Source organism: Coregonus lavaretus, assembly GCF_964263955.1.
Source record: "Coregonus lavaretus genome assembly, contig: SUPER_35_unloc_3, whole genome shotgun sequence".
NCBI lineage: Eukaryota > Metazoa > Chordata > Actinopteri > Salmoniformes > Salmonidae > Coregonus > Coregonus lavaretus.
This window is the reverse complement of record NW_028167179.1, coordinates 2,039,212-2,111,056: the sequence shown is the minus strand read 5'-3', so window position 1 is coordinate 2,111,056 and position 71,845 is coordinate 2,039,212. Positions and strand designations below refer to the sequence as shown.

At 44.6% G+C, this 71,845-nt stretch overlaps 3 protein-coding genes across 4 annotated transcripts in view; all 3 read right to left on the bottom strand.

Moving 5' to 3' along the window:
* LOC311110348 (uncharacterized protein) overlaps positions 1-12,954 on the bottom strand; it is a 17,058-nt gene extending 4,104 nt beyond the window's left edge. The window contains exons 1-6 of the mRNA XM_084188892.1: positions 12,471-12,954; positions 8,366-8,478; positions 8,020-8,131; positions 7,686-7,843; positions 4,817-4,907; positions 4,407-4,531 (exon numbers count right to left, since the gene is read on the bottom strand). Coding sequence (XP_084045018.1) covers positions 4,407-4,531; positions 4,817-4,907; positions 7,686-7,843; positions 8,020-8,131; positions 8,366-8,478; positions 12,471-12,768 — 897 coding nt within the window. The 5' untranslated portion in view covers positions 12,769-12,954. The remainder of the gene's footprint in view (positions 1-4,406; positions 4,532-4,816; positions 4,908-7,685; positions 7,844-8,019; positions 8,132-8,365; positions 8,479-12,470) is intronic.
* Positions 12,955-28,898: 15,944 nt separating this feature from the next.
* Positions 28,899-43,222, bottom strand: LOC311110277 (uncharacterized protein). Of its 2 annotated transcripts, XM_084188815.1 has the most exons (7): positions 42,737-43,222; positions 42,168-42,298; positions 36,872-37,054; positions 32,586-32,729; positions 32,156-32,267; positions 31,800-31,927; positions 28,899-30,283 (listed from the first exon to the last, which is right to left on the bottom strand). In XM_084188815.1, exons 1-7 carry the CDS (start codon positions 43,017-43,019, stop codon positions 29,345-29,347), a joined length of 1,920 nt encoding a protein of 639 aa, XP_084044941.1. In that variant the 5' UTR covers positions 43,020-43,222; the 3' UTR covers positions 28,899-29,344. The 2 variants fall into 2 exon arrangements, with proteins under 2 accessions (XP_084044941.1, XP_084044942.1); XM_084188816.1 differs by lacking the exon at positions 28,899-30,283 and having other exon boundaries at positions 30,545-31,927.
* A 5,589-nt stretch (positions 43,223-48,811) lies between these two features.
* Positions 48,812-71,356, bottom strand: LOC311110278 (uncharacterized protein). The gene is made up of 7 exons (XM_084188817.1): positions 70,904-71,356; positions 70,508-70,632; positions 68,865-69,047; positions 62,189-62,350; positions 59,379-59,490; positions 49,909-50,897; positions 48,812-48,860 (listed from the first exon to the last, which is right to left on the bottom strand). The coding sequence occupies exons 1-6, from the start codon at positions 71,184-71,186 to the stop codon at positions 49,930-49,932; spliced, it is 1,833 nt and encodes a 610-aa protein (XP_084044943.1). The 5' UTR covers positions 71,187-71,356; the 3' UTR covers positions 48,812-48,860; positions 49,909-49,929.
* Between the last annotated feature and the right edge of the window lie 489 nt (positions 71,357-71,845).

The following is a 71,845-nucleotide window of genomic DNA, read 5'->3' as shown; positions in this document are numbered from 1 at the left end:
TCAGGATGTGGCCCAGAAGTTAATTGACAGCATGCCAGGGCGGATTGCAGAGGTCTTGAAAAAGAAGGGTCAACACTGCAAATATTGACTCTTTGCATAAACTTAATGTAATTGTCAATAAAAGCCTTTGACACTTATGGAATGCTTGTAATTATACTTCAGTATACCATAATAACATCTGACAAAAATATCTCATAACACTGAAGCAGCGAACTTTGTGAAGACCAATACTTGTGTCATTCTCAAAACTTTTGACCACGACTGTATACACACCATCATATACATAAATATTTATATTCCGGACTCTGACATTGCTAGTTCTAATACTTATATATTTCATAATCCCTTTCTTTTTCAGAATTGTACATGTATTGCTTTGTATCGTCAGGTATTACTGTACTGTTGGAGCTAGAAACATAAGCATTTCGCTACACCCGCAAAAACATCTGCTAAATATGTGTACATGACCAATAAAATTGGATTTGATTTAGAGGTTACTGTAATTACTGTAATATTCTGTTGGACCCGCTTTTGCCTTCAGAACAGCCTCAATTCATCAGGGCATGGACTCTACAAGGTGTGGAAAGCATTCCACAAGGATGCTGTCCCATGTTGACTCCAATGCTTCCCACAGTTGTGTCAAGTTGGCTGGTAGTGGATCTCTACTCCAAATAGCATGTTACATCTCATCCCACAGACGCTCAATTGGATTGAAATCTGGTGACTGGGCAGTAAATTGAATTCACTGTCATGTTCGTGGAACCATTCCTGGACAATCCTAGCCTTGTGGCATGCGGCATTATCCTGCTGAAAAACTCAATTTGCAGATGGATACATTGCTGCTATGAAAGGATGCGCCTGACTGGTAATGATGTTCAGATATCCATTCCTGTGGCATTCACCCTCTGAATGGCACACATACACAATCCATGTCTCAATTGTCTCATGGCGAAAAATCATTCTTTAACCTATCTCCTCCCCTTCAGCTACACTGATGGAAGTGGATTTGACAAGTGTCAACCATAAGGGATCATAGCTTTCACCTGGTCAGTCTGTCATGGAAAGAGCAGGTGTTCCTAATGTTTTGTATACTCCGTGTACTGTAAATCAAACATATATTTAGGAAAATCTAATTCACCATTTTGACTTCCATGCTATAAATAATAATTTCTTAAAACTAGTAAATTTGTTAAAGACATGCTCCGGTACTGGTGAGTATATAGTATTTTTTAAACCTCCCGCTTTGGGCTGGATGTGTCAATGTGTGGCTCATACATGCATAATCTATGAGCAGAATTACTGTCTTCCCTCTATTATCCATAAAATCCCTTGTTTGAAAGCGACTGTTTTCTGGAAGCTGTGTGGCGCCATTTTCCCTACATTTACCCCCACGTGGGCCAGCCCCTTAGCAATTCGAGTTTCAACCAATAAGCTTCAGCCCCTTGCCATTTGAGTGAAAGCTAGCAAGACGCGCACAAAGTAGAGAGAGAGCAGTGAGGTGGTGCACACATCTGCACATTTGTGATGTAGAACGCAATTTTCCAGGACCACTTTTGGCTCGTGGGTGTTACTTTCAGAACTACTGGCTAAAAAGTATACAAAAGTACCGGAGAATATCTTTAAGTGATAATTATTTTATTCCCATTTTAGGCATAGATTGTGGATGTGATGAATGCTCTTTAAGATATTGATATTGTGTCACAGTTGAGGAAATTGAATGTCCTGTGATGGAGTAATGTAATGTTAATAACCACATTAATTCATTCATCGTTTTTGCAAAGAAACATTTTAATCTTCTTTTAACATTACAAGATAAGGACATCGATTAAAGTTTCACAGAATTGTGACACAATAGACTTATCCCTATAAGCGTAGAGTATTTTGAACTCAAAATAGAAAATAGTACCATCACCCAACAAGATATTTACAAGTTTACTGCTAACAAATATGGTTACTTCAACCCATTTACTGGTTTTTGTTGTATGTTGAACCTATACCTTGGTGTTACAGTGGGGAGAACAAGTATTTGATACACTGCCGATTTTGCAGGTTTTTCTACTTACAAAGCATGTAGAGGTCTGTAATTTTTATCATAGGTACACTTCAACTGTGAGAGACGGAATCTAAAACAAAAATCCAGAAAATCACATTGTATGATTTTTAAGTAATTAATTTGCATTTTATTGCATGACATAAGTATTTGATCACCTACCAACCAGTAAGAATTCCGGCTCTCACAGACATGTTAGTTTTTCTTTAAGAAGCCCTCCTGTTCTCCACTCATTACCTGTATTAACTACACCTGTTTGAACTCATTACCTGTATAAAAGACACCTGTCCACACACTCAATCAAACAGACTCCAACCTCTCCACAGTGGCCAAGACCAGAGAGCTGTGTAAGGACATCAGGGATAAAATTGTAGACCTGCACAAGGCTGGGATGGGCTACAGGACAATAGGCAAGCAGCTTGGTGAGAAGGCAACAACTGTTGGCGCAATTATTAGAAAATGGAAGAAGTTCAAGATGACGGTCAATCACCCTCGGTCTGGGGCTCCATGCAAGATCTCACCTCGTGGGGCATTAATGATCATGAGGAAGGTAAGGGATCAGTAACACACTACGCCGTCATGGATTAAAATCCTGCAGCGCACGCAAGGTCCCCCTGCCAATGACCATCTGGATGATCCAGAGGAGGAATGGGAGAAGGTCATGTGGTCTGATGAGACAAAAATATAGCTTTTTGGTCTAAACTCCACTCGCCGTGTTTGGAGGAAGAAGAAGGATGAGTACAACCCCAAGAACACCATCCCAACCGTGAAGCATGGAGGTGGAAACATCATTCTTTGGGGATGCTTTTCTGCAAAGGGGACAGGACGACTGCACCGTATTGAGGGGAGGATGGATGGGGCCATGTATCGCGAGATCTTGGCCAACAACCTCCTTCCCTCAGTAAGAGCATTGAAGATGGCTGGGTCTTCCAGCATGACAACGACCCGAAACACACAGCCAGGGCAACTAAGGAGTGGCTCAGTAAGAAGCATCTCAAGGTCCTGGAGTGGCCTAGCCAGTCTCCAGACCTGAACCCAATAGAAAATCTTTGGAGGGAGCTGAAAGTCCGTATTGCCCAGCGACAGCCCTGAAACCTGAAGGATCTGGAGAAGGTCTGTATGGAGGAGTGGGATTTTTGTTTTAGATTCCGTCTCTCACAGTTTAAGTGTATCTATGATACAAATTACAGACCTCTACATGCTTTGTAAGTAGGAAAACATGCAAAATCAGCAGTGTATCAAATACTTGTTCTCCCCACTGTATAAGGGGAATCATCTATCTTCTAAATGGATTTGATCAAACATGCACTATTCTCACCACATAGTATAATTTTCATACATCTTTATGAATAGAAAACAAATAAATATGCTTATTACCATCACCAGCTAAGACAAAATTACCCAGACTACACTAATCTCGGACACCCAAAATTAAAATCTTTGCGTAATTGCTTCAAATGCACGTGCATCTTCCCACGAGAGATTAAGACTCCACCAACAACCCTTCCCTAAGCCCCTTTACTAATTCTAATATAGGGTCTAGATTCAAGGCCAAGAGATTCCTGATCATGTGACCTGACCAGAGGAAAAACTCTGGGTCCTAGTTTTATCCTATAACTATCAGAGTTGTTTCTGGTCAGGTCATGTGATCAGGGACAACACTTGGTCCTAGTTGAAATCTATAACCATCTGAGCTTTCAGGAAAAACCTGGCCCTCCTCATATTGTAATAGATGGTTGATATTATATCCCTGTCCCATCTAGTACTACTACTGCTGAGGATGATGTCGTTTCTGGTGTTTCTTTAGGTTGCTGGGATCGGCAAAGCGTTCCCCACAGAGCGCGCAGGGGTATGGCCTCTCCCCCGTGTGAACATTCTTGTGGATCTTAAGGTTCCAGTACTGAGAGAAGTGCTTCCCGCACACCGTGCACCCAAACGGCCGTTCGCCCGTGTGGGTTCTAAGGTGCGGTTCTAGATTGGCCGGGGAGGAGAACCCTTTACCACAGAACTTGCAGAGGTACGCTTTCTTCCTCACCGCTTTCTTCCTCCCGCTTTTGTACGTATCCTGACCCCCCTGTGCCTCTGCAATCTCATAACCAGCCATCTCTGACCCCTCTCTACAACCCATAGAACCGGAGAAGCTTCCGGAGCCTTCTACAGTGAAACCCCTGTGCTGACCCATCTCTGAGCCAGCAGGCCCCATCCTCCCTCCCATGATCAGCATGCCTGGGCCTGCTGGGTAGGAGAGGTTGAGGGAGGACGGCCCTGGGACGCTAGTGTCACCAGAACCACCACTGCCCCCATTCGTCCACAGTGGAAGGGGGTGGTTCTCGTACGACACACGGCCATAGCTGACCTCCGTGGTGTGGTGCCTGGTCGTCCCGGGGTGGTGGTGGGTGTGGTCTGAGGGTGAGGTGTGGTGGGTGGCCTCCAGGGGTAATGCTCCTCCTCTGTAGTTGTCTCTGGTCGACTCCTCAAGCCCTGGTGAAGAGAATACAGCGTCACAATCACACCACTGGCTGGTGTTGAAATCAATGGGCGATCTCACCATGGAGCTAAACTTGGGGAATGTCAATGCCATTATAACATGTTTTCAAAGCTCTATAACAGGCAGGGATGTCTGCAACAGCGTAGTCTTTACATGGGATCTAACTAGCCTTGTATCAGATCCTAATAAGTCTAACACCTTGATTACCAAGCCCTGCTGTTAGCACCACTACCCACTTTCACCACACACCGCCTTCCACCCCTGTAGTCTCCACTCACCCTCCTGGATGCTGAGTCCTCCTCCCTGTGGGTCCAGATCCTCCACCTTGATCAGCACGATGTCAGGGTCTCTGTCCTCCACTGCTGCAGACTGGAAACACAGGGATGGACCAGGAATTAGATATCACAATTACTATTATGCAATGAATCATATTCATTTCTAAATCACACACTACAACTGTGACTGGAATAAATATTCAGACCAATGATTACAAATTGTGTATATCTTACATGTATGCAACAAGTATGTTATGTAGCTATATAAGATGTTTACTGATATTTTATATGCATCTTGTTGCATCATTTGATTAGTTAATAGATGTCTTTTACTCAGAACCTCATTATTGGACCTGTCCAATTAAATATTGTGGTTATAGTGACCTTATGGGTTTGAGTGATTTGATATATATATATAATTTATTTCACAAAGATTAAGTGACATTAGGAACTTCTTGGAAGATTAACAAACTTGTGTCTTGCTAAATAAGGATTAAACAAATATTGACTATTTATGAGTGTTCTTGTAGGTGGTGGGAGATATTTCTGTGTGACAGACTTTCAAGTAACTCCAGTACAGCTTTTCTTATTGGTTAGTCATTTGAATCCCTTCAGCTTTCCTTTGTCTGCCATATAAACCACCATTGACTATTAATTTCAATAATGACAGAAACCTCAGTGTAAGGAATGTATTTTATTCATAATAGTTCCATATGTAGAAAATCAAAAAAACATAGAAGAGGCATTGTAATACATGCTGATTCTTTAGGAGAAAAGTTATTTACTTTAACAAACTGCCACTCATTCATAAACTTATTGGGGCCGCTGGGCCTTATTTACAAAGTTAATTTGTCCAATGTAAAATATTCCCTTAGCATTAGATATACAGTACTGTTTTAAATATGTACACAAAACTAACCAGCATCATCCACTCCAGATTTACACTTTAAGGTTGACATTTACCATGAATACCTTATCGGTAGCTTATTTTGGACCAGATATTCACCCTCCCTTAGTCAACTGATATGAAATGTCTTATGTACATAATCAAAACAACCCGTCATGCCCCAGAACATTTGCATGCGTACCCATCTATCGGGGCTCTGACTCTAGTGAGTTGTGATTCATGATGACTGGCCCTAGAGCAGTGTTTAGTTGTTGGTCTGTTAGTTCGCCAGATGGTAGGTCACCCCTGATTCATTTTTAATCATAAGGTTGCGTCCTCCTGGCTAGAAACATTAGGCTGGTTTCTAAAACACAGTGGAAACTTGATTAGCTTAAGATGAGAAGGAAAACTAAATGAGTAAGTTGGGGCCCTGCCCCTGCCGTTAGGTGAAGCTAATTTTGTATTCGTATATATTAGGATCCCCACTAGCTGCTGCCCAGGGGGGTCCAAACAGGATTCAAATCACAAAAAATAAAACAATACATCATACAACACATTACACCACTACAATACTCAATATTACAATGTATGTGTGTGTGTAGAGTGCATGTGTTAGCGTATGCGCGTGTCTCTTCACAGTCCGCATTGTGCCATAAGGTCTTGTTTTATCTGGGGTTTTTTTAAATCAGATTTTACTGCTTGCTTGAGTTACTTGATGTGGAAGAGCGTTCCATGTAGTCATAGCTCTATGTAGTACTGTGTGTTTCCCAGAGTCTGTTCTGGACTAGGGACTGTGAAGAGACCCCTGGTGGCATGTCTTGTGGGGTATGTTTGGCTGTCTGAGCTGTGTTAGCTGTCTGAACAAGACAGTTTGGTGCTTTCAACATGTCAATACCTCTCACAAAGACAAGTAGTGATGCAGTCAATCTCTCCTGTACTTTGAGCCAGGAGAGATTGACATGCATGTTATTGATATTAGACCTCAGTGTACATTTAAGGGCCAGCCATACTGCTCTGTTCTGGGCCAACTGTAATTTGCCTATGTTCTTCTTTGTGGCACTTGACCATATGACTGGGCAGTAGTCCAGGTGAGATAAAACTAGGGCTCATGTCCCTGTTCATGTCCGGGGGATATACGTCTGGATGGTTCCTCTCATGGTGGGTCTTGAGGTTGCGTATCCAGGCGAATCCTTTTCCACAGAGCTCACAGTGGAAGGGTTTCTCCCCTGTATGGACCCTCTGGTGCTTCTTCAGGTTGCCAGCCTCAGAGAACATCTTCCCACAGGTGTTGCATCTGAATGGTCTCTCCCCTGTGTGGGTCCTCAGGTGGATCTCCACTTTCTTGGGCCGGTTGAACGCCTTGCCGCAGAAGTTGCAGATGAACAGTTTCTCCCGGGCACTGGTCCTGTGGGGGACCTTGCCGTCCCTCGTCAGGGGGAAGCCAGTGTTGCCGCCGCCAGTGTTTCTGCCCCCGCCGCCGTGTGCCCACCCGTTTGCGTCGGAAGTCGACGGCATCGCAATGTCATTGATGGAGCGAGATTGTGATGGGGCGGCCATGCTGCCATGGTTACCCTGGAACCTGCCTCCTCCCCCAAACATTGCAGACATTCCACTGTCGCGGCCCCACTTCTCCGGAGGCTCCTTCCCTTCCTCCTCCTCCTCCTCGTCGACGTTCAGAACCTCCTCTCGTTTCCCCGGGAGATGGCGGTGGATGGTGACCGAAGCAGGAAGTGAAAGTTGACGGCGGTGCCTGGACTGAAACGACGCGGCGGCCTCAGCGACTGTGCTGTAGGAACAAGATGGCTGCCCGGCCCCGGCCGTCTCTGCCTGGTTGCTCTCATTAAAGAACGAGCCCAGCGGCCCTAGAACATCCCCTCTGTCGTCATCACCACCGAACATATCAAACTCAGCAGGGTGGGGTTGGTGCAGCAGTCCTGCGTGTTGGGGTTCACTGTCAGACTTAAGGAGAGGTGCCGAGCCACTGACCTCCACACGGTGCCTGTTCCTGGGGCCCTGCTGCTGCTGCTCGGGGTGCTGAGGCTGGCTGAGCTGCTCTGGGCCATGGGCTGAAGTGGGTGGATGGGATGGGGTGTCCTCAGCGCCGGTTCTACCTCTGCCTCCACGAGGTCCACACTCCACCACTCCTGGAGGAGAGAGGAAGGGAATGAGAGCAGGTTAATGGTTGAGCTAACTCAAGTCAAAGTTATGGCAAGGTTGACTAGTGTGAGAATGGAGTCTTGATGTTGATCAAATGCATGGGGTGAGTAATTACAGTATCTGCAACACAGCAACCAAACTTGAGACGGACTAACACACTAACCGTCCTCTCCGATCAGTGTTACGTCGTCTGCCTCTGCGTCTCCAAGGGGATCCTCCATCCTCTCCTCTTTGACCAGAAGAGACTCAGGCTCCACAAGCTGCAGATCTGGCGACTGGAAGATAGAAAGGTCAGGAATTAACTGCATAAATATACACCACAACATGGTTGATGATGACCTACTGGTGACAGACGCTGCCAAGTGCCCAAAACGGTTCAAAATGGGCCATTGTGTACTGTAGGACTATGCTATAATGAAATATAACGGTTAGCCACCAAGTATATTTGTTTTCTTGAACTGTGTAAGACATTGACAACCAGCATTACAGGATTGGTTTCTTGAATTTACCTTGTCTCGGATGGGATTGGGATGCATCTGGGAGCTGTTGTTGTGATCATTATTGGCTACAGGTCCTCCTGACCACATCCCCATGGGATCCAGTTGTATGTTGTAGACACCACCTATAATTAAAAAAAATGATTAAAAATTACTGATTTAAAAAATTGCAGGTTGACGAGGTAACATTGGCCTAGATGAGCTTTGTCAGATTTTAATAACCCCCCAAAAAAGGTGGATCCCAATGACTGTATACAGTGAGTGTACAAAACATTAGGAACACATGCTCTTTCCATGACAGACTGACCAGGTTAATCCAGGTGAAAGCTATGATCCCTTATTGATGTCACCTGTTAAATCACTTCAAATCAGGGTAGATGAAGGAGAGGAGACAGGTTAAAGAAGGATTTTTTGTAAGCCTTCAGACAATTGAGACATGGATTGTGTATGTGTGTCATTCAGAAGATGAATGGGCAAGACAAAAATATTTAAGTGCCTTTGAACGGGGTATGGTAGTAGATGCCAGGCGCAACGGTTTGAGTGTGTCAAGAACTGCAACGCTGCTGGGTTTCACACTCAACAGTTTCCAGTGTGTATCAAGAATGGTCCACCATCCAAAGGACATCCAGCCAACGGCAGGCCATTGATGAAAGAGGACAAAGAAGGCTGACACGAATTGTGCAGAGCAACAGACGGGCTACAGTTACAACACTGGTGCCCAAAGACCAATAAAAGATTGCACAACTCGTTAGTCCGTGACACAAACGGGGTATGGCAGCTGACGACCTTACAGAGTTCTTTCAGCAAAAAACAAGAAACTGCGGTTGCAGTGGGTTAAGGAACGAAAACACTAGAGAATTGGAAAAACATTGCCTGGTCTGATGAATCCCGGTTCCTTCTGTTTCACACTGAGGGGAGGACTAGGGTACGGAGAAAACCACGAGTGCATGCATCCATCATGCCGCGTGTCAACATTGCAGGCTTGTGGGGGTGGTGTAGGGTGTGTTTTCATGGCACACATTGGACCCCTTGATAAAAGTGGAGCAACGTTTAAATGTCACAGGATATCTGAACATCGTTGCTAATTTACATTACATTTACATTTTAGTCATTTAGCAGACGCTCTTATCCAGAGCGACTTACATATTTTTTTTTATACTGGCCCCCCGTGGGAATCGAACCCACAACCCTGGCGTTGCAAACGCCATGCTCTATCAACTGAGCTACATCCCTGCCGGCCATTCCCTCCCCTACCCTGGACGACGCTGGGCCAATTGTGCGCCGCCCATGAGTCTCCCGGTCGCGGCCGGCGGCGACAGAGCCTGGATTCGAACCAGGATCTCTAGTGGCACAGTTAGCACTGCGATGCAGTGCCTTAGACCACTGCGCCACTCAGGTGCATCCCTTCATGGCAGCAGTGTATCCATCTGCGAATAGATTTTTTTCTAGCAGGATAATGCCCCATGCCACAAGGCTAGGATTGTCCAGGAATGGTTCCACGAACATGACAGTGAATTCAGCTTACTGCAGTGGCCTGCCCAGTCACCAGATCTCAGTTAAATTGAGCATCTGTGGAATAAGATGGAACAAGCTAGTTGGAGTAGAGATCCACTACCAGCCGACTTGACAACTGTGGGAAGCATTGGAGTCAACATGGGCCAGCATCCCTGTGGAACGCTTTTGACACCTTGTAGAGTCCATGCCCTGACGAATTGAGGCTGTTCTGAGGGCAAAAGGGGGTGCAACTCTATATTACGAAGGTGTTTCTGTTTTGTACACTCAGTGTAGGTGGCCCCAATGGGGGAAAAAGCTGTCAATATTACACACGTTTTTATGGTTTTCCCATAGGGCTTGGCGGTAAACCGTCAAAATGATATACCGGTATTCATTCACGGACCAGTTTGGATTTTGACTTGAACTTCTATAACGCTATTTTAATGTTTGATTTATTACATAAAATAATTCAGTAGTGACTGGAAAAAATGATGGCAATAACTGCTAGCTAACTAACTTTCTAGCACAAGTCAACAACTACGGGAGGGCAAGGGTTTTGTCTAGAAAGGATACAGCTTGTCAAAATGTTTAGGAGAAATTACGCAGCAGGTTAGGAGAATTAACATAGCAGGTTAGGAGAATTAGGTTAAGGTTAGGAAAAGGGTTAGGGCAGGGGTCTCCAACCTTTTTTTTTTAGCTTTCAAATTGGCAAATTTTTCACTTCCCCTCTACCCTGCAACCCCGGATCCTTGGTGTACAAGAGATGTGTTTTCGGTCAACATACCTTGTAAAATAATGGGTCGAGCCCTGAATGCTGATTGCCTGAAAGCCGTGGTATATCAGACCGTATTCCACTGGTATGACAAAACATTTATTTTTACTCTTCTAATTAGGTTGGTAACCAGTTTATAATAGCAATAAGGCACCTCTGGGGGTTTGTGGTATATTACCAATATATCACGGCTAAGGGCTGTACTCCGCACTGGGTCGTGCATAAGAACAGCCCTTAGCGGTGGTATATCCGCCATATGCCACAGACCCTCAGGCCTTATTGCTTAAATAAACAAGCAATAAGACCCCATAAAATTCTATTTTTCTCAATAGTACAATTATTCATAGAGAAACTGATGTTCTGAATCCATGTCAATGCTTAAATCCCATCAGAATAACAATTTTGAGGTCTGGGGAAAAAAACGAACACATTTTGATTTGAGTGCAATACCCTTTTAATTGCGCATTTAGACAAAGAGGAATGTGTCGGTCTAGCGATAATAATAATAATAATAATAATAATAATAATATATGCCATTTAGCAGACGCTTTTATCCAAAGCGACTTACAGTCATGCGTGCATACATTATTTTTTTGTGTGTATGGGTGGTCCCGGGGATCGAACCCACTACCTTGGCGTTACAAGCGCCGTGCTCTACCAGCTGAGCTACAGAGGACCACAGCGATGCTAGGCCTACTGCTGCAGAACGTCATGGCAGAGTTTGCAAAAATGCCCACCCAATTTATACAAATAATCATGATATATTTCTGTCAGTTAAGCCTACTTTGCAGTTAACATTAATTGAGAATTTTTTTTGGGAAAGTCTTTGTCTACCCACAAGATGGTCATCATGACTAGCATCACTAACTGGCTACTTACGGAGTGATAGACAAATGCGTGCACCAAACAGGCAGACGAGCAATACTGCTGGAAATCAATTGGCAGATATTGTGTTACGTTTGGCTTTTTATGCCAATAGTGGCTAACCAGGGGTTGGATAATGTAGCTTTGATTGGATAGTAGCCGGGAGGAGCTTTATGTTTGACAGTTTACTATGGAACATGAAAAAAATGCATGCACTTTCAGAATTGCTTAGCGAACTACTCGTCGGGCTGTGAGCTACTGGTAGCTTCAGATCTATCATCTACCTGTTGGAGACCCCTGGGATAGGGTTAGCTAAAATGCAAAAAAAAGCAACTTTTCACATCAATTTGACAAAAGCTGTATCCCATCTAGACATAACCGAAGGCAAGCTTGCCAAATAGAGCCCCGGAATTCGGCCGACTGCCCCTAGTGGCGAAAGTAAGAACTGCAATCAAAGCCGAAAATACAGTGAAAGAGGAGAATAATTATTGTCATAAAGGAAACTTTAACAGAAACGTTAGTGTGCAAATGATAAAATGATTGCAGGAAATGAAGAAATTGATGAAAATGCTGGAAATGAATGCTGGAAGTAAACAAATAACTATGCAAATAGAAACAGTACCAGAGTTTGAGGCTACAAAATAGGATTTTGATTTCTATGTAATGTTCTACAAAAAGGACTACTTTACTGTCAGTTTTGTCCACCTATTATTTTTGGCTGAAGTTTGATTGAACAGTATAAAGCAATCAGAATGGAAAAAGCCCATTAAAACCATTTACGTTTTTAATGCACTACCTATAAAGCATATTTAGAACGTATTATTCAGAACCGTCAAATATCGTCAAAAATTAAAACACCGTTCTACGATATTTTGGCCATGTCAGCCTGCCCTATTTTCCAGTGGTGTTTTTATTTTATTTTAATCAGCAGGGTAATCAAATAAACTAGTATTTAAGATGGTATGGTATTACTGACATTCTTCTTACCAGTTGATAAAGACGACTCTCTGAATTTGTCATTGGTGTTGATATGAACTCTGCTGTTGGGTCGGCTGTTCATTGCGCTTTCCCGTAGCCTTCGCTCGGCGTAACCACGGGCCATCTTCAGCTCGAGAAGATTCAGCTTTCGCTTCAAACCTTTGTTCTCCCTTTGGCATTGTGACATTTGCAAACTTACAACCGCATAGTCGTCGTCTACCAGTTTGCAGATTTCTGCCACGGCTGCATTGGCCAATACCTCCATAATGGAAGCTAGCTGTGTCTGGAACTCAAGGCGACCCGACATCTTTGGACGATTGGCTCGCGAGCACTAAAAGTCGATAAATACAGTCTCATGCGATGTATATTGGATATATTGAATCACGTTCACTTCAAATTTCGACAACGACTAAGTTGGACGAAGTGATTAAACATAAATAGTGGGCTAAAACAAGTAGCTTGCTAGCTCTGTAGCTTCAGTTTCTTCTTCTGTGCTACCAGCCTTTCGTCACCAACACTACAAAAGTATTTCCGGGTCACAGAATTTCGGAAATTTTAAAAATAAATGTTACCCACGTAATAGTATAGAAGTGTCATTAACCTGTATTTATTCATGATATATGGAAAATAATTGTCTAAACATTAATAATGATTCATGTTTTAATATTTACGTGACATTTGCATTAAATGTGGGTTTTAAAATTTGTTCCAAGGTCAAATAAATGCCCCCGACACAATACACTGTATATGAAATACATATTGGCTTATAGAGAGAACTATTCTAGGTGCCTACGTAAAAGTGGGGTTGGGATTACTCACTAGGGTCTGTAGAATGTATATATATGGTTTAATTTCATGGAGGACTGAGGTCTATATGCCCAGCAACACTTTCTACTCCACCCACTCCATTCACTGCAGTACAATACTGTAAGTGAGGACTTGGTGGACTGTATATTCTTTAGGTTAAGTTTTACTTTATGTGTTCGCTCCCGTGTGCTCCCGACAGATGACAGACTGGTAAGATTCCAGTTGAGGTGGTTTAATAACGCTGAATATGCACAGGCACGGAACAGCACAACACATTGTATGTAGTATGGATGGTCTAAGGCACTTAGTGGTCTGGCAACTTGCTTCAACCAAAGTGTGTGTGTGTGTTTGTGTGTGTGTGTGTGTGGTATATCAACAAGAACGCACACTGGCCTTGGCTAACACAATGAAAGCTAACTGTTGGAAAAACACGAGGATGGCTGGAAGTTTCTCTCACTTGACTTCTCTCAAGCTGATCTTCTCTAAGCTGGAGATCGCCCAGCATGCTCTGCTCCACTTCACCGGTGGGCGGAGCTACAGCGCTGATATAATGAACTAGCATTACTGATATGATTAACTACAAATACTTCACAGCCTTTTGTACAGCCGCCCCTGAATTCACTATGTTAATTCACTCCTAAGAAAGGCTCAATACTTCACTTGACTATCTTAACTCTTACTTAACTCTTACTTACATATCATACCCAAACTTAACAGACATGGGTGTCTAGCCGCCCCATCAATAGAGGGCCTCGCTAGGCATAACCACTAATAACAAATAAACTCTAGTCCAGTACTTAAATTATGCAAAGGGTTCTCTGCTCTTGTGGAGTAGAAGAGCTGCTGTCCGTAACAGCTGGGCAGGAACACTTAGTCCATCAGGGGCACACTGTGGTGAGAATGTCCTCATGGGAGAGGGGTGAATGTAACTGATGGAACACTGCTTTGTTCTAACAGCAGGAAACAGTCCAAACTACTAGGGTGTCAGCTGGCAGGAAATTAGGGGAAACACCTGACTGATTAGTTAATAGGGCACCTGAGTGTCTGGTGACTGGGGAGCTAAGGACAGGGGCACCTAAAGGCCTGGCAACATGGCCTGACTAATAACCAAGTGCAGGACACTGTGGCAAGTAAAGGCTGGCAGACAGGTCCTATTACATGGTCCAACAGGTCTCCAGCAACTGACTATCAGAGGCTGTTGGGGCTACCAGCAGGAAATCTGTACTAGGGGCAAACTTATCAGAGGAAACAGTCTCTGGGGCTGACACAGTCTGAGACTCGAAAGAGGGAGCGCTCTGGGCACCATTGGCAGGATCTGGCTTGATCCCTAGAGCAGGGCCAGGTAATAGCTCTATGGCAGACAGCGTAAAGGGCTCTGGCTCTGGCGGAGACTCCCCAACCGGATCAGGACCTCCAGACGAGGTGAAACTGAGTCTTAGGGTCAGGAGCCAGATCTGAGCTGATAATCGGGCTTAGCTGAGGTCTCACAGCAGGGACAGGCACGTTCTCCAGAGAAGGCAGCCGAGCTCCCCAGGCAGGGTGTGATTGTGGACCCTGGGCTAGAGCTGCAGAGGGTTCTCGACGACTGGCAGGTTGGGGCTCCCCGACTGAGCCAGGGTGGACATCACAGGCAGGGACTAGCGGAGGTTGCAGGGCAGAGGCCTGAAGGGCCCAGAAGTCAGGGTCAAGTTCAGGCCTCTCAGGAGGCGTCGCTGAAGGTCTCCGACGAGGAGCAAGCTGAGGCTCCCCCACAGGATCGGAGAGGACCTTGCTGGCGAGGACTGGATGGGAACTCTGGGTGGAGGCTGAAGCGGCCCCCGTAGAGGAAGCCCTGGTGGGCTCCCACTCAAGACCAGGTGGGGGCTCCCCAACAGAGCTGGGCTGGTCTGTTTGTGCTGAGGTAAGTATGAACCACACTGCATGGGCAGCCGATGTCTGGAAGACAGGGCCAAGTGGAGGGCCCGTGGCTAGAGATGAACTGGGCTCCTCATCAGGAGCTGGTGGGGGCATGTCGTTGGCTTCTGGTGAAGCCCCCCTAACTGAAAAAGGGATGACTCCTAGTGTAAAGCCAGGTGGTTGCCCCTGGGCCGCAGCTGGTGGCAGCGATATTGGGACAGGGGCTGTGGATCCCTGGGCTGCGGCTGGTGGCAACCAGGGAGATGCTGGCTGATGATCTGCATCAACGGCGGTCTGTGGGTCTGTGGCTGCAATACGATGGCTCTCTGTTGCAAGAGCTGGTGATCTGAAGACAGGGCCAGGTTGTACTTTCAGGTCCAGCTTGGCTGCCCGGGTAGGAGGCATTGGGTCTACTATGATGGAAGCAGGCTGGACCCTCGTGGGTGGAGAAGGCTGCTCCTCATGCCTGGCAGACAGTGAGTCTGATTTGACAGGGGTAGGCTGAGCTCCTATAGCAGGAACAGGCAGGAGACTGGAGCAGGAGGTAGGCTCGGCCCCATAATCAGTGGCATACAGGAACTTGATGGAAGAATGGGTTAGCTTTGTAGGGATCAGCAGTAACCCTGGGGAAGGGGCAGACTGGGCCCCATCTGTGGTAGCTGGTCTGGGCTCCAGGACAGGGGTAGGCAGAGCCCCTGTGACCGAAGAGGGCTGTAGCACCATGTTGGTCTGGAGCACCACAGTGGCTACTCCTGGCTGATGCTTTGTAGCCGGAGCAACTGAAGAGTCCACCTCGTTGATTAACTTCGGCTCTGTAGCAGGATCGGGTGGCAACTCTGGAACAGTGGCTGGCTGCAGGCTACTGTTGACTGATGGGTATGCTACTGTTGACTGATGGGTCCTTCGTGGTGGCAGACTGAAACACCTTGTCAGGAACAGGCTGGATACCCATTCTGAGGGCAAACTGAGAACCAATGGCAGGGACGGGTAGACACACCCTGGCACCGTCAACGGGCTGGTACTACACACTGGGAGTGTCTAGGAGCTGACAGGTAGGTATGTCTCTTAGCTGGACCATTGGTGGAGGAGTAGCCTCCTGACAGGTGGAGTGAGCGCCGGGACTGAGGGAACTCATAGCTGCTGAAGGAGGCTCTTGGTAGCCGCACTGTAGGCTTGGAGTGTCACTCTGATGACACGGCAGTAGTGACTCATCAAATGCTGGAGGCCACATTGGGGGGTCAGGCCACTCACTGTTGTCGTACTGTCCATCGCAAGCCGTATCTTCTTCGTTGGGTGATGGTTTCATATGCTCAACCAGCTCTAACGCAGGCAGTGGTGGTGCCAGCAGAACTCTATCTGCTGGAAGGATACCTCGGGATGAGGGCTCTGTAGGGGCTGGCTTAGTGGGAGAGAGACTAGCTATATACTGGGAAGTGAGCTGTGGCAGCACGGAGCGGAGTGTCTCGGAGAGCTGTACCATCTCTTCTTGTTGCTCACGTAGCTGAGTGAGCCTGACCTGCATAGCTTGCTGGGACTACCGCAGCTGGGCTCTCTCTTGCTCGATGTACTCACTAGCTCATGCTCTGTAGGTCGCTTCCTGTGTTCCCAGTGACTGTTGTAGACCATGGACAGACCTCTATGTTGCTCCTTACTCTGCTTACTATGGCTCATCCTTCTGCTCTCGTGGGTCAGATGGGGGGTTTAGGACGGACCTGTACTCTCTGAAGGTCCCCCACTCATCTGGAGTTGTGTCCCATCTGGCCTGGCTGGAGAGGAAGGGACTGGGTGGAGTGAGGGGTGTCATCTTGGCAGCTCCCTCCATGCGAGCCTGAAGGTCGTCTTCTTGCCCATGTACATACTGTGCTGTGCTACCATAACTTGGATAAGGTGAGGCTTGGCGCCTTGGCTGATCAGACCAGGTCCAGGCTTCACCGGTAACTCGCTGCACCTTTATCCGGCACGAACGGACCACAATGTAAGTGAGGACTTGGTGGACTGTATATTATTTAGGTTAGGTTTTACTTTATGTGTTCGCTCCTGTGTGCTGGTAAGGGCACAGATGAGAGACAGGTAGGATTCCAGTTGAGGTGGTTTAATAACGCTGAATATGCACAGGGACGGAACAGCACAGCACATTGTATGTAGTATGGATGGGCTAAGGCACTTAGTGGTCTGGCAACTTGCTTCAACCAAAGTGTGTGTGTGGTATATCAACAAGGACGCACACTGGCCTTGGCTAACACAATGAAAGCTAACTGTTGGAAAAACACGAGGATGGCTGGAACTTTCTCTCACTTGACTTTTCTCGAGCTGATCATCTCTAAGCTGGATATCGCCCAGCATGCTCTGCTCCACTTCACCGATGGGTGGAGCTACAGCTCTGATATAATGAACTAACATTACTGAAAATGATTAACTACAAATACTTCACAGCCATTTGTACAAATACACTGTAGGCCTATAGGTGAGATTAGTTTAAGACACAATGTAAACAATGATGGACTGGCATACCTGTAAGCCAGGGTTTCCCAAACTCGGTCCTGGGGCCTCCACTGGGTGCACTATTCGTTTTTTACCATAGCACTACACAGCTGATTCAAATAATCAAAGCTTGATAATGAGTTGGTTATTTGAATCAACTGTGTAGTGTTAGGGCAAAAAACAAAACGTCCACCCAGGGGGGCACAGGACCGAGTTCAGGAAATCCTGCTGTAAACGACCTATAACCTAATGATGATGAGCCAGTTGCGCCTTTTACACATTTAAATCAGCCCACTGGCCTTGACCTGTGCCAAAAAATGCATATTGCCTGCCTGACAAATAACGTCAAATGACTTAATATGGAGCCATTGGACACTCTACGATACAAATATTGCACTGCACAGGCAAAACAATCTATAGTGTGTCCATAAAACCAGGGTCCAGTCTATTCACTTGTGTCCCTAGAATACAAAACAGCCAATCCGCTCTTCAAGCCTCTTCCTTCAAGTAAACAGATGAGGTCCACCAAGGCCAGATGTGCAAGACTCTGTAACAGCACCCACAATACTCATGTAGGTTGAGTCTAAATCATAGATCTGCATTTTGTACTGTCACTTTAACTCTCTGCTGACTGACTAATTCAGGACTATATCCAAATAACAAAACAATAAATTCCTAATTTAGCTTAGTCTTTGTTTGATACCAGTGTGAAATAAAACGCCATTCCAGACTTGCGCTATATAATGTACAGTTGAAGTCGGATGTTTACATACACCTTAGCCAAATACATTTAAACTCAGTTTTTCACAATTCCTGACATTTAATCATAGTAAAAATTCCCTGTCTTAGGTCAGTTAGGATCACCACTTTATTTTAAGAATGTGAAATGTCAGAATAATAGTAGAGATAATTATTTCTTTCAGCTTTTATTTCTTTCATCACATTCCCGGTGGGTCAGAATTTTACATACACTCAATTAGTATTTGGTAGCATTGCCTTTAAATTGTTTAACTTGGGTCAAACGTTTCGGGTAGCCTTCCTCAAGCTTCCCACAATAAGTTGGGTGAATTTTGGCCCATTCCTCCTGACAGAGCTGGTGTAACTGAGTCAGGTTTGTAGGCCTCCTTGCTCGCACACGCTTTTTCAGTTCTGCCAACACATTTTCTATAGGATTGAGGTCTAGGCTTTGTGATGGCCACTCCAATACCTTGACTTTGTTGTCCTTAAGCTATTTTGCCACAACTTTGGAAGTATGCTTGGGGTCATTGTCCATTTGGAAGACCCATTTGCGACCAAGCTTTAACTTCCTGACAGATATCTTGAGATGTCGCTTCAATATATCCACATCATTTTCCTTCCTCATGATGCCATCTATTTTGTGAAGTGCACCAGTCCCTTCTGCAGCAAAGCACCCCCACAGCATGATGCTGCCACCCCCGTGCTTCACGGTTGGGATGGTGTTCTTCGGCTTGCAATCAACCCCCTTTTTCCTCCAAACATAACGATGGTCATTATGGCCAAACAGTTCTATTTTTGTTTCATCAGACCAGAGGACATTTCTCAAAAAAGTACGATCTTTGTCCCCATGTGCAGTTGCAAACCGTAGTCTGGGTTTTTTATGGCGGTTTTGGAGCAGTGGCTTCTTCCTTGCTGAGGGGCCTTTCAGGTTATGTCGATATAGGACTCGTTTTACAGTGGATATAGATACCTTTGTACCTGTTTCCACCAGCATCTTCACAAGGTCCTTTGCTGTTGTTCTGGGATTGATATGCATTTTTTGCACCAAAGTACGTTCATCTCTAGGAGACAGAACACGACTCCTTCCTGAGCAGTATGACGGCTGCGTGGTCCCATGGTGTTTATACTTGCGTAGTATTGTTTGTACAGATGAACGTGGTACCTTCAGGCGTTTGGAAATTGCTCCCAAGGATGAACCAGACTTGTGGAGGTCTACAAATTTTATTCTGAGGTCTTGGCTGATTTCTTTTGATTTTCCCATGATGGCAAGTAAAGAGGCACTGAGTTTGAAGGTAGGCCTTGAAATACATCCACAGGTACACCTCCAATTGACTCAAATGATGTCAATTAGCCTAAAAATCTAATCAAATCAAATTTTATTTGTCACATACACGTGTTCAGCAGATGTTATAGCGGGTGTAGCGAAATGCTTGTGCTTCTAGCTCCGTCAGTGCAGTAATATCTAATATCTAATTTCACAACATATACCTAATACACACAAAACTAGTAAGGAATGGAATTTAAGAAAATATACAGTGGGGAGAACAAGTATTTGATACACTGCCGATTTTGCAGGTTGTCCTACTAACAAAGAATGTAGAGGTCTGTAATTTTTATCATAGGTACACTTCAACTGTGAGAGACGGAATCTAAAACAAAAGTCCAGAAAATCACATTGTATGATTTTTAAGTAATTAATTTGCATTTTATTGCATGACATAAGTATTTGATACATCAGAAAAGCAGAACTTAATATTTGGTACAGAAACCTTTGTTTGCAATTACAGAGATCATATGTTTCCTGTAGGTCTTGACCAGGTTTGCACACACTGCAGCAGGGATTTTGGCCCACTCCTCCATACAGACCTTCTCCAGATCCTTCAGGTTTCGGGGCTGTCGCTGGGCAATACGGACTTTCAGCTCCCTCCAAAGATTTTCTATTGGATTCAGGTCTGGAGACTGGCTAGGCCACTCCAGGACCTTGAGATGCTTCTTACGGAGCCACTCCTTAGTTGCCCTGGCTGTGTGTTTCGGGTCGTTGTCATGCTGGAAGACCTAGCCACGACCCATCTTCAATGCTCTTACTGAGGGAAGGAGGTTGTTGGCCAAGATCTCGCGATACATGGCCCCATCTATCCTCCCCTCAATACGGTGCAGTCGTTCTGTCCCCTTTGCAGAAAAGCATCCCCAAAGAATGATGTTTCCACCTCTATGCTTCACGGTTGGGATGGTGTTCTTGGGGTTGTACTCATCCTTCTTCTTCCTCCAAACACGGCGAGTGGAGTTTAGACCAAAAAGCTCTATTTTTGTCTCATCAGACCACATGACCTTCTCCCATTCCTCCTCTGGATCATCCAGATGGTCATTGGCAAACTTCAGACGGGCCTGGACATGCGCTGGCTTGAGCAGGGGGGCCTTGCTTGCGCTGCAGGATTTTAATCCATGACGGCGTAGTGTGTTACTAATGGTTTTCTTTGAGACTGTGGTCCCAGCTCTCTTCAGGTCATTGACCAGGTCCTGCTGTGTAGTTCTGGGCTGATCCCTTACCTTCCTCATGATCATTAATGCCCCACGAGGTGAGATCTTGCATGGAGCCCCAGACCGAGGGTGATTGACCGTCATCTTGAACTTCTTCCATTTTCTAATAATTGCACCAACAGTTGTTGCCTTCTCACCAAGCTGCTTGCCTATTGTCCTGTAGCCCATCCCAGCCTTGTGCAGGTCTACAATTTTATCCCTGATGTCCTTACACAGCTCTCTGGTCTTGGCCATTGTGGAGAGGTTGGAGTCTGTTTGATTGAGTGTGTGGACAGGTATCTTTAACACAGGTAACGAGTTCAAACAGGTGCAGTTAATACAGGTAATGAGTGGAGAACAGGAGGGCTTCTTAAAGAAAACCTAACAGGTCTGTGAGAGCCGGAATTCTTACTGGTTGGTAGTTGATCAAATACTTATGTCATGCAATAACATGCAAATTAATTACTTAAAAATCATACAATGTGATTTTCTGGAGTTTTGTTTTAGATTCCGTCTCTCACAGTTGAAGTGTACCTATGATAAAAATTACAGACCTCTACATGCTTCGTAAGTAGGAAAACCTGCAAAATCGCCAGTGTATCAAATACTTGTTCTCCCCACTGTACATATATAGACAAGCAATGACAGAGCGGCATGGACTAAGATACAATAGAATATTATAGAACAGAATGCAGTATATACATATGAGATGAGTAGTGCAAGATATGTAAACATTATTAAAGTGACTGTAAACAATTTTAAAGTGACTAGTGTTCCATTTCTTAAAGTGGCCAGTGATTTCAATAAGCAGCAGCAGCTTCTAATGTGCTAGTAATGGCTATTTAACAGTCTGATGGCCTTGAGATAGAAGCTGTTTTTCATTCTCTCGGTCCCAGCTTTGATGCACCTGTACTGACCTCGCCTTCTGGATGATAGCGGGGTGAACAGGCAGTGGCTCGGGTGGTTGATGTCCTTGATTATCTTTTTGGTCTTCCTGTGACATCGGGTGCTGTATGTGTCTTGGAGGGCGGGTAGTTTGCCCCCGATAATGCGTTCGGCAGACCGCACCACCCTCTGGAGAGCCCTGCGGTTGCGGGCGGTGCAGTTGCCGGACCAGGTGGTGATACAGCCCGACAGGATGCTCTCAATTGTGCATCTGTAAAAGTTTGTGAGGATTTTAGGTGCCAAGCCGAATTTCTTCAGCCTCCTGAGGTTGAAGAGGCTCTGTTGCGCCTTCTTCACCACACTGTCTGCGTGGGTGGACCATTTCAGTTTGTCGGTGATGTGGACGCCAAGGAACTTGAAGCTTTCCACCTTCTCCACTGCGGTCCCGTCGATGTGGATAGGGGGGTGCACCCTCTGCTGTTTCCTGAAGTCCACAATCATCTCCTTTGTTTTGTTGACGTTGAGTGAGAGGTTATTTTCCTGGCACCACACTTCCAGAGCCCTCACCTCCTCCCTGTAGGCGGTCTCGTCATTGTTGGTAATCAAGCCTACTACTGTTGTGTCGTCTGCAAACTTGATGATTGAGTTGGAGGCGTGCTTGGTCACGCAGTCATGGGTGAACAGGGAGTACAGGAGGGGGCTGAGCACGCACCCTTGTGGGGCCCCAGTGTTGAGGATCAGCGAAGTGGAGATGTTGTTTCCTACCTTCACCACCTGGGGACGGCCCGTCAGGAAGTCCAGGACCCAGTTGCACAGGGCAGGGTTCAGACCCAGGGCCTCGAGCTTGATGATGAGCTTAAAGGGTACTATGGTGTTGAATGCTGAGCTATAGTCAATGAACAGCATTCTTACATAGGTATTCCTCTTGTCCAGATGGGATAGGGCAGTGTGCAGTGTGATAGCGATTGCATCGTCTGTGGATCAATTGGGGCGGTAAGCAAATTGAAGTGGGTCTAGGGTGACAGGTAAGGTAGAGGTGATATGATTCTTGACTAGTCTCTCAAAGCACTTCATGATGACAGAGGTGAGTGCTACAGGGCGATAGTCATTTAGTTCAGTTACCTTTGCTTTCTTGGGTACAGGAACAATGGTGGTCATCTTGAAGCATGTGGGAACATTAGACTGGGAAAGGGAGAGATTGAATATGTCCATAAACACACCAGCCAGCTGGTCTGCGCATGCTCTGAGGACGCGGCTAGGGATGCCGTCTGGGCCGGCAGCCTTGCGGGGGTTAACATGCTTAAATGTCTTAATCACGTCGGCCACGGAGAAGGAGAGGCCACAGTCCTTGGTAGTGGGCCTCATCAGTGGCACTGTGTTATCTTCAAAGCGGGCGAAGAAGGTGTTTAGCTTGTCTGGAAGCGAGACGTCGGTGTCGGTGACGTGGCTGGTTTTCCTTTTGTAGTCCGTGATTGTCTGTAGACCCTGCCACATATGTCTCGTGTCTGAGCCGTTGAATTGCAACTCCACTTTGTCTCTATACTGATGTTTTGCCAGTTTTAATTGCCTTGCGGAGTGAGTAGCTACACTGTTTGTATTCTGCCATATTCCCAGTCACCTTGCCATGGTTGAATGCGGTGGTTCGCACTTTCAGACTGGCACGAATGCTGCCATCTATCCACGGTTTCTGGTTAGGGTAGGTTTTAATAGTCACAGTGGGCACAACATCACCTATACACTTCCTGATAAACTCAGTCACCGTTTCAGTGTATTCATCCAAATTATTTTCGGAGCTACCCGGAACATATCCCAGTCCGCGTGATCAAAACAATCTTGAAGCGTGGATTCCGATTGGTCAGACCAGCGTTGAATAGTCCTTAGCACAGGTATATCCTTTTTGAGTTTCTGCCTATAGGAAGGGAGGAGCAAAATGGACTCTTGTTCAGATTTGCCGAAAGGAGGGTGCGGGAGGGCCTTATAACCATCCCGGAAGTTCGAATAGCAATGGTCTAGGATTTTGGCAGTGCGAGTACAACATTCGATATGTTGAAAGAACTTCGGCAGCCTAGTCCTCAAATTTGCTTTGTTAAAATCCCCAGCTACAATAAATGCAGCCTCAGGATATATGGTTTCCAGTTTGCATAAAGTCCAGTGAAGTTCTTTGAGGGCCGTCGTGGTATCGGCTTGAGGGGGGATATACACGGCCGTGACTATAACCGAAAAAAATTATCTTGGGAGATAATAAAGTTGGCATTTCATTGTGAGATATTCTAGGTCGGGTGAACAAAGGGACTTGAGTTCCTGTATGTTACTACAATTACACCATGAGTCGTTAATCTTGAAACACACACCTCCGCCCTTCTGCTTCCCGGAGAGATATTTATTCCTGTCTGCGCGATGAACTGAGAACCCCTCTGGCTGGACCGATTTTGACAGAATATCCCAAGAGAGCCATGTTTCCGTGAAACAAAGTATGTCACAGCCCTTGACGTCTCTCTGGAAAGAAATCCTTGCCCGGAGTTCGTCGATCTTGTTAACCAAAGACTGAACATTAGCGAGTAGTATACTTGGAAGCGGTGGGTGGTGTGCGCGCCTCCTAAGTCGAACCAGCAGGCCGCTCCGAGTGCCTCTCCTCCACTGGCGATGTTTTGGGTCAGCCGCTGGAATCAGTTCAGTCGCCCTGGGGAGATTAAACAAAGGATTTGCTTCGGGAAAGTCTTATTCCTAGTCGTAATGCTGGTGAGTTACCGCCGCTCTGATATCCAATAGTTTTCCCCGGCTGTATGTAATGATACAAAACACTTTCTGAGCTAATAATATAAAAAATAATACATAAAAAAACAAAATACTGCAACGTTTCCTAAGAGCTAGTCGCAAGGCCGCCATCTTCGTGGCGCCAGGTTGGTATCAGAAACTTCTAAAGCCATGACATCATTTTCTGGAATTTTCCAAGCTGTTTAAAGGCACAGTCAATTTAGTGTATGTAAACTTCTGACCCACTGGAATTGTGATACAGGGAATTATATGTGAAATAATCTGTCTGTAAACAATTGTTGGAAAAATTACTTGTGTCATGCACAAAGTAGAAGTCCTAACCGACTTGCCAGAACTATAGTTTGTTAACAACACATTTGTGGAGTGGTTGAAAAACGAGTTTTAATGACTCCAACCTAAGTGTATGTAAACTTCCGACTTCAACTGTTGGTGCAGAATTCCAACTAGTATAAGCAGGTGATTGGGTAAGAAGCTAACTGCTTCAATGAAACAATGGAAACAATGTGACCAGTAGATGAAGTGTTAATTGACTGGCATATCTGTAAATGACCTACATTATCCTAATGATGATGAGCAGGCTGCAGACTTTATACATTTAAATCAGCCCTAGGCCAGCCTTAGGTGTCAGGTGTGTGTTCAGGATTTTGTGATTGTGTGACATATTATTGCCTCGTAAAATAGCTAAGTCAGTGAGTAGACTGGACCCCGGTTTTATGGACACACAATCGATCTTTATGCCTGTACAGTGCCATTTAAAGTTGTTTGACCACAGTAAAAGATCAACAACACTTGCTATGAACTTGCTTTTTGTTCAAACTCACCTTTTTTGTATAATAGGGACTCTAGTGAGTAGACTGGACCCTGGTTTTATGGAAATCGTTTTTCCTGTACAGTGCAATTTGCGTGTGCAATACAACAAAAATACATTAAGACTTTTCTTAAACATTTCAAAATTGCGTCCTTGAACAATAGCACCAGTAAATTAACTAGAGTCATACCATAAAAATAAAATTTTATTTTTCTAAATTGTCATTGTAAATTTTTTACCAGCAGGCTATTATGTTCTTTACATTCATTTACTGAAGCTCCAACCATTTTTCAATTATAAGATTCTTTATCTTATTTAAAGTAGTAATTATCTTTAGTTTAGATTTTCCCCCATGTAGTTCAATGTTTTGTGTGCACTATGCAAAGCTGCAGTTGCTGCCGTGACGCTCAGCAGTGTCTCGTCTGTAAAATTAAAAAAGTACTTCCGGGTCACGGAAATTCGGGGAAAAAAGTAAAATAAAAGTCCCCCATGTAATAGTAGAAGTATAATTAATTACCCCTAATTTATTCATGATATATGAAAATGTCTGTCTAAACATTAACAATTATTCATATTTGTTTATATTTAAGTGCATTAAATATGGGGTTTAAAACATATTCCAAAGTTAAATAAATGCCCTCAATGCAATACACTGTATATGAAATATACACTGCTCAAAAAAATAAAGGGAACACTAAAATAACACATCCTAGATCTGAATGAATGAAATAATCTTATTAAATACTTTTTTCTTTACATAGTTGAATGTGCTGACAACAAAATCACACAAAAATTATCAATGGAAATCAAATTTATCAACCCATGGAGGTCTGGATTTGGAGTCACACTCAAAATTAAAGTGGAAAACCACACTACAGGCTGATCCAACTTTGATGTAATGTCCTTAAGTCAAAATGAGGCTCAGTAGTGTGTGTGGCTTCCACGTGCCTGTATGACCTCCCTACAATGCCTGGGCATGCTCCTGATGAGGTGGCGGATGGTCTCCTGAGGGATCTCCTCCCAGACCTGGACTAAAGCATCCGCCAACTCCTGGACAGTCTGTGGTGCAACGTGGCGTTGGTGGATGGAGCGAGACATGATGTCCCAGATGTGCTCAATTGGATTCAGGTCTGGGGAACGGGCGGTCCATAGCATCAATGCCTTCCTCTTGCAGGAACTGCTGACACACTCCAGCCACATGAGGTCTAGCATTGTCTTGCATTAGGAGGAACCCAGGGCCAACCGCACCAGCATATGGTCTCACAAGGGGTCTGAGGATCTCATCTCTGTACCTAATGGCAGTCAGGCTACCTCTGGCGAGCACATGGAGGGCTGTGCGGCCCCCCAAAGAAATGCCACCCCACACCATGACTGACCCACCGCCAAACCGGTCATGCTGGAGGATGTTGCAGGCAGCAGAACGTTCTCCACGGCGTCTCCAGACTCTGTCACATGTGCTCAGTGTGAACCTGCTTTCATCTGTGAAGAGCACAGGGCGCCGGGGGGGGGGCTTGCAACTCAACATTAGGAAGGTGTTCTTAATGTTTTGTACACTCAGTGTAGATTCTAAAGACCCTACTCTGTGCTGGTGGTCATTTCCAGTGGTGGAAAAATGACAGTAAATTACCTTTAAAAAATGGCTGACACGTTTGGCTTAGATTGAAGGAAGCCAAGGAAACTAAGGCCAATTTTAATTAAGCAATAAGGACTGAGGGGTGTGGTATATGGTCAATATACCACGGCTAATGCGGCGCTCGTAACTAAGTGGGAGGTGGGAATTTACCAGTTGTTAAGTCGTAAATACTAGTTGAATGCATTCACGTGCTTTTAACTCATTGAGAAAGGCAGATTGGCTAATGGCCAACAAGCTGCGTAAACTATAAACTAAAAGTACAGCTATCCTGCTTGTAAACAAATTATAGTGTTGAAAACCCATATTAATAGATTGCTTTTTATAAATCATGTTTTGTTGTTGCATTTACAAGCCCAAAATGCTATTATCGAGGTAATTTCCTTAGTAGGTGAGGTCAGAGGTCAGCATGTGGGAGAATCGGGAACTCAGGACGATAGACTTGTAATTACCAGTAGTTACCAGCTGGAGGGCCGTTCAAGTGGATCTTTCCCAGTCGTATGTAGTAAATTCCCACTTGGTTACGAACGCAACATAAGGGCTGTTCTTAAGCGCGACACAATGCGGAATGCCTGGATACAGCCCTTAGCCGTGGTATATTGGCCATTTACCACAAACCTCCAAGGTTCCTTATTGCTATTATAAACTGGTTACCAACGTAATTAGAGCAGTAAAAATTAATGTTTTGTCATACCCATGGTATACGGTCTGATATACCACGGCTGTCAGCCAATCAGCATTCAGGGCTCGAACAACCCAGTTTATAATACTATATAACAAACAAGTAAGTAAAAAGTCAACATACACTATATATACAAAAGTATGTGGACACCCCTTCAAATTATCGGCTATTTCAGCCACACCAGTTGCTGACAGGTGTATAAAATAGAGCACACAGCCATGCAATCTCCATAGACAAATATTGGCAGTAGAATGGCCTTACTGAAGAGCTCAGTGACTTTCAACATGGCACCGTCATAGGATGCCACCTTTCCAACGAGTCAGTTTGTCAAATTTCTGCCCTGCTAGAGTTGCCCCGGTCAACTCTAAGTGCAGTTATTGTGAAATGGAAACGTCTAGGAGCAACAACGGCTCAGCTGCGAAGTGGTAGGCCACACAAGCTCACAGAACGGGACCGCCGAGTGCTGAAGCGCGTAAAAAACGTCTGTCCTCAGTTGCAACACTCACTACCGAGTTCCAAACTGCCTCTGGCAGCCACGTCAGTACAATAACTGTTCGTCGGGAGCTTCATGAAATGGGTTTCCATGACTAAGCAGCCACACAGAAGCCTAAGATCACCATGCGCAATACCAAGAGTTGGCTGGGGTGGTGTAAAGCTCGCCGCCATTGGAAACGCGTTCTCTGGAGTGATGAATCACGCTTCACCATCTGGCAGTCCAACCGACTAATCTGGGTTTGGCGGATGCCAGGAGAACGCTACCTGCCCGATTGCATAGTGCCAACTGTAAAGTTTGGTGGAGGAGGAATAATGGTCTGGGGCTGTTTTTCATCGTTCGGGCTAGGCCCCTTAGTTCCAGTGAAGGGAAAACTTAACGCTAAAGCGTACAATGACATTCGAGACGATTCTGTGCTTCCAACTTTGTGGCAACAGTTTGGGGAAGGCCCTTTCCTGTTTCAGCATGACAATGCCCCTGTGCACAAAGCGAGGTCCATACATAAATGGTTTGTCGAGATTGGTGTGGAAGAACTTGACTGGACTGCACAGATCCCTGACCTCAACCCCATCAAACACCTTTGGGATGAACTGGAACGCCGACTGCGAGCCAGGCCTAATCGCCCAACATCAGTGCCTGACCTCACGAATGGTCGTGGCTGAATGGAAGTAAGTCCCCGCAGCAATGTTCCAACATCTAGTGGAAAACCTTCCCAGAAGAGTGGAGGCTGTTATAGCAGCAAAAGGCGGACCAACTCCATATTAATGCCCATGATTTTGGAATGAGACATTCGAACGAGCAGGCGTCCACATACTTTTGGTCATATAGTGTATCAAAAGGACAACTTGGTTCCTAATTTATTAACAGATTTGATCACATTGTTTTAGCACATAAAGGAACAGGTACCACCTGATTATGCCCAATAATGTTAGGGGGTGTTATAAATATGTTATAAAAATAGAGGGTATAGAACATAGGCAAAAACCAAACTCAGAAGGGAAATATAGTTACACTTCAATAAAATGACAGTGTTTTGGCTATGCCAGCACACGAAACAACAAGTCTGTATCATCTGAGAATGTGAGCATACCCAGATGCTCAACTGAGGGTCTTTGTAATGAGCTAAAGAATGGATCCCAGATATCACCTGTGTATATCTCAAGCCACACTGCTACGATTTCTTCCCATTGTGGACACTCCTATGTCTGATAAGGTTAGTCAGGAAGGAGAAGCTCTTGTAACACAGCTTGCACTTGAAGGGCCTCTCATTGGTGTGAACGGTTTGGTGCCTCTTCACATAGTTTGCCTCAGCGAAGCGCTTTCCACAGGTGGGGCAGGCATACGGCTTGTCGGCTTCCGACCTAATGCTCGGCCTCCCACATTGTGACCCAATGACACCAGAGGAGGTAGAAGCAGGAGCCACCACCCTCAGGTGGTTAGTCTTTGAGCTCCCTCCTTGACCTCTAGCCATTGTTTGGGTGTTGTTGGGATTGTGTGCTGTGTTATAGGCTAGGTACTTCTCGTGGCGAACGCCCATCTTGAACCTGTCTGTATTGGTGGGGCAACCATGAGGTAACTGAGGAAGGCTAGACATAGGTCCAGGCTTTCTATGAACCCATTCACCAGGCATTAAACAAGACCCTGAAGGAGAAGACAGACCTGCTGATAGACTACCACCAGGGGGGTCGCCCACCACTCTCTGTGAAGGCTGAAGCCCAGGGTGACCTGCTCTGTTCATCATGGATACTGTGGTGTTTGTATCATAGGAACAGGAGGGTCTATCGCTATCAGCCCCAGGCCCTGCTTCATCTCTGCACTGAGACTGTGAAGAGAAGGGTCTGGGCTGCAGACTGGATCCTTGACTGGAGCCTCTGTCTCTCTGATGACCACCAGGACTGAGGTTGTTCAGTCCACCTGTCCACTGGTTGTGTTCTGTGTGGTGGTTGTGGTGGAGTCTCCGTCCCTCGTGGTTCGGTCCTTGTTCCGACTCGGGAAGGAAGAGCGACGACTCTTGATCCAGGGTTCTGATCCGGGGCCAGGGTTTGTGACCAGCCGCTTCAGAGGTCCAGTCAGCAACCCCGGATATCAGCAGGTCCTCATGGACTGCAGACTGTAAACACAAATTGAACAGAAAAGCATAAAGGTTTATATAAGAAATTCTTTGCTGTACACACAAACTTGACATGATATTATAAAATGTTAACCACAGTCAAGCACATCTCCAACACTGTGATTCAATTACCTAACAATATGGTGCGATTGGAGTGTATTATAAACAATGCCCATATGTGTTGATTCAATAATGAAATATGTTTTGGTTCGATTGAGAGTCCGTGCAATGATACAAAAATAACCAAGTCAGTCAGCACAGTCAATTTTGTATTTAATTTCAACAAAATGGTCATACAATCACATAACGTGAAGTACGGTACTTTTATTGCACAAAATGATACATGACATGTAGAATAACTTTTCTCACTATGGTAACACTTTACCTTCTCTGTAAATCTGGTACCATCACTTTGATAAAATACTTTGGAAAAGGTTCAACATTACAAACTACTTTATGTCAATAAACATGAATTAAGGCACTATCATTTCCTCATGATAAAACACCAGCATCAAACAACAGGACAAGGTTGTCACTTTTCATCAGTGAAGCATTTTTACAGACACCATCACCATATCATCTACTCTGCCTCATCATACTCATTCTTTCCTCAGTTCAACTCATCCAGTTCCCTCTATATCCAAAACCAACAGAATTAACTAAGAACAAATTAACTAGTACATTATATATCACTATACATATGCATTTTCTGCTGGTGTATCCTGAGGTAGCTCCACTCTGAGAACCTCTTCCCGCAGTGAGTACAGGCAAACGGGCTCTCTCCTGTGTGGACCTTCAGGTGCATCTTCAGCTGGTCCTGGCGTGAGAACCTCTTCTCACACTGGGGACAGCTGTAGGGTTTCTCCCCTGTGTGGACCCTCTTGTGTCTCTTCAGGTGGTGCTGGTGGGAGAACCTCTTCTCACACAGGTGGCAACCGAACGGTTTCTCCCCTGTGTGCATCCTCTGGTGGATCTCTAACTGTTTGGGGAAATTGAAGGCTTTCCCACAGAATGAACACGGGAAGTGCTTATCTTTGCCACCGGATCTGCTGATAGCGTCACTACCACTGTCATTTGTCAATTTGCTTGTGTAGCCATTAAGTGTTGAGGCACTGGCATTGTCTGAGGTCTGGTTTAACATTAGGAGAGTGGGTGGAGGATGAAGGCCAGGGAGTGTTTGTGTTGTCGCAGGGTCCATGTTCCAGTTGATAGATCCTATAGAAGGCATGCTGAAGGCAGCACCTGTTAGGGGGTTAACCTGAGGTGCCATCAGTCTCTCTGAATCACAACTATAGGAGCAGGACGGAGCATCGCTAGCCGAGTCTGTTCTCTTCCGCCGCATACCGACACCACCCCGTCCCAGCAGATCAAATCTACGCCTCGCCCTGGTCTCAGCCAGTCTGTTGTCATGGAGACTAAGTTCAGTTGTTGTTTTGTGTTCAACTGTCTGTTTCTGGTAGTGGTTAAAAGTGTTGTTCCCCAGCCCAGAGTTGAGGACGCTGTCCCATCCACTGACCTCCACTATGTGGCCTCTGGTCCTGTCCTGCTCAGTGACATTGTCTCCTGGGCCCTTGGCTGCACCGGTCTGGGTCTGGGAATCCAAGATGGCCGCCCAGTCTCCTCTGTTAGCCTCCAGCCAATCACCTGCAGGAAGAGGTTACAAGATAGACTTTACAAACATGACAGAGAACTCTTTATATGGAGTTTTTTTTGTCAATTACCTGGTGAAGTTCATACATTATAATGTGTGTTTCTGTTTTTAAACATAAGTTGTATTGATTTGATGAATGAAGAAAAAATTATAGCCAGGCGCATCCCTATTCCCATTGAAGATCTATTACTGTATGTAGGCTATATGTATTTCTCCCTTACCTTGCTCCCCCATCTTTAGTCCACTCAGCAAGTCAATGCTCTCTGGTCCGTCTTCTATTGTCTCCTCTTTGACCAGCAGCAGATCAGGCTTCCCATCCTCCATGTCTACTGACTGTAAGGGATACAGAGTGAGAAGATGTTGGATCAATAAATCTGATATGAGCACCCTGCTATGGAGCATCTTCTGATTGGGCAATGAAGGATTGCTATGAGTACTATACAAAACATGTTAGTTTATTTGATACAATGCAAACGTGCTAGTTGATTTGATAATATGCAAAAGTGCTGATAGAATATCTTTCCATATAATCTTATTCATTATGATTTAAAAGGCAAAACTGATCCTCAATCAGCACTTCTACTCTGAGAGGCTTTGTGGATATGGGCCCTGACCTAATAACATTCAGACAGTAGTTCGCAGTGGGCTCACCTCAGTGAAACTTTGTGGGGTCCTGTGCTGCTCAGCTGGTTCCTCTGTGGGTTCAGGAGGTGTAGTATGGTTGTCCTCCATGACCATGGCCCCCTCACACCCTTCCTCCTTCATCAGCAGCACCTCTGGACCCTCCTCCTCCTCCTGGAACAGACAGGTGATACAGATTATACAGACGTACACACAGATAATAAACACAGTTTCAACATGGAGTGTTTACCCATCCCCACCATGTTTGAGTCCTATGCTGTACAGTCGTGGTCAAACATTTTGAGAATGACACAAGTATTGGTCTTCACAAAGTTCGCTGCTTCAGTGTTATGAGATATTTTTGTCAGATGTTACTATGGTATACTGAAGTATAATTACAAGCATTCCATAAGTGTCAAAGGCTTTTATTGACAATTACATTAAGTTTATGCAAAGAGTCAATATTTGCAGTGTTGACCCTTCTTTTTCAAGACCTCTGCAATCCGCCCTGGCATGCTGTCAATTAACTTCTGGGCCACATCCTGACTGATGGCTGCCCATTCTTGCATAATCAATGCTTGGAGTTTGTCAGAATTTGTGGGTTTTTGTTTGTCCACCCGCCTCTTGAGGATCGACCACAAGTTCTCAATGGGATTAAGGTCTGGGGAGTTTCCTGGCCATGGACCCAAAATGTTGATGTTTTGTTCCCCGAGCCACTTAGTTATCACTTTTACCTTATGGCAAGGTGCTCCATCATGCTGGAAAAGGCATTGGTCGTCACCAAACTGTTCTTGGATGGTTGGGAGAAGTTGCTCTCGGAGGATGTGTTGGTACCATTCTTTATACATGGCTGTGTTCTTAGGCAAAAATGTGAGTGAGCCCACTCCCTTGGCTGAGAAGCAACCCCACACATGAATGGTCTCAGGATGCTTTACTGTTGGCATGACACAGGACTGATGGTAGCGCTCACCTTGTCTTCTCCGGACAAGCTTTTTTCCGGATTCCCCAAACAATCGGAAAGGGGATTCATCAGAGAAAATGACTTTACCCCAGTCCAAAGCAGCCAAACCCTGTACCTTTTGCAGAATATCAGTCTGTCCCTGATGTTTTTCCTGGAGAGAGGTGGCTTCTTTGCTGCCCTTCTTGACACCAGGCCATCCTCCAAAAGTCTTCGCCTCACTGTGCGTGCAGATGCCCTCACACCTGCCTGCTGCCATTCCTGAGCAAGCTCTGCACTGGTGGTGTCCCGATCCCGCAGCTGAATCAACTTTAGGAGACGGTCCTGGCGCTTGCTGGACTTTCTTGGGCACCCTGACGCCTTCTTCACAACAATTGAACCTCTCTCCTTGAAGTTCTTGATGATCCGATAAATGGTTGATTTAGGTGCAATCTTACTAGCAGCAATATCCTTGCCTGTGAAGCCCTCTTTGTGCAAAGCAATGATGACGGCACGTGTTTCCTTGCAGGTAACCATGGTTAACAGAGGAAGAACAATGATTTCAAGCACCACCCTCCTTTTAAAGCTTCCAGTCTGTTATTCTAACTCAATCAGCATGACAGAGTGATCTACAGCCTTGTCCTCGTCAACACTCACCTGTGTTAACGAGAGAATTACTGACATGATGGCAGCTGGTCCTTTTGTGGCAGGGCTGAAATGCAGTGGAAATGTTTTTTGGGGATTAAGTTCATTTTAATGGTAAAGAGGGACTTTGCAATTCATTGCAATTCATCTGATCACTCTTCATGACATTCTGGAGTATATGCAAATTGCCATCATCTAAACTGAGGCAGCAGACTTTGTGATATTATTATTTGTGTCATTCTCAGAACCTTTGACCACAACTGTAGTTACAGAATGACTTCATTGTTGTTAAAACCATCATGGTGGACATAAATATGATGTTGTGGGTAAATATGAGTCAGCTATGATAAGTCAAAAGTCATCATCAGACAAACCTGACTAAACTATTTTGATGTGTACAGTAGGTGTTTGTTAGTGTGGGGGTATATTTAGTAAGTCTATAATGGTTCTAAAGCGCTGTTGGGTGAGATCAGATGTTATGTATACTACAGAGAGTCTCAATCTTAGAAAAGTCCAATTGTGTTTATTAAACATCCATATGAAAATAAAACATACACGTCTCAACCAAAAATGTGCATGAACTTGATAAACTGCATAATTTCCTTATTGAAAGTGTCTTGGGGAAAAAATGAAGTAGTTGAATGGAAGTAATGAAATAGGCATTTGTGAACATCATATAACCTACACAGTACAAACATAATATGTAACAGACTTTTGCCTATAAACTGAACAAAAATATAAATGCACCCTGCAACAATTAACGATTTTACTGAGTTACAGTTCATATAAGGAAATCAGTCAATTGAAATAAATTCATTACGCCCTAATCTATAGATTTCACATGAATGGGCAGGGTCACAGCCCACTGGGGAGCCAGGCCCAGCCAGTCAGAATGAGTTTCTCCCCACAAAAGGGCTTTATTACAGACAGAAATACTCAGTTGAATCAGCTGTCCGGATGGCTGGTCTCAGACGATCCCGCCTGTGAATTAGCCGGATGTGGAGGTCCTGGGCTGGCGTGGTTACATGTGGTCTGCGATTGTGAGGCCAGTTGGATGTACTGCCAAATTCTCTAAAACGACGTTGGAGGCAGCTTATGGTAGAAAAATTAACATTCAATTATCTGGCAACAGCTCTGGTGGACATTCCTGCAGTCAGCATGCCAATTGCACGCTCCCTCAAAACTTGAGACATCTGTGGCATTGTGTTGTGACAAAACTGCACATTTTAGAGTGGCCTTTTATTGTCCCCAGCACAAGGTGCACATGTGTAATGATCATTCCATTTAATCAGCTTCTTGATATGACACACCTGACAAGTGAATGGATTATTTTAGCAAAGGAGAAATGCTCACTAACAGGGATGCAAACAAATGTGTGCACAACATTTGAGAGAAATAAGATTTTGTGCGTATGTAACATTTCTGGGATCTTTTATTTCAGCTCATGAAACATGGCACCAACACTTTACATGTTGCGTTTATATTTTTGTTCAGTATATATGCCTTATATCACACAATGTCTGGATGCAATATTCTACCCAGGAATATTCTACACTGAAATATGTTACTCTCGTTATTCCAAATGCATCTGTGGATCTTTTCTGCTGACAACAATGACAAACAATTCTTTCTCTTTAATGGAGGGTTTGATCTAAACCTCAGAAGCTATTGAGTGGAATAGTTACTTTCTATTTTATGGAATGGAATGGTTTTTCTGCTGGTGTATCCTGAGGTAGCTCCTCTCTGAGAACCTCTTCCCGCAGTGCGTACAGGCAAACAGCCGCTCTCCTGTGTGGACCTTCAGGTGCATCTTTAGCTGGTGCTGGCGGGAGAAGCTCTTCTCACACTGTGGGCAGCTGTAGGGTTTCTCCCCTGTGTGGACCCTCTGGTGCCTTTTCAGGTTGCCAGCCTGGGCGAAGCACATATGACACTGGGTACAGCTGAAGGGTTTCACCCCTGTGTGGACCCTTTGGTGGACCTCCACCTTCTTGGGGCAGCTGAAGCCTTTGTTACAGAACATGCAGAGGAACCGTTTGTCTTTACTAGTGCCTGATGTGGCTCCCCCTCCCTGAGCCTGGGCTCTAACACTGTCGTTTGAGTTCAATACCTGATCGAAAAGTATGCGGCCATGTGAATCAGAAGATGCCATCGACGTCAACACTGGTTCTGGGTCGCGATCCCAGAACGTGTGTAAAGGTGAGTGGGTCACAGCATTTGGATTTGTCTCTAAGCTTCCCCTGTAATCTAACAAATCTCTGCCCTGTGAGTGTCCTTCTCCTAGGTGACTATCTGCATTCCATGTGGGAGGAGTGTCGCCCTCCACTTTCACAGTCACCTCATCTACCGCTATAACCTCCCCTTTCTTATCTAGGCACCCTTCAGTGTATACACTACTACTGTACTGGTTCCAGTCCCCTCTAGACAGATCAGTCTGTGTCTCTAAACCCAAGGATATGTTGCCAGGGTCCATCTCTGTAGTGTAAAAACAAGACAGATCATCACCGGTTTTTTCTAACGCATCACCATCAGTATTTCCACAGGAATTAACAGTCTTCTGGCTCTGGTGAAATACCGGTAAGTACTCTGTGCCAGGAGCAGGAGGACAGCCCAGTCTCCCCAGCCCCAGTCCCTCTGGGTCTGATCTGTGGTCAGATCCTGTATGTAAGAGCCTGTGTGTTACAGTTAAAGTCTCTGTGTCTGTCTCTGACTTGACGGCGTTCTGCTTTCCACTGACCTCCGTGATGCTGTGTCGAGTCTTGGCCTGGGGCGCGGCGGCAGTTGCGATGTCCTCCATGGCTACAGGGGGCGCCACTCCAGCTGCTGCGCCAGTCTGGATGTCTCTGCTGTGCCGTGGGTCCTCCTCTCCTTCAGACCTCTCCTGCTTGACCCCAGGACCTGCAGCCTCTGCATCTGCTGACTGACAAAAAGAGAGGAGGTTATTGAATTGGATAACAAAGTCGTAGGGAAGTCTCACAAGTAGGGCTGTTTTGGTGACCGTATTACCGCCATACCGGCGGTCACGAGTCATGAAGGCAGTCAAATTCCACAGGACTGTTTAGTCACGGTAATTAGGTTTCTCCAAGCTCTGATGCTGCTGATGGTCATTAGTAGCCTACCAAACTTGCTAACTGCCTGGTACTCAGCACTCTGTTGTCCCTCTAATCACTCTGACATCAATGAAAATCTATTCAAACACTTAATGAGAGCCCATGAGCTCATGTTGAACAACATTTCTATAGGCTATGCAAAATTTCTATAGGCTATGCAATTGCGCGAGAAAACAAAGTGATGGCCTCTATTAAAAAGAGGAGGATCCCATCAGCTTTCTATAGGCTAGGCCTACTATATTTATTTCTAAACTTTCCTAATATTAAGCACATTGCTTATCTTTACAACAGGAGTATTGCCTACTTGGCTGGCATGAAAATTAACCAATGGAAAAGCGTCCTCCATTCGCTATTTAAGTGCATAGATGACATGTATTTTTTCAGGTGCCACGGTTTCAAGACAGGTGCATGATAATGGTCCATTCTAAATCAAAACAATTTTCACACATACAGTGCCTTCGGAAAGTATTCAGACCCATTGACTTTTTCCACTTTGTTGAAGCACCTTTGGCATCGATTACTGCCTCGAGTCTTCTTGGGTATGACGCTACAAGCTTGGCACACCTGTATATGGGGAGTTTCTCCCATTCTTCTCTGCAGATCCTCTCAAGCACTGTCAGGTTGGATGGGGAGCGTTGCAGCACAGCTATTTTCAGGTCTCTCCAGAGATGTTAGATCGGGTTCAAGTCTGGGCTCTGGCTGGGCCACTCAAAGACATTCAGAGACTTGTCCTGAAACCACTCCTGCATTGTCTTGGCTGTGTGCTTAGGGTCGTTGTCCTGTTGGAAGGTGGGTGAAACTTCACACCAGTCTGAGGTCCTGAGCGCTCTGGAGCAGGTTTTCATTAAGGATCTCTCTGTACTTTGCTCCGTTCATCTTTGCCTCAATCCTGACTAGTCTCCCAGTCCCTGCCATTGAAAAACATCCCCACAGCATGATCCTGCCACCCCCATGCTTCACCATAGGGATGGTGCCAGGTTTCAATCAGATATGATGCTTGGCATTCAGGCCAAAGAGTTCAATCTTGGTTTCATCAGACCAGAGAATCTGGTTAGGTGCCTTTTGGCAAACTCCAAGTGGGCTGTCATGTGCCTTTCACTGAGGAGTGACTTCCGTCTGGCCACTCTATCATAAAGGCCTGATTGGTGGAGTGCTGCAGAGTTGGTTGTCCTTCTGGAAGGCTCTCCCATCTCCACAGAGGAACTCTAGAGCTCTGTCAGAGTGACCATCGGGTTCTTGGTCACCTCCCTGACCAAGGCCCTTCTCCCCCGATTGCTCAGTTTGGCCGGGTGGCCAGCTCTAGGAAGAGTCTTGGTGGTTCCAAACTTCTTCCATTTAAGAATGATGGAGGCCACTGTGTTCTTGGGGACCTTCAATGCTGCAGACATTTTTTGGTACCCTTCCCCAGATCTGTGCCTCGACACAATCCTGTCTCGGAGCTCTACGGACAATTCCTTCAACCTCATGGCTTGGTTTTTGCTCTGACATGCACTGTCAACTGTGGGACCTTACATAGACAGGTGTGTGCCATTCCAAATCATGTCCAATCAATTGAATTTACCACAGGTGTACTCCAATCAAGTTGTAGAAACATCTCAAGGATGATCGATGGAAACAGGATGCACCTGAGCTGAATTTCGAGTCTCATAGCAAAGGGTCTGAATACTTACAGTGGGGAAAAAAAGTATTTAGTCAGCCACCAATTGTGCAAGTTCTCCCACTTAAAAAGATGAGAGAGGCCTGTAATTTTCATCATAGGTACACGTCAACTATGACAGACAAAATGAGAAAAAAAAATCCAGAAAATCACATTGTAGGATTTTTAATGAATTTATTTGCAAATTATGGTGGAAAATAAGTATTTGGTCAATAACAAAAGTTTCTCAATACTTTGTTATATACCCTTTGTTGGCAATGACACAGGTCAAACGTTTTCTGTAAGTCTTCACAAGGTTTTCACACACTGTTGCTGGTATTTTGGCCCATTCCTCCATGCAGATCTCCTCTAGAGCAGTGATGTTTTGGGGCTGTCGCTGGGCAACACGGACTTTCAACTCCCTCCAAAAATGTTCTATGGGGTTTAGATCTGGAGACTGGCTAGGCCACTCCAGGACCTTGAAATGCTTCTTACGAAGCCACTCCTTCGTTGCCCGGGCGGTGTGTTTGGGATCATTGTCATGCTGAAAGACCCAGCCACGTTTCATCTTCAATGCCCTTGCTGATGGAAGGAGGTTTTCACTCAAAATCTCACGATACATGACGCCATTCATTATTTCCTTTACACGGATCAGTCGTCCTGGTCCCTTTTCAGAAAAACAGCCCCAAAGCATGATGTTTCCACCCCCATGCTTCACAGTAGGTATGGTGTTCTTTGGATGCAACTCAGCATTCTTTGTCCTCCAAACACGACGAGTTGAGTTTTTACCAAAAAGTTCTATTTTGGTTTCATCTGACCATATGACATTCTCCCAATCCTCTTCTGGATCATCCAAATGCACTCTAGCAAACTTCAGACGGGCCTGGACATGTACTGGCTTAAGCAGGGGGACACGTCTGGCAGTGCAGGACTTGAGTCCCTGGCGGCGTAGTGTGTTACTGATGGTAGGCTTTGTTACTTTGGTCCCAGCTCTCTGCAGGTCATTCACTAGGTCCCCCCGTGTGGTTCTGGGATTTTTGCTCACCGTTCTTGTGATCATTTTGACCCCACAGGGTGAGATCTTGCGTGGAGCCCCAGATCGAGGGAGATTATCAGTGGTCTTGTATGTCTTCCATTTCCTAATAATTGCTCCCACAGTTGATTTCTTCAAACCAAGCTGCTTACCTATTGCAGATTCTGTCTTCCCAGCCTGGTGCAGGTCTACAATTTTGTTTCTGGTGTCCTTTGACAGCTCTTTGGTCTTGGCCATAGTGGAGTTTGGAGTGTGACTGTTTGAGGTTGTGGACAGGTGTCTTTTATACTGATAACAAGTTCAAACAGGTGCCATTAATACAGGTAACGAGTGGAGGACAGAGGAGCCTCTTAAAGAAGAAGTTACAGGTCTGTGAGAGCCAGAAATCTTGCTTGTTTGTAGGTGACCAAATACTTATTTTCCACCATAATTTGCAAATAAATTCATGAAAAATCCTACAATGTGATTTTCTGGAGAAAAAAATTCTCAATTTGTCTGTCATAGTTGACATGTACCTATGATGAAAATTACAGGCCTCTCATCTTTTTAAGTGGGAGAACTTGCACAATTGGTGGCTGACTAAATACTTTTTTCCCCACTGTATGTATTTTTTTTTTTTAATACATTTGCAAAAATTTATAAAAACCTGTTTTCGCTTTGTTCACTATGGGTATTGTGTGTAGATTGCTGAGGATGTTTTATTTATTTAATCCATTTTAGAATAAGGGTGTAACGTCAAATGTGGAAAGATTCAAGGGTTCTGAATACTTTCCCGAATGCACTGTTTATTATTTAGTATATGTAAAGACAAGATTAAATCAAAAATAGTCTGATGGGTGACAATATTAGCATATCACTTGTGATGCACTTGCGACTTTTTCTAATCATAGGTCGCACACCTCATGTAGCCGAGCCCATAGGCCTATATGTTTTGATAAGGTTTGTATCACAACTAAAATGGACAAATAGCGTCTTAAAATTAAGCACACTAATTTGCTTTACAAGAGGTGTAGAGCCTAACTGGCATACATAAGCAGCGCGTGAGTTTCAAGTTTGGGAAAGATAATTTTCACCATAAAAATGCAACTTTACAATATAAGCATTACATGGATAATTGCATTTGCGGTCACTTTTGATAAAGGTGTTTTCCCGCTAATGGATCATTCGTGCTTATAGCCTACTGCCATATGCGCATTGCTGCGCTTATCATGTGAAGAAATAGCCTAATAGATTATCAACACTTAAAGCTAAACGTTCTGATCTGTTGGGTCAGCCACATTGTGTAAAAAAATGTTTTTTGATGCTAGTGGTTGTATTAATTTTGGATCTATCGCATCCCATAACTGTCCTAGACTGTTTGGAATATTTATTTCTTGCACAGAATAGGTCAACTTTTGTACTATGGGTGATAGTAGATTGACATAGGCTAGTGCTTTTGCTGTTTGTTAGGCCTACTCATCTTGTTGGCTAACTAAAAGTAAATGTGGACAGTTCTTCCAAGATCTTCAACATGCACCTCGGAATTGGATAAGAACGCGCGCAGTTGCGTCCCGGATGTGTCTGTCTTCATTTGTAGTCTGTGACAAAGACCCGATCACGTGATGGAGAGCTCTAGTTTGCATTTTCAAGTTGACAGTTCTTGTTCAATGCCCTACCAGATAACACTGCCATAAAAGATCAATCAAAGTTCACATTTGTAATTGTACTACATTATTGTGATCGCATTGTGACAAAAAAGAAGATAAACTTAATGTGCAATTTAACAACGTTTTTAATTAACCTACCAAGTACAAAATTAAAATCCTTATTGAGTAAAACAATATTTTCCCTCCCATTTTCGATTTCATTATCATGCTTTATCCTTGACAGTTTGGCCTGTCAATCGGTCACTATGGGTGGGATTGTCAGGGGAGGAGCAGGATATTTGTGAGTCACAGGGTTGGTAGGGTTTCTGATCTGTCAATTAATTATTACGGGTGGGATTTTCAGGGAAGGGAGAAGATTAGTAATCTAGTAATTAAAACACTTTTTCAATATAATTTATTGTGGCAAAACCTAAGAAAAATAGTTGTGTTCTGTTCATAAATATGGATTCCCCCTGTTAATAAACAGTGTAGAATTGCAGGAAAATTGTTTTTAAAATTCTAAGAATTTCTTCCCCCAGACCCCAAAGCTTGGCTGAGGGGAGCCTTTCTGAAATAAATGGGCAACATTTGATGATCTGTAACTTTTTATGTCACACTATTACACTAACCTCTATCACGATAACATGCTGGGTTGAGGTTCCACTCCCCTCATCTATAGCTATGGGTTGGTCATCTCTCCACACATTGTGTCCTGCTGGCTTCACAAAGCTCCTGTGGCCTCCAGTGAGATGTCCTTCACCTAAGAGAGTGATTGGGGAAAAAGGGGTGGTTAAGTTAGGTACTGTCAATGCTCAACGCTATATTGTACACTGTCTTCAATTGGCAAGGATGTAAGGAAATACTTCTCATAACTTTTTGATACACTATTTATTTATTGATTGATTTACTATGTTCCATGCATCACATTCTTTTGAGTATGACAATAGGAAATTCAGTAAATCAAGAATCTCGTTAGAATATTATATTGTGTCTTTGTGCAAGAAGAATTCGTTCTTAATTGACCTGCCTGGTAAAATGAAGGTAAAATTAAAAAAATGTGTGCAAGATAGACAAGTAATCAGGGAAAGTCACCAAAAACGGAACAAGACCCAATTCTGGGTAACGCATCTGAACACGTGGTGAGGGTAACGGGGCGACAGCCCCCGCAGCCTCCGCCTTCTGCAAAATCAAAATGTACCTCTTGCCATTCCTCTGTATCGGTCGAGGATCTTGACACTACTAGGACGACTGGCGAGGACGCGCTCTCGCATTGTCCTCTCTGCGCGCTCCCGTGCCACCTTCAGTTCCACTAGTTGTAGTTTCCTCCGCAATGCCCTGTTTTCTTTCTGGCTTTGAGTTATTTCCAAACGAAACACAGCATAGTCGTCGTCTACGAGTTTACAAATCTCTGCCACGGCTGAATTCGCTAGCATCTCCATGATGGAGGCAATTTGAGTGTGAAAAACCATACAGTTAGCCATTGTTAGCAGCTAACGTTACTAGCTAGCGTTACCTAGATAACATCTATCAACCAAGTCCTGTCTCCAACGCGAATTAAACACTACCTGGTGTAGGTATGTGATGCTGTGCAGTTATATTCTGAGTTCCAGGGTGTTAATAAACGTCTAAATAAAACCGCAAACATGGAAATTGTTCTTGGTCACAGTTCACTTCCGTTTACACTGAAGAGAAAGGATCTTATTGGTTGGCGTCATAGCTCAAAGGGTGTGGTTAAATAAATAAAAAATATGCGTCATGTTCTTTGAAATACGGTACTGCTTAAAATTGTAATTTATTATGTTAAAAAGCAGCTTTTGTGTGTTGGAATGGTGTGGGCGTACCCCAACAACAGAATGGTGTGGGCATATACCGGTCGTTAAAAATATTCACACGAGTAGACTGCTGATTGGCCAGCTCATCCTCTTTAAGGAAATAGCAAGCATTTTTTTTTTACCTTTGTTTGAGATAAAAGTTTAAGATGGGGTTTTTGAAGTGTTTTATCCAATTTATGCTTTGGCCACAAATACGATTATTAGGGATGTGCACGGTTATTCGAATGTCCATAGTATTCGAATACTTGTGTGAGTACAATTTTTGCAAAAATAAAATAAAACATTAAAACATCCATCTTACAACCATTTCAAATGATTAATGTAGTAAAACAGCACACTTTTCTTTGTAGTTATGTGCGCCCCGTAAAAAGACCAGTAGCCAACAGGTAGCCTTCACATGTGTAGCTTGTTGTTCATTTTGGCCAATCAAAGCGACAAATAGGCTCAATGTGTGGCAAGTAGCGTGACGGTTCACTACTGCAATGCACAATGGAATAAAATTACCGAATTAAACGTTTTTGAAATGAGTAGGAGTTGGCTACAAACGCTGAAGAACATATGAAAAGCAGAAAGGAAAACGCTGCACTGTGCTGCTCATGCTCCCAGGTGATATTTATTTATAACAACGTTTCGACCCTTAGGTCTTCATAAGCCATCCATATCCCAGGTGGGGGTGGAAGGTCCTATATATATATAAGGGCAGTACTAAGTGACATCTCTTCCTGAAACAGGAGGTAAAAAATCTATAACATAGGTTCACAATATTAACATTCAATGTATCAAAATATATGATCATATACAAGGAATGTTATCAATATTTGCAGTAATATACATACAATATTCATGTAATGTTCAATTAGGACAAAAAAACAAACACAATTTGGACATATTGAAACTATAAAAATGGTTTCAAGTCAAACTCCTCGTTAAGGCCAAGAGGAGAAAGTGTGTTGAGCCTGTGGATCCAGAAAGATTCCCTGTGAAGAAGTTTCCTCTCAATGTCCCCTCCCCTGCGTAACATCTTGACCATTTCTATTCCAATGTATCTCAGAGAACTAATAGGATGTCCAGCTTGTACAAAATGAACAGCAACCAGATTTTTTGTCTCACCTGTCCGAATCTCTCTCACGTTTGGGGGTCTTTGAAAGACCATATGTGGGGGATTTTTCAAAATGGGTTTCAATTGTGGGTCAGTATCAATAATGTACCAGTGCTTCCTGATAATGTCCTTAAATGCCTTCCCCAATGGTGAGTATTGGGTGAAGCATGAGGGGACAACTTCTGCTTTTTCTTTAACTTTTGGTTGAAGGCTTTCCAGCTGTGTTAGTCCTTCAAAATGATCATTGGCATGTTTTACACAATTGTCTTTGTACCCCCTTTCCTTAAACCTCTGTGTGAGGTCCGTGGTCTGTTTCTGATAAGCATCAGAGCTGCATATTCTTCTGATGCGACTGAATTGACTTATAGGGAGACTTTTAATAAGTGGACGTGGATGAATGCTGTTACCTCTAAGAAGGGTATTCCTGTCCGTAGGTTTCCTATAGAGATCTGTAGAGAGGGAGATTTTGTCCTTAATAACCATTACATCAAGAAAACTGATTTGTGATAGGTGATAGTTAATGGTGAAATGAAGGTGTTCATTCATAGAGTTTAGATAAGCATGGAATTCCAAAAGTTCTTCCTGGGTCACTGTATAGATCATGAAAATGTCATCCAAATATCTCAGAATTAGAATATTGGAGAGAAAAGGGTTACGGTCTGGATTCAGCACCACCTGTTTTTCAAACATTCCTATATATATAAACTCAGCAAAAAAAAGAGACGTCCTCTCACTGTCAACTGTGTTTATTTTCAGCAAACTTAACATGTGTAAATATTTGTATGAACATTACAAGATTCAACAACTGAGACATAAACTGAACAAGTTCCACAGACATGTGACTAACAGAAATTGAATAATGTGTCCCTGAACAAAGGGGGGGTCAAAATTATCTGGTGCATTAAGTACTGCAGTGCATCTCCTCCTCATAGACTGCACCAGATTTGCCAGTTCTTGCTGTGAGATGTTACCCCACTCTTCCACCAAAGCACCTGCAAGTTCCCTGACATTTCTGGGGGGAATGGCCCTAGCCCTCACCCTCCGATCCAACAGGTCCCAGACGTGCTCAATGGGATTGAGATCCGGGCTCTTCGCTGGCCATGGCAGAACACTGACATTCCTGTCTTGCAGGAAATCACGCACAGAACGAGCAGTATGGCTGGTGGCATTGTCATGCTGGAGGGTCATGTCAGGATGAGCTTGCAGGAAGGGTACCACATGAGGGAGGAGGATGTCTTCCCTGTAACGCACAGCGTTGAGATTGCCTGCAATGACAACAAGCTCAGTCCGATGATGCTGTGACACACCGCCCCAAACCATGACGGACCCTCCACCTCCAAATCGATCCCGCTGCAGAGTACAGGCCTCGGTGTAACGCTCATTCCTTCGACGATAAACGCGAATCCAATCATCACCCCTGGTTAGACAAAACTGTGACTCGTCAGTGAAGAGCACTTTTTGCCAGTCCTGTCTGGTCCAACGACAGTGGGTTTGTGCCCATATGCGACGTTGTTGACAGTGACATCTGGTGAGGACCTGCCTTACAACAGGCCTACAAGCCCTCAGTCCAGCCTCTCTCAGTCTATTGCGGACAGTCTGAGCACTGATGGAGAAATTGTGCGTTCCTGGTGTAACTCGGGCAGTTGTTGTTGCCATCCTGTACCTGTCCCGCAGGTGTGATGTTCGGATGTACCGATCCTGTGCAGGTGTTGTTGCACGTGATCTGCCACGTCAAGGACGATCAGCTATCCGTCCTGTCTCCCTGTAGTGCTGTCTTAGGCGTCTCACAGTACGGACATTGCAATTTATTGCCCTGGCCACATCTGCAGTCCTCATGCCTCCTTGCAGCATGCCTAAGGCACGTTCACGCAGATAAGCAGGGACCTTGGGCATCTTTCTTTTGGTGTTTTTCAGAGTCATTAGAAAGGCCTCTTTAGTGTCCTAAGTTTTCATATCTGTGACCTTAATTGCGTAATGTCTGTAAGCTGTTAGTGTCTTAACGACCGTTCCACAGGTGCATGTTCATTAATTGTTTATGGTTAATTGAACAAGCATGGGAAACAGTGTTTAAACCCTTTACAATGAAGATCTGTGAAGTTATTTGGATTTTTACGAATTATCTTTGAAAGACAGGGTCCTGAAAAAGGGACATTTCTTTTTTTTGCTTAGTTTAGGTTAGCATAATTAGGAGCCATAGTACTCCCCAGTTCAGCCAGGTCCACAATACAATTGGTGCTGGGAAGAGCATTAGGGGGACGTTCATTGAGGGAGAACTTGAGGGCCTCTAGGCCACCCTGATGGGGGATGTTAGTATATATTGTCTTGCATTAGGAGGAACCCAGGGCCAACCGCACCAGCATATGGTCTCACAAGGGGTCTGAGGATCTCATCTCGGTACCTAATGGCAGTCAGGCTACCTCTGGCGAGCACATGGAGGGCTGTGCGGCCCCCCAAAGAAATGCCACCCCACACCATGACTGACCCACCGCCAAACCGGTCATGCTGGAGGATGTTGCAGGCAGCAGAACGTTCTCCACGGCGTCTCCAGACTCTGTCACGTCTGTCACATGTGCTCAGTGTGAACCTGCTTTCATCTGTGAAGAGCACAGGGCGCCAGTGGCGAATTTGCCAATCTTGGTGTTCTCTGGCAAGTGCCAAACGTCCTGCACGGTGTTGGGCTGTAAGCACAACCCGCACCTGTGGACGTCGGGCCCTCATACCACCCCCATGGAGTCTGTTTCTGACCGTTTGAGTAGACACATGCACATTTGTGGCCTGTTGGAGGTCATTTTGCAGGGCTTGCACAAAGGCGGAGGTAGCGGTCCTGCTGCTGGGTTGTTGCCCTCCTACGGCCTCCTCCACGTCTCCTGATGTACTGGCCTGTCTCCTGGTAGCGCCTCCATGCTCTGGACACTACGCTGACAGACACAGCAAACCTTCTTGCCACAGCTCGCATTGATGTGCCATCCTGGATGAGCTGCACTACCTGAGCCACTTTTGTGGGTTGTAGACTCCTTCTCATGCTACCACTAGAGTGAAAGCACCGCCAGCATTCAAAAGTGACCAAAACATCAGCCAGGAAGCATAGGAACTGAGAAGTGGTCTGTGGTCACCACCTGCAAAACCAGTCCTTTATTGGGGGTGTCTTGCTAATTGCCTATAATTTCCACCTGTTGTCTATTCCATTTGCACAACAGCATGTGGAATTTATTGTCAATCAGTGTTGCTTCCTAAGTGGGCAGTTTGATTTCACAGAAGTGTGATTGACTTGGAGTTACATTGTGTTGTTTAAGTGTTCCCTTTATTTTTTTGAGCAGTGTATTTAACTAGGCAAGTCAGTTAAGAAATTCTTATTTACAATGACGGCCTACACCGGCCAAACCGTGACGACGCTGGGCCAATTGTGCGCCGCCCTACGGGACTCCCAATCACGGCCGGTTGTGATACAGCCTGGAATCGAACGCCTCAAGCGCCTTAGACCGCTGCGCCACTCGGGAGCCCTGATTGAATTTACGACTGGAGGTTGTTCAGTACACCTGTCCACTGGTTGTGTTGTGTGTGGTGGTGGAGTTGTAGGGCAGCTCAGCCCCTGAAGTGATTCTTCTTATCAACTGTATGCATGAACTTCCTCTGTGTTGATCTCACCAACCCCCATTGTCTCACCTCTGAGAAGCAGAGGTTACATCCTGTAGGTCTGATATCTGATTGGAGGTTAACTTTACAGTAATACTATTGGTCAACAACTCAGTTTTTGAATCCAAACAACTCAGATGCTTATAAAAGGGTCTTAGATGAATTGTTCTTTCTCTTATGTTCCTGACTTGCTGTGGTGAGATACCTACACTCTTTCTTTCTCTCCCTCTCCCATGAGCTATGGTTTCTTTCTCACCCTCTGACCATACTTAGAATAATGCCTTGTAAAGCTTGTTAATGCTTTGTAACTTAACCTTTATGCATTGTATGTGAATCCATTCATTTTACAATGTTATTCAGTAATACTTGTTTAGAATTCCATCATGACCATTCCTTGATCTTAGTCAGCTAAACGCATAATACTTGATTGTACATGGTTTACATAATCTCTTGCATATTGATATTTATCTTATGGAGTCAGATGAACATTTTAATAGGCTAATTGCTTAGTCTTATTACGAGTCGCATGTGAGGTATTTATAATATCATATATACTGTATATACACATGTCAAATATTATTGCCCACTACAGAGTTTCTGTCCCTCGTGGTTCGGTCCCGGTTCCAACTCAGGTAGGAACAGCGACGGCTCCTGATCCAGGGTCCTGACAGGGGCCAGGGTTTGTGACCAGCCGCTTTAGAGGTCCAGTCTCTCCCGCCAGCAACACCGGATATCAGCAGGTCCTTATGGACTGCAGACTGTAAACACAAATTGTACAGAAGAGAATATAAAGGCTTATATAAGAAACTCTTTACTGTACACACAGAAACATGACATTATAAAATGTTAACCACAGCCCATCTCTAACACTGTGATTCAGGTACCGAACAATATGGAGCCATTGGAGTGTATTATAAAAAAAATCCATGTGTTGATTGAAGAATTAAGTATGTTTTGGTTCGACTGAAATAAGGAAAACTCAGTCCCTGCAATGATAGAAAAATAACCAAGTCAGTCAGCATGACGTTGTCGTGGAAATTCACCACTAAGGACTCAAATTCAAAGTAAATGAAGCAATCTTTGTCACGGCCGGAGATGTTCACAAACTCAATACAAGCCTGATGAAACTCTGAAAAGGGGCGTTCCCTTTCAGTCCCTTTATACTGCTACACAAACAAGTCATATAAGCATGATTTACATTATTCACATAGGCGTTGGTTCCTGCATGTGACTGATTTATACCATACGAGGCTTCTAACCTTGAAACTGAGATATTGTATCACTCCTTCTAGTTGCCAGAGCAATGTTCTGGCCAAATTGCTTATCAGTGATAGTGTGGTTTCCTCTGTGCAGTCATACACACAAAACATTTTCCATCACAAAGTAAATTTTAATTTCAACAAAATGGTCATACACTCACATAGTGTGAAGTAAAGTAATTTTATTGCACAACAATACGTGACAATTAGAATAACTTCTCACTATGGTAATACTTTACCTTTTCTGTAAATCTGATACCCTCGCTTTGATAAAATTTATTTTAGAATACTTTGGAAAAGGTCCAACATTACATTACACACAGCTTCACTAGTTTGTCAAGTAAACATGAATTAAGGCACTATAACTTCCTCCATTATAAAACACCAGCATCAAACAACAGGACAAGGTTGTCACTTATCATCAGTGAAGCATTTTTACAGACACCATCACACCAACCATCACCATTTCATCTACTCTGCCTCATCATACTCATTCTTTCCCCAGTTCCCTCTATATCCAAAACCAACAGGATTAACTACAACCTACCTAGTACTACATTACATGTTACTATACATGGTCCCTGTGCATTTTCTGCTGGTGTATCCTGAGGTAGCTTCTCTCTGAGAACCTCTTCTCGCAGTGTATACAGGCGAACGGCCTCTCTCCCGTGTGGATCTTCAGGTGCATCTTTAGCTGGTGCTGGTGGGAGAATCTCTTCTCACACTGGGGGCAGCTGTAGGGTTTCTCCCCTGTGTGGACCCTCTGGTGCCTCTTCAGGTGGGACGATCGGGAAAAACGGGCCCGGCACAGGTGGCAGGCGAACGGTTTCTCCCCCGTGTGCGGTTTCTCCCCCGTGTGTATCCTCTGGTGGATCTCCACCTGTTGGGGGAAACTGAAGGCTTTCCCACAGAACGAACACCGGAAGCGCTTCTCTTTGGCGCTGCCTCCTTTACTGATTCCGTCTCTACTACGGTAATGTGTCAATGGGCTTGTGTAGCCATTTAGTGTTGAGGCACTGGTATTGTCTGAGGTCTGGTTTAACATAAGGAGATTGTGAGGAGGATGAAGGCCAGGGAGTGTCTGTGTTGTCACAGGGTCCATGTTCCAGTTGATAGATCCTATAGAAGGCAGGCTGAAGGCAGCACCTGTTAGGGGGTTAACCTGAGGCGCCATCAGTCTCTCTGAATCACAACTATAGGAGCAGGATGGAGCATCGCTAGCCGAATCAGTGTCTGTTCTCTCTAGCTGCATATGGACACCTCCCCGTCCGCGCAGACCAACTCTACGCCTCGCCCTGATCTCAGCCAGTCTGTTTTCATGGAGTTCAGTTGTTGTTTTGTGTTCGACTGTTTGTTTCTGGTTAACAGTGTTGATTCCCAGCCCAGAGTTGAGGACGCTGTCCCATCCACTGACCTCCACTATGTCGCCTCTAGTCCTGGCCTGCTCAGTGATGTTGTCCCCTAGGTCATTGGCTGCACCGTTCTGGGAATCCAAGATGGTCACCCAGTCTTCTCTGTTAGCCTCCAGCCAACCACCTGCAGGAAGAGTTTACAAAATAGACTTTACAAACATGGCAGAGAAAACGTAACATTATGACTATAACTACTTTTCCCTGAAGGAGGGAAATAAGGTACAACATACTATGGGGATTCGGTTGAAAGATCTACAATCACGCCTGACAAGGTCAATGAAATCCGTGCATCGCTGGAAGCCCCGCCTTTCACAGGTGATAAGCGTGAGACTCTGATTCATTACTTCAATTTAATAACGCTTTTCACCGAGCCCTGGAACGGGCGGCACAGGGCCAAACAGGTGTTCTACCTCGTTTCCCTCCTTCAGGTAACAATAGTTATAGTCTTAACGTTCCCTTTCAGTCAGTCAACTTCGGTACAACATACTATGGGGAAATATAATCACGCCCCAAGCCGACCCCAACGGATACTAAATGAAACAGCCCATGACAGACCACCTAGACCTGACCTCCGCTAGATGGGGCAGTCTGGGTATTGCACACACTGCGCACTGCCTAGTTACTTCCCCTGTCCCAGCCGTAAGCACACTGTGGGCTACACTGGGAGCAGTGACATCCAAGCAATAAAATATCACAAGTGTGTGGTGATGCCTAACTCGCCGCAGCACAACTATATAGCCATGACTTTTGGGGCAAAGGCGGCATTTGGACGCAACATCAACTTAGAGTTCCCTGGGGTGAACTGAGTACAGGAAGGAGGTACGGATAACACGTGTAGGACCCCAACACATTTAGCCGAGGCCAAAGCCATGAGCAGGGACCTTTTGTAGGAGAGGATCTTCAGATCCACCAACTCCAAAAGAGTTGGTGGATCTCAAAGAGGGCCGCACCCTTTGCCTCCAAAACCAGCGCCAAGTCCCATGTGGGAAAATAGGTTTAGAGACCGGTCTGAGACGATGTACACCTTTCAGGAAATACACAACCAGGGGGTGGGCCCCCGGTGAGGCTCCGTCAATTCCCACATGACACACAGAGAAAGCGGCCATGTACACTTTTAACGTGGAGAATGCCGCCCCTGCTCGAAAACCTCCTGTTGGAACATAAGGATGTCCCTCACAAAGCACTAAAAAGGAACAAGTCCTTTATTTATTTTTATATTTCACCTTTATTTAACCAGGTAAGCCAGTTGAGAACAAGTTCTCATTTACAACTGCGACCTGGCCAAGTTAAAGCAAAGCAGTGCGATAAAAACAACAACACAGAGTTACATATGGGGTAAAACCAAACATAAAGTCAAAAATACAACAGAAAATATATATACAGTGTGTACAAATGTAGCAAGTTATGGAGGTAAGGCAATAAATAGGCTATAGTGCAAAATAATTACAATTAGTATTAACACTGGAATGATAGATGTGCAAGAGATGATGTGCAAATAGAGATACTGGGGTGCAAATGAGCAAAATAAAGAACAATATGGGAATGAGGTAGTTGGGTGGGCTAATTTCAGATGGGCTGTGTACAGGTGCAGTGATCGGTAAGGTGCTCTGACAACTGATGCTTAAAGTTAGTGAGGGACATAAGTCTCTCCAGCTTCAGAGATTTTTGTAATTTGTTCCAGTCATTGGCAGCAGAGAACTGGAAGGAATGGCGGCCAAAGGAGGTGTTGACTTTGGGGATGACCAGTGAGATATACCTGCTGGAGCGCATACTACGGGTGGGTGTTGCTATGGTGACCAGTGACCTAAGATAAGGCAGGGATTTGCCTAGCAGTGATTTATAGATGGCCTGGAGCCAGTGGGTTTGGCGACGAATATGTAGTGAGGACCAGCCAACAGGAGCGTACAGGTCACAGTGGTGGGTAGAATATGGGGCTTTGGTGACAAAACGGATGGCACTGTGATAGACTACATCCAATTTGCTGAGTAGAGTGTTGGAGGCTATTTTGTAAATGACATTGCTGAAGTCAAGGATCGGTAGGATAGTCAGTTTTACAAGGGCATGTTTGGCAGCATGAGCGAAGGAGGCTTTGTTGCGAAATAGGAAACCGATTCTAGATTTAACTTTGGATTGGAGATTCTTAATGTGAGTCTGGAAGGAGAGTTTACAGTCTAACCAGACACCTAGGTATTTGTAGTTGTCCACATACTCTAGGTCAGACCTGTCGAGAGTAGTGATTCTAGTCGGGTGGGCGGGTGCCAGCAGCGTTCGATTGAAGAGCATGCATTTAGTTTTACTAGTGTTTAAGAGCAGTTGGAGGCTACTGAAGGAGTGTTGTATGGCATTGAAGCTCGTTTGGAGGTTTGTTAACACAGTGTCCAACGAAGGGCCAGATGTATACAAAATGGTGTCGTCTGCGTAGAGGTGGATCTGAGAGTCACCAGCAGCAAGAGCGACATCATTGATCTACACGGAGAAAAGAGTGGGCCCAAGAATTGAACCCTGTGGCACCCCCATAGAGACTGCCATAGGTACAGACAACAGGCCCTCCGATTTGACACATTGAACTCTATCTGAGAAGTAGTTGGTGAACCAGGCGAGGCAGTCATTTGAGAAACCAAGGCTATTTAGTCTGCCAATAAGAATGCGGTGGTTGACAGAGTCGAAAGCCTTGGCCAGGTCGATGAAGACGGCTGCACAGTACTGTCTATTATCGATCGCGGTTTTAATATCGTTTAGGACCTTAAGCGTGGCTGAGGTGCACCCATGACCAGCTCGGAAACCGGATTGCATTGCATAGAAGGTACGGTGGGATTCGAAATGGTCGGTGATCTGTTTGTTAACTTGGCTTTCAAAAACTTTCGAAAGGCAGGGCAGGATGGATATAGGTCTGTAACAGTTTGGATCTAGAGTGTCACCCCCTTTGAAGAGGGGGATGACCACGGCAGCTTTCCAATCACTGGGGATCTCAGACATTACGAAAGAGAGGTTGAACAGGCTAGTAATAGGGGTTGCGACAATTTCGGCTGCTAATTTTAGAAAGAAAGGGTCCAGATTGTCTAGCCCAGATGATTTGTAGGGGTCCAGATTTTGCAGCTCTTTCAGAACATCAGCTGTCTGAATTTGTGTGAAGGAGAAGCGGGTGGGGGGGGGGGGCATGGGGAAGTTGCAGCGGAGGGTGCAGAGCTGGTGGCCGGGGTAGTGGTAGCCAGGTGGAAAGCATGGCCAGCCGTAGCAAAATGCTTGTTGAAATTCTCGATTATTGTAGATTTATCGGTGGTGATAGTGTTTCTTAGCCTCAGTGCAGTGGGCAGCTGGGAGGAGGTGCTCTTATTCTCCATGGACTTTACAGTGTCCCAAAACTTTTTGGAGTTAGTGCTACAGGATGCACATTTCTGTTTGAAAAAGTTAGCCTTTGCTTTCCTAACTGCTTGTGTATATTGGTTCCTGACTTCCCTGAAAAGTTGCATATCGCGGGGGCTATTTGATGCTAATGCAGTACGCCACAGGATGTTTTTGTGCTGGTCAAGGGCAGTCAAGTCTGAGGAGAACCAGGGGCTATATCTGTTCTTAGTTCTGTATTTTTTGAATGGGACATGTTTATTTAAGATTGAGAGGAAATTACTTTTAAAGAACAACCAGGCATCCTCTACTGACGGAATGAGATCTATATCCATCCAGGATACCTGGGCCAGGTCAATTAGGAAGGCCTGCTCACTAAAGTGTTTTAGGGAGCGTTTGACAGTGATGAGGGGTGGTCGTTTGACCGCGGACCCGTTACGGACGCAGGCAATAAGGCAGTGATCGCTGAGATCCTGGTTGAAGATGGCGGAGGTGTATTTAGAGGGTAAGTTAGTCAGGATGATATCTATGAGGGTACCCATGTTTACGGATTTAGGGTTGTACCTGGGGTTCGTTGATCATTTGTGTGAGATTGAGGGCATCTAGTTTGGATTGTAGGATGGCCGGGGTGTTAAGCATATCCCAATTTAGGTCACCAAGCAGTACGAACTCTGAGGATAAATGGGGGGCAATCAATTCACATATCGTGTCCAGGGCACAGCTGGGGGCTGAGGGGGGTCTGTAGCAAGCTGCAACAGTGAGAGACTTATTTCTGGAAAGGTGGATTTTTAGAAGTAGAAGCTCAAACTGTTTGGGCACAGACCTGGATAGTATGATAGAGCTCTGCAGGCTATCTCTACAGTAGATTGCAACTCCACCCCCTTTGGCAGTTCTATCTAGACGGAAAATGTTGTAGTTGGGGAAGGAAATTTCATAATTTTTGGTGGCCTTCCTAAGCCAGGATTCAGACACCACTAGAACATCAAGGTTGGCGGAGTGTGCTAACGCAGTGAATAACTCAAACTTAGGAAGTAGACTTCTGATGTTAACGTGCAGAAAACCAAGGCTTTTACGGTTACAGAAGTCAACAAATGATAGCTCCTGGGGAGTAGGAGTGATACTAGGGGCTGCAGGGCCTGGGTTAGCCTCTACATCACCAGAGGAACAGAGGAGGACTAGAATAAGGATACGGCTAAAGGCTTTAAGAACTGGTCTTCTAGTGCGTTGGGTACAGAGAATAAAGGGGGCAGATTTCCGGACGTTGTAGAAAAGATTCAGGGCATTATGTACAGACAAGGATATGGAAGGATATGAGTACAGTGGAGGTAAACCTAAGCGTTGGGTAACAATGAAAGAGATAGCATCACTGGAGGCACCGATTGAGCCGGTCTCGGCGTGTATGGGGGGTGGAACAAAGGAACGATTTGAGGCAGTTTGAGAGGGACTTGGGGTTCTACAGTGAAATTGTATAATAAGAACTAACTGGAACAGCAATAGGCAAAGCATATTGACATGGGAGAGAGGCATAAAGCAATCACAGGTGTTATTAGAGAGAGCTAAGACAACAACTGGTAATGGCGATAAAGTTTGGGCTGAGGCTAAACAGAATAAACAGGACAGGGTACCGTGTAAAGGAACAGTCCAGCAGGCATCAACTGTGCATCTGAGTGATCATAAGGTCCAGTGAACAACAATATGTGAATCCGAGAGCAGTTCAAATTGGTGCTTCAGCACAGCGAGCAGGAAGCACGGTTGTAGTTTGCGTGTGCTAGCGGGCCGGGGCTAGCAGATGGATCTTCGTGGTCGTCGCAACGGGAAGCCTGTTGAAACCACAGACGATTACGTCGGCAGACCAGTCGTGATGGATCGGCAGGGCTCCGTGTCGACTCTAGGAGGTCCCGTCCGGTTGACAGAGAGGTAGATAGCCGGGAGATGTGCTTGACTCAAGGCTAGCTGAAGGCTGATTAGCCAACAACAACATTCATTTCGTTGCAGCTAGCTAGTTGCAATTATCCAGAGTTAAAAGGTCCAGTGATTCAGTGATTCCGGCAGAAAATCCGATGTTCTGGGTGAAAACTGCTAACGGTGGCTAATAGCAAGTAGCTAGGTCGCTAGTTAGCTGGCTGGCTAGTTTCAACTGGAGATTCTAGATAAAGGTGAGTAAATAATAGAATCCGTTCCACATTGAGTGAGGTGGGTTGCAGGAAAGTATATTTAGTAGAAGGATGAAAAGTGTGATAGGGAAATATATACGTAAAATATTTTTTTTAAAATTAAAACAGGCTATTTACATGGACACACAAGAGAACACGACCGCACTGCTACGCTATCTTGGTATCAGAGCTCAAACACTTGCCACTTATACGCATACAGACCTCTCGTGGAAGGTGCCCTTGCAGACTGAATGGTAGCAATAACATTCGGCGGTAAACCTCTAGATATCAGATTGGCCCTCTCAGGGGCCAGGCCCATAGGAACCAAGTCTCTGGCCAAGCGTGCCTGGGACAACAGATCCCTCCCGGCGCACCCTTACCAACGTGGGCTGAATCAGAACCACTGGCGGAAACATGTAATGGAGGGTCCGATGCCACTGGTGTGCCAGAGCGTCTGTCCCAACGGGGCACTCGGGTCCCTCATCGAGAGATAGTCGACACTAAGCGTTTTCTCACGATGCGTAAAAATCTACGTCGGTCCTGTAGTCTCCACTCATGCTGTGACCACCTTGCGGGACAACACCTGGCGCATGAGAACCCCTTGCGACAGTAGCCAGGGATCCCTCCACTGGGCCAGTGCCCGGCGGAGGGTCAATATGAAATCGGCTTCCGTACTCAACTCAGGCAAATACAACAGAACATTCAATCGCGGGACACACAGACCATAATAGCCGCTGGTTTGTGAGAATTTTGGAACCAGGAAACACCGACTGTACCAGCAGTCCTGGGCTTCCGACAGAGGAACCACTCGTATTGCCTGTTTCTCCCTTAATATTGGCGCTGAGGCCAGGGGAACAACGAATTGTAGCCTGTACCCCAACGTCACTATTCGGATGACCAAGGGCGACACAGCGCATGCGCGCCCATTGGTTGGAGCAGGCAGCGAGTCTCCTGTAAAGTGCCATTTGAGGGGGCATGTCGACCCCAGTCGTGGCCTGGGAGAAATGTATTTTTTTCCCTTCACCACTCTCAACAAACTTGTGTCTGAATGTGGAGGAGGGACATGTTTTATTGAACTCACATGTGGAATATACAACACTCTTGAAACCCGCAAACAATGGGGTTGAAACAATGTGTTTAGGTGCAAACGTTTGCCTGAAGCCCGGTCCACTCTGGGCTCGAGGGCTTTGGCCATCCGTGATGTACCCCGATTGGCCGTGCCACTTGGGGTTACTGTTGTCACAACGGGTGTTTGGGGCGGCTGGCAAGGGAGGAGCCGATCCCGTGCCATCTCCCATCCCCGAGCTAAGTGCGTGGGGGCAGTCTCCTACTCCGCTCCATAGCAGGATCATCTCTCACCTCGCTCCTGGAAGCGAGGTGGCACTTGTTGCGCCTGGGATTCAGGCAGGTCCGACTTGGTGCTGGGCCCGGCCTGGCCCCCGGCAACCCCAAAGGAAGAAAAGCGTTCAGTGCCTCTTCCTCCTTTCTTTCTGGCCGTAGGAGAAATAGGCTCATCGCGGTCCCTCTCCGGCACCTTCGAAAGCGTCAGCCAAAGATGACGCAGTGCCACCACAGTAGCTCCCCTGCTCTTCCCGAGGGCCAGACCAATGCACCGGAACATGTGCAGAATGAAGTCAGACTTAACAGTATGAAAAAGTAAGAGAATGTATGCACTCACTACTGAGGGGATCAGGCAACCACCCCCTCTGCACAATACACCTTATCCAGCTGAGCGACAATGCTTGTTAGGGCGCGTAGGATTCGCATTAGCCACACCTTTGTTAGCCAACGGGGCGAGGTAGCCAGCTAGCTTGCTATAGACTGGAGGCGTGTGCACCCGCCCCGCCCTGTCCCCTCCATCCCCTCCAGATCCATGAAGGGGGCAAACCCATGCAGCATCAGCTTAGCTGAATGCGGGTTGGACCAGGTTGTCGTCAATTCTTCGAAATCCAGAAACAGGGGTAGGTGGTGCTTGACTGTGGCAACCACAGGGGGCAGGTACTTCCCACCGAATCTTGATGACTTCTGCTGCGGGTGTAAACATGCCCACTTCACCTCCAAACGCATAGCCACCCTGCGGCACAGTTCTATGAACGATGCGTTGGATCCCAGGGATTCCCCCTCTACTCCCAAAGTGTGAGGAGGTGGCTGTCCCGGAACTAAGTACTCTTCGTCACCTGAGAAACCCCCGGAGCTATACAGAGACACCAAATCGTCATCCGAACCTGGGCCCTGTATGTCACCGTGGGAGACCGAACCAGCCGGCTCACCATCTCCCTGCTGGGAGGCTAGTTCCACCTGTTCCGACATCAGCCAAGTCCCTCTCCGCTTCCTGCACCTCGTTCCCAACAGAGATGCCGGCATCCGGGAATGGAAAGTCGCCATCGCTAACTCCAAGCTTCCTCAATAATGCTACATGTCTTTCCAGGGAGTTTGCATGCAGTATGTGGCAATGCGCACACGGACTGTTCCGAGCAAGGGCCGTCTGAGCGTGTTCCAAGCCGAGACAAACTACACATAAATCGTGAGTACCTTTCAGAGAAATACTATAACTGCATGACTGGGGGAATGATCACGACCCCGAAGCCGGCTTAGCTATCGTCGTCTCGGTCGCTTTCTTAGCCATCTTACTCATTGCTCCAGCAAACTGAAGAATAACATTGTCTGTGATTAGGAAACTTATGATAACAAATACAAACTTCGGCACACAACGTCCAGGGAGTGAGCACGCTCTACCAGTATGTGGCAGTTTAGTTGGCGCAAATGTAAGACAGTCTCTTTTCCCAATTGTTTGTTTTAGTAGCTTGAATCGCTCCTGTTCACGAGGTGAAGAGCGGAATAGTTTAAGGAATGCCTTGTCAGGCATGATTGTAGATCCTTCAACTCCCCATAGTATGTTGAACCAAAGTTGACTAACTGAAGAGGAACTCCTAAATGTTTTGAGTCAATTACCTGGTCAAGGTTATACATTGTGTTTTTGTATGTAAACATAAGTGGTATTGATTTCATTTTATCAATGAAGAAAATTAAGAAAGAATAATAGCCAGGCGCATCACTATTCCCATTCAAGATCTATTACTGTATGTATGCTACATGTATTTCTCCCTTACCTTGCTCCCCCATCTTTAGTCCACTCAGCAGATCAATGCTCTCTGGTCCATCTTCTATTGTCTCCTCTTTGACTAGCAGCAGATCAGGCTTCCCATCCTCTATGTCTACTGACTGTAAGAGATACAGAGTGAGAGGATGTTGGATCAAGAAATCTGATATGAGCACCCTGCTATGGAGCATCTTCTGATTAGGCAATGAAGGATTGCTATGAGTACTATGCAAACATGTTAGTTGATTTGATACTATGCAAACGTGTTAATTGATTTGATTACTTGACGCTCTTTAAAAATGGTTTGATAATTCAAAGGCATGGTCCCACACTTCGGAGAAAATTAATCAAGACCTGGGCCCGTATCCACAAAGCACCTCAGAAAATATCCTAGGAATCCTGCTAAAACCAGTTTTTAAGACAAAAAAAACTCCCAGCTCAGAGTAGGTTTTAGGATGATGTTAAGACACTACCCAGACAAACTGAGCCAGGAGTAAAGTCAACTCATAAAAGTTTATCTAAACTGGTAATCATGACAGTTTGAGGTACTGCAATGGAAAGATAGTGATGAGGCCCATTGACATTGTTGCAAATAATGGGGAATAACCAATCACAATGAGGCATCGCCAGCTGTGAACTCTATAGCACGCTTCATACAACCATGTAGAATGTGACTGTACATCTTAATGTTGCAATGGTAAAACGTTTGATACTGTATAATTTCACCTGACATGATCAATTCTCTTAATTATCGGCTAATATGTTGGCGTGCATAACCTTTTTCTAACCAATTCTGAAGGTTGTTAAAAGCAGAATTCTGACAATATTACCGTTATATCAACACTCGTTTAACAACTCCTAAATCGCTTTGGCACAGTCGGCCTCAAGTCACTTGCTGATAATGTTGCAAACAATGTTGCATACATTTGAAAGGTCTATCATTTTCATCAAACACATTTACAGTACCAGTCAAAAGTTTGGACACACCTACTCATTCCCGGGTTTTTCTTTATTTTTACTATTTTCTACATTGTAGAATAATAGTGAAGACATCACAACTATGAAATAACACATATGGAATCATGTAGTAACCAAAAAAGTGTTAAACAAATCAAAATATACTTGATATATTTGAGATTCTTCAAAGTAGCCACCTTTTGCCTTGATGACAGCTTTGCACACTCTTGGCATTCTCTCAACCAGCTTTATGAGGTAGTCACCTGGAATGCATTTAAATTAACAGGTGTGCCTTGTTAAAAGTTAATTTGTGGAATTTCTTTCCTTCATAATGCGTTTGAGCCAATCAGTTGAGTTGTGACAAGTTAGGGGTGGTATACAGAAGATAGCCCTATTTGGTAAAAGACCAAGTCCATATTATGGCAAGAACAGCTCAAATAAGCAAAGAGAAACGACAGTCCATCATTACGACATGAAGGTCAGTCAATCCGGAAAATTTCAAGAACTTTGAAAGTTTCTTCAAGTGCAGTCGCAAAAACCATCAAGCGCTATTATGAAACTGGCTCACATGAGGACCGCCACAGCAAAGGAAGACCCAGAGTTACCTCTGCTGCAGAGGATAAGTTCATTCGAGTTAACTGCACCCCAAATAAATGCTTCACAGAGTTCAAGTAACAGACACATCTCAACATCAACAGTTCAGAGGAGACTGCGTGAATCAGGCCTTCATGGTCGAATTGCTGCAAAGAAACCACTACTAAAAGACACCAATAAGAACAGACTTGCTTGGGCCAAGAAACACGAGCAATGGACATAAAACTGGTGGAAATCTGTCCTTTGGTCTGGAGTCCAAATTTTAGATTTTTGGTTCAAATTGGAGATTTTTGGTTCCAACCGCCGTGACTTTGTGAGAAGCAGAGTAGGTGAACGGATGATCTCCGCATGTGTGGTTCCCACCGTGAAGCATGGAGGAGGAGGTGTGATGGTGCTTTGCTGGTGACACAGTCAGGGATTTATTTAGAATTCAAGGCACACTTAACCAGCATGGCTACCACAGCATTCTGCAGCGATATGCCATCCCATCTGGTTTGCACATAGTGGGAATATCATTTGTTTTTCAACAGCACAATTAGCCAACACACCTCCAGGCTGTGTATGGGCTATTTGACCAAGAAGGAGAGTGATGGAGTGCTGCATCAGATGACCTGGCCTCCACAATCACCTGACCCAATTTAGGCATCTTTCTTTAACAACGTGATATTGCGCTCCAAAGGGATATCTTGAAATAACAATGTAGGTAATTAAAAAATTGAAATAATTATTTATTAGCCTATTTGTTATAAGTATTTAGGCATATCATGTGAAATAGGCCTCATCATTGTCAAAGGCACAAGAGATATTTATGGATTGATCATAAAGCATTATCAAAACATTAATTGAACAAAGCAATTGCATGTGACGCAGGAACCACCGACTTGCTGCATTTTTCTATTATCAAGACTCTTGCTGGTAACTCTTAACGGGTTAGGACAGCTCATGAGGTGTCCTAAATATCTGACTTCGTGCATAGATTGTATTTTTACCCATAAGAGTAGAATGTTTCTATTCTCAGCACTTACGACCAATTTTCTACTCTGAGACGCTTTGTGGATACGGGCCCAGGTCCCCACCTGTCTACATAGTCCTATTCATTATGATGGAAAAAGCTAAACTGATCCTTCTAACTGTAAGTCGCTCTGGATAAGAGCGTCTGCTAAATGACTAAAATGTAAAATGTAGATCAGCACTCCTACTCTGAGAGGCTTTGTGGATGCAGGCCCTGACCTAATACCATTCAGATAGTAGTTTACAGTGGGCTCACACCTCAGTGAGCCTGTGTGTGGTCCTGTGCTGCTCCGCTGGTGCCTCTTTGGGTCCAGGAGGAGGTGTAGTCTGTTTGTCCATGACCATGGTCACCACAGGGTTCCCCAGACCCTCCTCACACCCCTCCTCCTTCACCAGCAGCACCTCCGGACCCTCCTCCTCCTGGAAGAGACAGGTAATACAGATTACACAGACATACAGTGAGGGGAAAAAAGTATTTGTTCCCCTGCTGATTTTGTACGTTTGCCCACTGACAAAGAAATTATCAGTCTATAAATTTAATGGTAGGTTTATTTGAACAGTGAGAGACAGAATAACAACAAAAAAAAAAAAAAATCCAGAAAAACGCATGTCAAAAATGTTATAAATAGATTTGCATTTTAATGAGGGAAATAAGTATTTGACCCCCTCTCAATCAGAAAGATTTCTGGCTCCCAGGTGTCTTTTTATACAGGTAACAGCTGAGATTAGGAGCACACTCTTAAAGGGAGTGCTCCTAATCTCAGTTTGTAACCTGTATAAAAGACAGGGGGGGGGGTACTATTTAATTAGGTGATTATCGAAAGGATCTTTGGTTTTCTTGAACCGGCCGAGTGCAATTCTGTAAGCATTAAATACATGATTTTGATTTTTGCAACTTAAAAAGCTGACTCATCCTCTGTTCACACCACCCCTCGCTACCGAACACAATTGCTTATAAAGCGCTGTGGGTGTATGCAGAGTAGGGTGAGATCAGATGTGATGTATTCTAAAGAGAGTCTCAATGAAAATCCAAGAACGCAAAGCTCCATCTTGTGTTTTATTAAACATAAACAAGTTTTAAATACACCATATGAAAACCACACATACAGTGCCTTGAGAAAGTATTCACACCCCTTGACTTATTCCACATGTTGTTGTGTTACAGCCTGAATTCAAAATGGATTCAATAGATTTTTTTCTCACCCATCTATACACAATACCCCATTAGTGTTGCATGGTATACCGAAACCTCAGTACTTTCTTGACACACACAAAAAAAGAAACTGTTCGGCACTACAATTTGTTACGTCCGTTACTTCTGTCAAATGTGTCTCACGTGATTGAGAGAATCAAGTCAGCACAGCCTCATTATAGCGCAAAGAGCCTCCTACACTTATGCTGCACAGAAGTTAACACACTTGAATAATGCAACACTGCATGTAGAAATGTTGAAACTCTAAATTACTGTTTGCAAAACAATGTCCATACAGGCTAGAACACTTTTACAATGCAATACTTACACACTCGTTTCTAACATGTAGGTTCAGCATTCCTGAACAGTACCATCACAAAAGTCAGAATGTTGAATAAACGTATATCATTTATTTAACTTACTTTACCTGATTTTGTCCCTATGTAGGAGGTAATCTGAGACAAAATATCCACAGGGAAGAGTTATTAGCTCGACTTTCAGTACGCTGGTCTATGGTTGGTATTTCCGGTTTTTATTTTCAATAAAGATGCAATTTGCACATGACAAACACTTGCACAATATGGCCGAGCCTAACCGAACCACAGCTGATTGCGAGGAAAAGGTGCGTCGGTGGACTATGTTCGGTTACATTCAGCTATTGTTGACATATTGTGCATCAGGTTAAGAGATTGAAAATACAAGTGGCCGAGCCTACCAGCACCGCCAAAAGGACCAACAGCATCTACAACCAGTAAAGTAAGTAAATATCATTTTATTCAACATTCTGACTGATAAGCCATGGAGTAACAATCTGATGTTTAGACAAGGTAGCTTCCAGCTTTAATTAGGCTAACTTTCCTTGCTAGCTTACAGCTGAATTCACCACCCTAGTTCTATGCTGATTTCAAAGATGATCATCACCAAAAACGTTATTAATTCACTTAGTCTCCCTCGCCAACAAAAACAAATTAACTTTGTCTTCCTTCCTTCGCCTCCCATCTGGTTTCCACTCGATTCCACAGCCACAAACTCAAATTCCACAGCCACATTCTGCATCGCGAATGACAATTTCTTAGAGACAGTGCACAATTTTATAAAAGAAGAGATTGCTTCTTCTATCCAAATGTTGTTAATCAGTACAATAAAATAATGTTATTTTAGCAGTTGCCAATTAAATAAGTCCTAACTGGAAGGGATGTTTTGTTATCCGTAGCCCCATGAAATCAGCTAAAACAAGCTCAATTACTCAATGCATGCATACACTCCTATTGTATATGTATTCACCTGTATCGTAAATAGACCTAGGCTACATCTTGATTTACCCAGTGTATCAATACAGATTTACCATTCAAATAAATGATTACCATTATGTTGTTTTGTAGTTAGAGTGGTAAAAACAAAGTCAATTTGAATATAATTGATTTAATTAATGCATACATGGCTGTCTCTAAAAAAATTGACATAAAAATGTTAAAATGGAATGACATTGAACTCAAAAGATGCCCAACCATTGAACAGAGCAGTATCTTAGTTCATCTGTCTGGATCAAGTGCCATTCTGTGACTTTGGAAAATACGCCTTTTTTTGTGGTATTGTTTTTGTATCAAGTATCGTGACAGTATAGAGTAGTGTGACACTAAACCTGGTATCGGTATCGAAGTCAAAATTCTGGTATCGTGACAACACTATACCCCATAATGACAAAGTGAAAACATGTTTTTAGAAATGTTTGCTAACTTATTGAAAATGAAATACAGATCTAATTTACATAAGTATTCACATCCCTGAGTCAATACATGTTAAAATCATTACAGCTGTGAGTCTTTCTGAGTAAGTCTAAGAGCTTTGCACACCTGGACTGTACAATACTTCCACATTATTCTTAAAAAATGTATTCAAGCTCTGTCAAGTTGGTTGTTGATCATTATACAACGGGTGGGTCTAATCCTGGATGCTGATTGGTTAAAACCGCATTCCAGACAGTGTCTATTCCACAAGGTACCACCGGCTAAAACTATGACGTTGAAATGCCTATTTACTCTGTTCCATCTCGCTGAGCAATCCACTGTCTCATCAGCCCAGCCAGACAATTTATAAACTTGATCTCCACTGTAAAAAGCATCTAGACATTATCTCCCATTTCGTTTAGACTAGCAATAGGTTTTCAATAGTGGAGATTTGTATAAACCTTGCTGTCTGTCTCTCTGATAATTGCAACATTGTTTCAGTATTGAAATTCGATCTCCAGCTGTCCCATAGTAATGAACGTGTAGGGGTCAGGATGAGACCGACAGGCAGGCAGGCAGCTAGCTTTACTCAGCCAGTTGAAATCATGAATCAGCATCATTTTTATAGATATATACAAAGAAATGTCAAGAGAAAACAGGTCAAACGAAACGAAGTGCAGCTAGTTTGCAGTCTTTCCAGCTTCAGTTTGAAGTGATTGTGTTAGCTGTGTTGTTGGCTAGCTCCTCTGAACAAGTGTCCTGACGAGACAGCACATTTTCTATGCCAGGTGAAATTGCGCATCATTAGCTCATTGTTATGGATGTATCCAAATAAATGTCACAAAAAAACAGCAAATGCACCTACTTTGTTGTTATTCTGGCTGACGTGACTGTAACTTAGCCGTAGTTGGCTAGCTAGCAAGCAAGGGATGAGAACGTTGCCAGCCAGTCCATAGATACAGAACAAAAAGTCTTAACGACTGGGTCGCGTCTCTGGCAACCGAATCGATAGAACGAACGACCAGCCGGCTTGGGTAGCAACCCTAGATTTGTGTCGGGACTATATATTGTGGAAAGATGAAATAGTATGAATAAATTCGTGAAAATAACATTTTTAATGAGTATGTAAATCATTATTTGAATATGGTAATCCCGTTGTATAAAACTGATAATTCCCTCAAAGCCGGTTTTTAGAGGATATATTGACACGGTTTGCGAACACACGTGCCAATATATCCTCCAAACACCGGCTTCGAGGGCATTAACACTTAATTGCTAGACAGGCATTTTCAAGTCTTGCCATAGATTTAAGTCAAAACTGTAACGGCGGCAGGTACAGTGGGTAAGCTACCTGGGGCGGCAGGTAGCTTAGTGGGTAAGAGCGTTGTGCCAGTAACCGAAAGGTCGCTGGTTCTAATCCCCGAGCAGACTAGGTGAAAAATCTGTCGATGTGCCCTTAAGCAAGGCACTTAACCCTAATTGCTCCTGTAAGTCGCTCTGGATAAGAGCGTCTGCTAAATGACAAAAATGTAATGTAATGTAAATGTAACTAGGCCACTCAGGAACATTCGATGTCGTCTTGGTAAGCAACTCCAGTGTATATTTGGCCTTGTGTTTTAGGTTATTGTCCTGCTGAAAGGTGAATTTGTCTCCCAGTGTCTGTTGGAAAGCAGACTGAAACAGGTTTACAAGCATGCCCATAACATCATGCAGCCACCACCATGCTTGAAAATATGAAGAGTGGTAGGTATTCATGATGTTGATGGATTAGCCCCAAATATAACGCTTTGTATACAGGACATAACGTTTTTATAAAAATTGGCAGTTTAATTTAGTGCATTACTGCAAACAGGATGCATGTTTTCGAATATTTGTATTTTGTACAGGCTTTCTTCTTTTTACTGTGTCATTTAGGTTAGTATTGTGGAGTAACTCCAATGTTGTTGATCCATCCTTCGTGTTCTCCTATCACAGCAATTAAACTATAAATGTATTCAAGTCACCATTGGCCTCATGGTGAAATCCCTGAGCGGTTTCCTTCCTCTCCGGCAACTGCGTTAGGAAGGACGCCTGCAGTGACTGGATGTATTGATACACCATCCAAAGTGTAATTAATAACTTCCTCATGCTCAAAGGGATATTCAATGTCTACTTTTTTTATTTTATTTTTTATTTACCAATAGGTGACCTTCTTTGCGAGGCATTGGACAACCTCCCTGGTCTTTGTGGTTGAATCGGCGTTTGAAATGCATTGCTCGATTGAGGGAACTTACAGATAATTGTATAGGGAACAGAGAAGAGGTATTCAAATTATCATTTTAAACACTATTATTGCACACAGAGTGAGTCTATGCAACTTATGTCACTTGTTAAGAAAAGTTTTACTCCTGAACGTATTTAGGCTTGCCATAAGAAAGGGGTTGAATACGTATTGAATCAAGACATTTCAGCTTTTCATTTTAAATTAATTTGTTAAAAATTCTAAAAACGTAATTCCATTTTGACATTATGGAGTATTGTGTGTAGGCCAGTGACACAAAATCTCAATTTTATCCATTTTAAATTCAGTCTAACACAACAAAATGTTAAAAAAGTCAAGGGGTGTGAATACTTTCTGAAGGCACTGTAGTTGAATTGAAGTAATTAAATAGGCATTTGTGAACATCATATAGCCTACACAGTACAAACACAATATGTAACATACTTTTTCGGCTTATATATGCCTTATATAGCACACGTCTGGATGCAATATTCTACCCAGGAATATTCAACACTGAAATCTGTTACTCATGTTATTCCAAATGCATCTGTGGATCTTTTCTTCTGACAATAATGAAAATGTATCTGACTTTAATGCAGGGTTTGATCTAAATGTCAGAAGCTATCGAGTGGAATGGTTACTTTCTATGTTATAGAGTGAATGGTTTTTCAGCTGGTGTATCCTGAGGTAGCTCCTCTCTGAGAATTTCTTCCCGCAGTGCATACAGGCAAACAACCTTTCTCCCTTGTGGACCTTCAGGTGCATTTTCATTGGGTATTGGTGGGAGAACCTCTTCTCACACTACGGGCAGCTGTAGGATTTCTCGCCTGCGTGGATCCTCTGGTGCCTCTTCAGGCTAGACGAATGGGAGAAGTGCATATGACACTGGGTACAGCTGAAGGGTTTCACCCCTGTGTGGACCCTCTGGTGGATCTTCAGGTTGCCAGCCTGGGCGAAGCGCATGTGACACTGGGTACAGCTGAATGGTTTCACCCCTGTGTGGACCCTCTGGTGGGTCTCTACGTTCTGGAGGCAGCTGAAGCCTTTGTTACAGAACATGCAGAGGAACCGTTTCTCTTTACTATTGCCTGATGTTGCTCCCCCTCCCCTCCCCTTGGCCCTTTGGTCCTTTGAGTTCAATACTTGATTGTGTGAATCGGAAGGCCCCATCGACGTGGACACTGGGTTGCAATCCCTGAGAATGTGTAAAGGGGACTGGGTCGCAACATTTGGATTTGTCTCTAAGCTTTCCCTGTAGTCTAAGAATTCTCTACCTTGTGAGTGTCCGTCTCCTAAGTGAGTCTTGTCTGCAGTCAATGTCAGAGGAACGTTGCCCTCCAGTTTCACAGTCACTTCGTCTATGACTAGAACCTCTCCTTTCTTATCTAGGCACCCTTCAGAGTATACACTACTACTGTACTGCTTCCAGTCCCCTCTAGACGGATCAGTCTGTGTCTCTAAACCCAAGGATATGTTGCCAGGGTCCATCTCTGTAGCGTAAGAACAACACGGATCATCAACGCTAGTGTCTACCGTGTCACCATCACCCTCTCCAAGGGAATTAACCGTCCTCTGGGTCTGGTAAAATATCGGTAAATACTCTGACCCGGGAGCAGAAGGACAGCCCAGTCTCCCCAGCCCTAGTCTCTCTGGGTCTGATCTGTGGTCAGATCCTGTGTGTAAGAGCCTGTGTGTTACAGTTAAAGTCTCCGTGTCTGTCTCTGACTTGAGGAATGCGTTCGGCTTTCCACTGACCTCCGTGATGCTACATTGGGTCCTGGGCGGCGCTGTGGTGGTGGAGGTGGTGGTGGGGACCTCTGTGGCTACATGGGACGCTACAGTCACTCCAGTCTGGATGTCTCTGCTGCGTCGTGGGTCCTCCTCTCCTTCAGACCTCTCCTGCTTGACCCCAGGACCTCCAGCCTCTGCATCTGCAGACTGACACAAGAAGAGAGGAGGTTATTACCGGTGCATGAGTTATAATAATAATAATAATAATAATATGCCATTTACCAGACGCTTTTATCCAAAGCGACTTACAGTCATGTGTGCATACATTTTTACGTATGGGTAACTAAGTGCTGTTATTGTGAAGTGGAAACATCTAGGAGCAACAATGGCTCGGCCGCAAAGTGGTAGGCCATACAAGCTCACAGAACGGGAACGGCGAGTGCTGTTGCGCGTAAAAATTGCCTGTCCTCGGTTGCAACACTCACTACTGAGTTCCAAACTGCCGCTGGAAGCAACGTCGGCACAATAACTGTTCGTCGGGAGCTTCATGAAATGGGTTTCCATGGCAGAGTAGCTGCACACAATCCTAAGATCACAATGCCAAGCGTCGGCTAAAGCACGCCGCCATTGGACTCTGGAGCAGTGGAAATGCGTTCTCTGGAGTGATGAATCACGCTTTACCATCTGGCAGTCCGACTAATCTGGGTTTGGCGGATGCCAGGAGAACGCTACCTGCCCGAATGCATAGTGCCAACTGCAAAGTAATGGTCTGGGGCTGTTTTTCATGGTTCGGGCTAGGCCCCTTAGTTCCAGTGAAGGGAAATCTTAACGCTACAGCATACAATTACATTCTAGATGATTCTGTGCTTCCAACTTTGGCAACAGTTTGGGGAAGGCCCTTTCCTGTTTCAGCATGACAATGCCCCCATGCACAAAGCGAGGTCCATACAGAAATGGTTTGTCAAGATCGGTGTGGAAGAACTCGACTGGCCTGCACAGATCCCTGACCTCAACCCCATCGAACACCTTTGGGATTAACTGGAACGCCGACTGTGAGCCAGGTCTAATCGTCCAACATCAGTCCCCAACCTCACTAATGCTCTTGTGGCTGAATGGAAGCAAGTACCCGCAGCAATGTTCCAACATCTAGTGGAAAGCCTTCCCAGAAAAGTGGAGGCTGTTATAGCAGCAAAGGGGGAACCAACTCCATATTAATGCCCATGATTTTGGAATGAGATGTCTGACAAGCAGGTGTCCACATACCTTTGGCCATGTAGTGTATATCTATGATCATATGTAATAAAGTCATGCTTTTTTATATGTTCAATTTATATCTGTAAATTAACCAATAAAATCAAGCCACAGCCGGCCATGATTACAGACACCTGTGTGTGTCCTTTCAAACTCTATATAAACTAGTGACCCGCAGTGTTTGTCATTATACCCTGATGAAGAGAGCTTGTCTGTCAAAACGTTTTTATAAAATGATTGGATCTGAGCTCCAAGAGTGTGCGGCTCTCCTTTTCTTTTTCAAGTCTCACAAGCTCCCCTATGGTAAATAAATGAGGATGTACATGTAAGCAAGTGAATAGCTGAGGGGAGCCTTTCTGAAATAAACTGGCCACATTTGATGTACTGTAATTTTGATGTAATACTATTACACTAACCTCTATCACAATAACGTGCTGGGTTGAGGTTCCACTTCCCTCATCAACAGTGATTGGTTGGTCATCTCTCCATGTATTGTGTCCCACTGGCTTCACAAAGCTCCTGTGGCCTCCAGTGAGCTGTCCTTCACCAGAGACGGATTGGGGGAAAAGACATGGTTAGGTTAGCTACTGTCAATGCTCAATGCTATATTGTACACTTTTGTCACTGTCTAGAATTGGCAAGGATGTAAGGTAACACTTTGAATAACTTATTGATATACTATTTATAGATTGATTGATTATGTTCCATGCATCATATTGTTTTCAATTAGTAAATAATAGGAAATGCAGTAAATTAAGAATCTGGTTAGAATTTGACAATTTGGTACTTTTTCCACTACTGGCAAAACGTACCTCTTGCCATTCCTCTGTATCGGTCGAGGATGTTGACGTCACTGGGACGACTGGCGAGAACGCGCTCTTGCGTTGTCCTCTGTGCGCGCTCCCGTGCCACCTTCAGTTCCTGTAGCTGTAGTTTCCTCCGCAATGAGCTGTTTTCTTTCAGGCTTTGAGTTATTTCCAAACGAAACACTGCATAGTCGTCGTCTACGAGTTTACAGATCTCTGCCACGGCTGCATTCGCTAGCACCTCCATGATGGAGGCTATTTGAGTGTGAAAAACCATACAGTTAGCCATTGTTAGCTAGCTAACAGTAGATAGCGTATATCAAACAAGTCCTGTCTCCAACGCGAATTAAACACTGCCTTGGGAAAGAATGTGATGCTGTGCAGTTAAATTAATCCTATTTTGAGTTACATGGTGTTAATAAACGTCTAAATAACGACAAAAACACTAACGTGGAAATTGTTCATGGTCACTGTCCACTTCCGTTTAAATTGAAGAGAAAGGATCTTATTGGTTGGCGTCATAGCTCAAAAGGTGTGGTTAAATGAAAAATGTATGTACTGTTCTTTGAATTACGGTGCTGCTTATTATATTACATCAAATCTCCTATGATCGATATATTTCAAGATAAGAGCAGACTTGTTTAGAAAGAACAGTGTGATTGCAAGAATAGAGTAGAAAATAATGACTTTATTCTATCTACATCACCTCAGTAAGGTGTATATATATATATATATATATATTTTTTTTTTGTCATTTAGCAGACGCTCTTATCCAGAGCGACTTACAGTTAGTGAGTGCATACATTTTTCATATATATATATTAAACTGTCCTTGTTCTTGCATAGATCTGTCTTATTAGAATACAGTGCCTTGCATAAGTATTCACCCCCTTAGACTTCTCCATTTTATTGTGTTACAACTTGGAATTTAAATTGATTTAATTGTAT

Bases quoted from the DNA above. Each gene is read 5' to 3' on its own strand.
- LOC311110277 (XM_084188815.1), bottom strand. From the start codon at position 43,019: ATGGCTAACTGTATGGTTTTTCACACTCAAATTGCCTCCATCATGGAG. The intron at 37,055-42,167 runs GTTAGTGTAATA...TCTTTTTGTCAG, and splicing joins AGCATGTTATCGTGATAGAG to TCAGCAGATGCAGAGGCTGC. The intron at 32,730-36,871 runs GTCAGTGGAAAG...TGTCTGTTCCAG, and splicing joins CTCGACACAGCATCACGGAG to GAGGAGGAGGAGGGTCCAGA.
- LOC311110278 (XM_084188817.1), bottom strand. From the start codon at position 71,186: ATGGCTAACTGTATGGTTTTTCACACTCAAATAGCCTCCATCATGGAG. The intron at 70,633-70,903 runs GTACGTTTTGCC...TCTCTGGTGAAG, and splicing joins ATACAGAGGAATGGCAAGAG to GACAGCTCACTGGAGGCCAC. The intron at 62,351-68,864 runs GTCAGTGGAAAG...TGTCTCTTCCAG, and splicing joins CCCAATGTAGCATCACGGAG to GAGGAGGAGGGTCCGGAGGT.